The sequence below is a fragment of the Elephas maximus genome, chromosome 19 (genome assembly GCF_024166365.1).
Source record: "Elephas maximus indicus isolate mEleMax1 chromosome 19, mEleMax1 primary haplotype, whole genome shotgun sequence".
NCBI lineage: Eukaryota > Metazoa > Chordata > Mammalia > Proboscidea > Elephantidae > Elephas > Elephas maximus.
This window is the reverse complement of record NC_064837.1, coordinates 79,543,477-79,615,565: the sequence shown is the minus strand read 5'-3', so window position 1 is coordinate 79,615,565 and position 72,089 is coordinate 79,543,477. Positions and strand designations below refer to the sequence as shown.

Below are 72,089 nucleotides of genomic sequence, written 5' to 3'. Positions count from 1 at the left end.
CAGGAGAAACCTCTATCTTGACCCACAGACTTGGAGCATTCCAGCCTCAACAACAACATGAGCCATTTCTTTGATATAAATCTCTCTATGTATATACTTATATGCTTTACTGGTTTTGCTTCTCTAGAGAACCCAGTCTAAGACAGTATGTGACACACTGTCTTGTGTACTATAAGTACTTGGTGATTGCTAGACATCTGTGTATTCTCCATATGCTGAGGCAGGTGAGTCTCAAACAACCTTTTGCTGATATTTTCCTCTAGGAAACTCTGGTAGAACTTTAACCAGACCATCAGAAACTAAAGGGAATAAATTATTAAACTACCACCAGAGGGAGCTGACTGAGCAATTAGAACTGCTAAGACCACTATTAGGGAGAGAAGTGAAGAACAAGAACAAACTACACCATAGAATTTTAACTGGAACAATTATAAACTCTTGAAAATATATCGCTGGCCTGATGGAATAAGACTCAAGAATTATAAGAAGCCCAATATTCAAACTAAACGCTAGAGCATTATTACAGTCAGTAAAGCATTGATGAGTCAGCCCTTTTAGAGAGCATCAAATCTACACCTACTTGTATCAATGTAGAGTTCGTCAGGTCTGCACAGTTCAGGTATACACTCCATACTATGAATTTAACTATGCTGTTATATGAGTCAAGGAGCTCTGGCCGCACAATGGTTAAGTGCTCAACTGCTAACCAAGAGGTGGGCAATTTGAACCCACCAGCTGTTCCACAGGAGAAAAATGTGGCAGTCTGCTTCCATAAAGATTATAGCCTTTGGAATCATGTAAGGTAGTTCTACTGTGTCCTATAAAGTCACTGTGAGTCAGAATCAACCCCAAGGCAATGGGTTCTTGGTTTAGTACATGAGTCTGTGTGCTATAGCTCTGCCTTCTAATTAATGTGGTGGAGAGGAATCTGTTGGTTTTTCCTGAGATTTGATTAATAAAGTCAGTGACCACTTTCCTTTGATCAATTTCTCTTTTAGTAGACCCCTCAGAGGTACAATGCTCAGAAATCAGAACATGCTGTCAGCTTAGTGTCACCAAAAGCATTTCCTTTTGAAACAGTAATAACCAAGCAACTCTAAGTGGCTCCATTCCAAAAGGAAAAAAAAAAAAAAAAATCAGATAAATGTTGCAACTTATTTTGTTATGTGAAATGTCTTCCACAGAACATCTGTGCAAACGAAACAGCTTTAGGCATACACTTTTGCCCTGCCGAAACTGTATGTTGACACTTTTGGGCAAAAAGTGGGGCTGAGAGCACATTCATTGTCCATTACTCAGTCTTAATGATGCTCTTGGCACACAGGGTTCCAATATGAAAACACTTTGGGGGGGATTTTGACCAGTTTGTCATCATATTGTCTTTTTAAGCTCTAAAAGCAAACTGATACCAGAATGGTTTCTTTCATCTTTTTTAGAATCAAAGTTAATAAACGAAGAATGATTTATTAACATTAGAGAAAACCAAAAGTTGAGTATATGGGATGAATCCCTCAACAAAATCAAAAGTGGAAGCGGATTTATGTAGATTTCTAAAGGTCTTTTCCTTACAATTGAGAAGTTCTTTCATCCTGAGGTTATCTGTTGGAATCGCCTCATTGTGGTGAACATAGGACATCAATTATCAATATACTGGTTGCTGCATTTCTCAAGAAAAATTTTGACCTGAGCTTTCTTACTTATCATACTTTTGTTTTCTTTGGCTTTCATGAAAGGAATGAGTTAGGTCCTAACTAAAATTGTAACAACTACATAGCTACAATTTATATTTGAATCTGAATGTTGACTTGACACTGAAATGGAACATAATAAAGCAATTACAGGAATTTAGCTTTGACAATTCTTGATTATTAAACTTAAAATATTTCTCTTGGACTTTATTCCTTGCTTTATAATATCAGTGTACTAAAATTAGTGAAAATATGACAGCACAGATAATCTAGTCTGTCTTCTCACATATTTAAATATAAACTCATTGTATTTTGTAACAACTCATTATTGTGATCACATTTACAAATTTCTAGAAAACGTTTCCATTTGTGTTTTTGCTTTGCATTTTCTATGCAACAGAACTTCAGCAATTTGACAAAATTCCAAGACTTGGAATTTAGTTTTTCCTACCAGCATTATTATACAGTAGTCATCTAATGTGGTGACTTGCATATGCATCCTAAAATTATTAATTATCAAATGCAATATATATGGCAAAATCCACAACTGGACTCTTAGTGTTATACCCCTAGGTATATGAAGGAGCAGCAAGATAGAGTCAATCTTCATCAAACTTTCCCCAAGAAATGGCATGGTAGCTTGGATGGAGGAGGGAGACAAGCTTTCTAGTTTTTGATCTAATATTAACTAAATGCTACTCTGGAAAAGTCATTTAAACTTCTGTCTTGATTTATTTATATAATAATAAAAGAAAGATTTAATGAATGTTTACTATTTACAAGGCACATAGAGTCGCTATGAGTCAGAATCGACTCAACGGCACTGGGTTGGGTTTATTCTAAATATTTTGTATATATTATCATTAAATCTTGAAAATAGCCTGTGAGATGAAAAACCTGAAGCATGAAGAGGTTAAGTAATTTATGCAACGTTGCATAGCTAGTAAGTGGTGAAGAGAGATTCTAAAGTCCTCTATTAAGCACACAAAAAAGTCAAGTGATGGCAGGAGTGAAGAATATCCTGGACAGAGAGATAACTAGTGCAAAGACCTGAATATAGAAATAAGAAAGGACAGAAATAAGGGAACTATGGCTGGAGTAAAATAAATAAGAGGAGAAAATGGGTAAAGATGAGATTGGAGAGGAAATAGAGTCCAGATAAAATAAGCCTTGTAGGCAATGGAATAGCATTTCTATTTTATTCTAACTGCAATGCAAAGATTTTGAGGGTTTTACACTTTAAATACATTTACTTTGGTTGCTATTGGAAGACTGGACTACAGGTGGGCAATAGAGAAAGCAAGGAGGAACAATTAGGAAGCTGATGTAGTAATCCAGGTCAGAGATGGTGATATCTTGTATTAGGATGGTAAGAGATTGTAAGAAGTGCCTGAAATAAGAATATATTTTGTAGATAGTGCTGGCAGGATTTGGATTTTGAAAGTTAGAAAAAGAGAAGAATTAGAGCTGAGGCCTAAATTTTGGGCTTACATGACTAGATGAATGGCCATAGCATTAATTGAGATGGAGGAAGTCTAGAACAAGGAGAAAAGATTGGCTGGGACACAGGACCCATTTTAAGGTGTATATTACACATTCAAATAATGACATCAAGTATATAGTCAGGGAGCCCAATGTGACACTCTAGAAGAAGTCAGAGCTAGAGATATAAATTCGGGAGATTTTAGCATATAAACCAAACCCATTGCAATTGACTCATTTCATATTTAAAGCCTGAGGCTTGGATGAGATCACCCAGGGAGAGAGTATAGTAAGAAATAGAGGAAGAGAGGGAGGAAGGGTGGAGAGTAGAGGAACAAGAAACAGACCTTTAGAATTTCAAAATTTAGTGAACAAGCTGAGGTGTAGAAGCCAGGTAAGAAACCTGAAAAGGAGTGGCCAGTGAGTTAGGAGAGAAACCAACAGAATGTGAAGTCACAGCGAACCAGAAAAAGAAGCGAGTCAAGGAGCCAGTGGAGAACTCCCTGAAATTCTGCTGAGGGGTTAAGTGAGATAATTGGCAAAATAAGGGTTTCTGAGCAGGACAAATGGCTCCAACAAGAGACCAAAATACAATCAGATAACCTGGTAGGAGAAAAAGCATTGAATCTACCTGATAAGGAGTTCAAAAGACTAATATTTAGAGCTGTTAGCAAAGAGATCAAAGAACGAACAGACAAAACCAAGAGAAAAACAGACAACATGATGGAAAACACAGAGAAAACCAACGAAAAGAGACAAAATCCAGGAAACCACAGACAAACAATAGAAGAAGTCAGGAAAATAATACATGAATGAAACATCAAAATATGTAAACAATTAGAAATCATATAAAAACAGCAATTAGAAATCCAAAAGATAAGCAACAAAATTTCAGAAATGGAAAACTCAATAGAAGGTTTCAGGAGCAAATTCGAAACAACAGAAGACAGAATCAGCAATATTGAAGATGAATCCATGGATGCCACTTTCTTTTAAGGAAAAATCAGAGAAAAGAATGAAGAAAACCTAAGAATTAGGTAGGACACAATAAAAAGTAAAAGTTTTCACTTGATCAGTGTTCCAGAAGAGGAGAAAAAATGGAAAACACAGAGAAGATTTTTGAAGATTTGCTGGCAGAAAACTTCCCAAATATCATGAAAGATGAAAAGCTGACCATCCAAGAAGCTTGGGGAACCCCTTACAGGATAAACCCCAAAAGAAAGTAACCAAGACATTTAAAATCACAGTTGCGGAAACCAAAGATATAGAATCCTGATAGCAGCTCAAGAAAAATGAAAAGTCACAAAGGGGAAACAGTAAGACTAAGCTTTGATTGCTCAGCAGAAACTATGCAGTCAAGAAGGCAATGGGATGACATATAAAAAACCTTGAAAGAAAAAAAATTGCCAAACAAGAATAATGTATTTGCAAAACTCTCTCTAAAATAAGATGAAGAATTTAGGACAATTTCAAATAAACAGAAATTAAAGGAATTTGTAAAAACCAAATCAAACTTACAAGAAATATGAAAGAGAAACCTTTGGTTAAGAGAACCAACAACATCAGACAACAACTGGAGTCTAGGCCACAAGATAGCATTAGCCAGATACCAACTCAGGTAAAGAACTCTCAATAATAAAACAAATTTCTAAAAGACTTAAAACAGAGAAACAGACATCAATCTGTAAATGAATACAACATCAAAACAATAGAAGGCGGAATAAATAGGGTAGGTACAGAACTTTCAAATGGAGAGGAATTCAAGACTATATATAAAAAAAAAATCTATATCAAAGTAATAAAAAATAATTCAAACTTAGAAAGATAAGCATAAACTTCAATGTAACCACAAAAAAAGTTAACAAACCAACTCATCAAAATAAAAAAAAGAAGAAAAACATAAAGACTCAGTAAACCCAAAACCTATAATAATGAAAGAAATGAAAAGAAAATCTACTAACAAAAGGAACTCAGCATAGGAAAATAAAAGGAACAAAGAAAATGTCAGCACCACACACACACAAAAAAAAAATACAAAAAATAACAATAAGATAGCAATGAACTCATAATAAAAAAAAAATTTTTTTTTTTTAATGAACTCATACCTATCAATAATCGTACTGAATGTAAATGGCTTAAATGCACCCATAAAGAGACAGAAAGTGGCAGAATGGCTAAAAAAATGACCTGTCAATATGCTGTCTACAAAAGACACATCTTAGACACAAAGACATAAATATGTTAAAAATCAAAGGATGGAAAAAAATATTTCAAACAAACTAACCAAGACAGATCAGGAGTGGCAGTAGTAATTTCAGATAAAATAGACGTTAAAGCAAAATCCACCATAAAAGACAAGAATGGACATTACAAAATGATTAAAAGGACAATACACCAAGAAGATATAACTTTAATAAATATCTGTGCACTCAGTGACAAGGCTTCAAATTCCATGAAACAAACTCTAACAGCACTGAAAAGAGAAATTGACAGTTCCACAATAAACCATCAACACACCACTCTTCGTATGGGACAGAAGATCTAGAAAGAAAATCAACAAAGATACAGATCTAAAGACCATAATTAATCAACTTCACCTCATAGACATATATAGAACACTCTACCCAGCATAAGCAAAGTATACAGCAAAGTATACATTCTTTTCCAATGCACATTTTAGGACACAAAGCAGCCCTCAATAAAATCCAAAACATCACAATAACACAAAGCATTCTCTCTGATCAGAAAGCCATAAAAGTAGAAATTAAGAACAGGAAGAGTAAGGGAAAAAGTCAAATACATGTAAATGGAATAATACCTGGCTTAAAAACAACTGGGTAATAAAAGAAATCAAAGTGGAAAGAAAAAAATTCCTGGAATCAAATGAGAATGAAAATATATCATATCAGAACCTTTGGGACACAGCAAAGGCAGTGCTCAGAGGTCAATTTATAGCAATAAATGCAGACATCAAAAATAAGAGTGGGCCAAAATCAAAAAGTTAGCTTTACACCTAGAACAAATAGAAAGAGAATAGCAAAAGAAGTCCACAGCTACCCATAGACAGGAAATAATAAAGATTAGAGCAGAAATAAATGAAATAGAGAACAAGAAAACAATGGAAAGAATCAACAAAACCACAAGCTGGTTCTTTGAAAAGATCAACTAAACTGACAAACTACTGGCCAAACTGACAAAAGAAAAATAGGAGAGGAAACAAATAACCCAAATGAGAAATGAGACAGAGGACTTACAGAAGACCCAAATGAAATAAAAAGGATCATAACAGAATATGGTAAAAAACTGTACTCCAACAAATTTGAGAACCTAAGGAAATGGGCAAATTTCTAGCCACAAGCTACCTACCCAAACTAACACAAACTGAGATAGAAAATCTGAACAGACTCTTAATAAGAGAAGAGACTGAGGATCTAGTTAAAAAAAAAAAAAAAAAAACCTCCCAACAACAACAACAGCAAAGCCCTGGTCTGGATGGCTTCACTGGAGAATTCTACTGAACTTTCAGAGAAGGGCTCACACCAGTGCTACTCAAACTATTTCAAAGCATAGAAAAGGAATACTCCCGAATTCATTCTATAAAAGTAGCATAATCATGATATAAAAGCCAGGCAAAAACACCACAAAGAAAATTACAGATGAATATCTCTCAGGAATATAGAGGCAATAATTCTCAACAAAATTCTAGCCAATAGAATCCAGCATCATATCAAAAAAAATTATATACCACAACCAAGTGGGATTTATAGCATGTATGCAGTCATGATTCAGTATTAGAAAATCAATCGGTGCAATTAGAACAAAAGAATCACATGATAATCTCAATCAACATAGAAAAGGCATTTGATAAAGTCCCACACCCATTCCTGATTAAAAAAACTCTTAGCAAAACGGGAATAGAAAGGAAATTCTTCAGTGTAATAAAGGGCATCTATACGAAACCAACGGCCAAAATCATTCTCAAGGGAGGCAGCTTAAAAGCATTTCCCCTGAAAATGGGAACAAGACAAAATTGCCCTTTATCACCATTCTTATTTAACGTTGTGCTGGAAGTTCTAGCGGGAGCAGTAAGACAAGAAGAAGAAATAAAGGACATCCAAATTGGATAAGAAGATGTAAAACTATCCCTATTTGCACATGATATGATACCATACATAGTAAATTCCAAAGATTCCACAAGAAAACTACTGGCACAGATTCAGCAAAGCAGGAAGATACAAGATCAACATACAAAAATCAGTTGGATTCCTATACGCCAACAAAGAGAACTTCAAAAAGGAAATCATTTTCCTACCATTCATAATAGCCCCCAGAAAAATAAAATACTTGGGAATAAATCTAACTAGGCACATAAGAGATCTGTACAAAGAAAGCTACAAAACACTATTGCAAGAAACAAAAAGAGGCAAACATAAATGGAAAAACATACCATGCTCGTGGATAGGAGGACTCGACTTTGTGAAAATGTCAATTCTACCTGAAGTGACCCACTATACAGCCAAGGTAGTCAAAACCACCTGATACTGGGACAACAATAGACACATAGACCAAGAGAACAGAATTAAGAACCCAGATGTAAATCTATCTGGTTATGGTCAATTGATCTTTGACAAACAACCAGTCCATTAAATGGGAAAAAGACAGTCTTTTTAACAAATGGCGCAGGCAAAACTGAATGTCTATCTGTTAAAAAAAGAAACAGGACTCATACCTCAGGCAATACACAAAAATTAACTCAAAATGTGTCAAAAATCTAAAAATAAAACCTAAAATGATATAAAAGATCATGAAAAAAATATGACAATGCCAGGGGTCCTAATATATTGCAAAGATACAATACAAGCCATAACTAACAATGCACAAACACAAGAAGATAATAGGAGCTCCTAAAAGTTGAACACTTTTGCTCATTAAAAGACTTCACCAAAAGAGTAAAAAGAACCTACAGACTGGGAAAAATTTTGACTACAACATATCCAACAAGGGTCTAATCTTAAAATTTACAGAATACTTAAGCACCTGAACAACAAAGAGACAATTAAAAACTGAGCAAAGGATATGAACAGACACATCATCAAAGAAGTAGTTCAGGCAGCTAACAGACACATGAGAAATGTTTGAAATTATAAACCATTAAACAAGACAACAACAACAACAAAAATACAATAACAAACCCATTGCCACCGACTGGATTTCGATGCATAACAACCCTGTGGGACAGAGTAGAACTACCCTTAGGGGTTCCCAGGAGCAGCTGGTGGATTCGAACTGCCAAACCTTTTGGTTAGCAGCTGAGCTTAATCACTGTGTCACCAGGGCTTCTATTAGCCATTAGAGAAATGCAAATCAAAACTACATTAAAATATATACCATGTCACCTCAACATTACTGGTACTAATAATAAAAATAATAATAAAACAAACATTGGAGAGGTTGTGGGAAGATTGGAACAATTATGCACTGCTGGCTGGAATGTAAAATGCTACAACCACTATGGAAAACCATATGGCACTTCTTAAAAAGCTAGTAATAGAAATATCATATGGTCCTAGAGAAATAAGTGTTGTCACACAAATAGACATATGCATACCCATGTTCACTGGAGCATTATCACAAAAGCAAAAAAAAGGAAACAACCTACATGTCTACCAACAGATGAATGGATAAACAAATTATGGTATATACACACAATGGAATACCACACAATGATGAAGAACAATGATGAATCCACAAAACATCTCACAATATGAATCAATCTGGAGGGCATTATGCTTAGTGAAATAAGTCAATTTCAAAAGGACAGATATTGTATGAGAACCACTACTATAAAAATTCAAGAGAAGATTTACACACAGGAAAAAATCTTTGGTAGTTACAAAAGAGGGGAGGGACTGGAGGAAAAATCACTAACTAGATAGGAAACAAGTGTTAACTTTGCTGAGAGGAAAGGTAACACAATATTGGGGAAGTCAACACAACTTGACCAAGGCAAGGCCAAGAAACACCTTGAGGGACCAAGTTATTGAGGCTGAGGGCTGGGGACCATAGTCTCAGGGGACATGTTGGTCAATGTGCACAATGTAACCCATAAAGAAAATGTTCTGCATCCTACTTTGGTGAGTGGCATCTGGGGTTTTTAAAGATTGCTAAAGGCCATCTAAGATACATCTGCTGTTCCCACCATGTTAGGAGAGAGAGAGAATGAAGAAAGCCAAAGACAAAGGAAAATACCAATGCAAAGGACTGATGGACCATATGAAACACAGTCCTCACCAGTCTGAGCCCAGAAGAGCTGGATGGTGCCTGGCTGCCACCACCAACCACTCTGATAGGGATCACACTGGAAGGTTCAGAATAGAGTTGGAGAAGAATGTAGAACAGAATTAAAATTCACCAAAAAAAGGCCATACTTACTGGTCTGACAGGAATTGAGGAAACCCCAGAGACTACAGCCCCAGGACACCCTGCTAACTCAGAACTGAAGCCACTCCTGAAGTCCACCTTTCAGCCAAAGACTAGATAGTCGTATAAAACAAACAATAACACACATGAAGAACATGCTTCTTAGTTCAATCAAGTATAGGAGACCAAATGGGCAACACATGTGCAAGAGCAAAGATGAGAAGGCAGAAAGGGACAGGAAACCTGGAGGAATGGAAACGGGGAGCCCAGGGTGTTAATGGGAAGGGGGAGAGTGCTGACACATTGTGGCGATCATAACAAATGTCACAAAACAGTTTGTGTATGAATTTTTGAATGGGAAATTAATTTGTGCTGTGAGCTTTCACCTAAAACAGAGTCAAATTAAGAAAAAGAAGAAGGAGAAGAAGAAAAAAAAAGCCTATTTTGAATAGGTACAAAAAAACAGCCAAGAAGGTTTGCTGCTTGAAAGGTATACCGGAGCAAAATCCTGCTAGGCCTTGTAGACCATGTTAGTAAGGTTTTTATTTTGTTTTGTTTTTATTTAAAGGGCAATGTGGATCCATTGAAGCTTTCTAAGCAGCTCACTCTGCTTGCTGGGTGAAGAAAAGATAGAGGGTCTTGGGCAGATATCAGTAGACAAGACAGGGCTCCTGTAGCAGTTTCAATGGAATGATACAAGCTTACGCTGGGCTGGTGATCATAGAGGTGGAAACAAGTGGATGGTCTAGAGAAAAATATTTCAGAGATAAAATCCACAGGTTATGACGGTACATTAGATTTGAGCAGTGATGAAGAGAGAAGAATCAAAGAAAAATCTTTAACAAAAACAGTTACTATGGATAATTTCAAACATGCACAAAAGTGGACTGAATAGTATAATGAAGCCTCATATACCCATTATTCAGTTCCAAAAATCATCAACTCAGTGGGCAATCCTTCCTTATCCACTCCTACGTCCAGTACAATATTTTGAAGCAAATCCAAAGCATCTACCATTTTATCCATTGATATTTCATTTTGTATTTCAAATAATAAGACCTCTTTTCTTCTTTTTTTTTTTTAAAAAAAGCACCATTATCTCTAAAAATTAAACAACAGAGAGCGAGGCTGAGATGGCGGAATAGTCAGACACTTCCTGTCATCCCTCTTACAACAAAGGCCTCAAAAACAAGTGAATCGATTATATATGACAATTTAGGAGCCCTGATCATCAAAGACAAAGACAAAGATGAAGAGTAGAAATGAGGGGTGGGGGAAGGAGAGACAATTCAAAAGCAGCAAAGAAGTCCCAGTCATGAGGTTGCTGGCACCCTGCTGGCTTGGTCAGCCTGTGCACACAGACTCAGGTGAATGGTAGCATTTGGGCTGAGGTGAGCAGTAGCACCTCACCACATCAGGTGGCAACAGGCAGTGGCAAGTCTGCACACGCCTGAGGAGCTGGGTGCAAGTGGCACTGGACCTGCGAAACTTAAGTGCAAATGTCTAACCTACCACAAGGGGGGCAAAATAACCCCTTCTCCACAGAGTTTGACAGCAGAGAAGCACTTTTTTCCCCTCACCCACCTTCCACCCCACTCTGCTTTGACACCAGTCTGGCAGTATTCAACAACTGCCATGACTCCTACGCTGTAACTCAGGAGTATCTGCTCCCACACTGGTCACCCAGCTTAAAAAAACACCATGATCTCTAAGCCAGGCACTCAGGGCAGGTCTGGAGGCCCTGTCCTTTCATCCAGCCACTGGCATAAGGGGCCCACAGACATGCAGCGCATTTCACCTGTCTAGACCTGTGCTGGCCAATTCAACACCACACGCCCTCATTAGAATAAAACAACAGGGCATGCACGTGAAGTCCATTTTCAACTGCAGCAGCCAAGAGGGAGGTGCGGATCTGTGATATTTGACAACACCCTGTCCATTAAGCAAGGACATCACCCACATGCATCAGAGGCTTGAGGGCTGACAGGACCACCCACGACAGGGATCTGAGAATAAGTGGTGCCTCCCAGTCTCTCCAGCCAATAGCACTGGCTGCCCAAGGACTAGCTGCAATACCCCCCCCACTACGGACTCTAGGGGACAGGGACACACTGTCCACCCAGGCCCTCAGGGGTAGTAGTCAGTCCCCTGCCTTGCTCTGCACATATTCCCCTACTGCAACCTGTACCTGCTCCAAACACCGCTACATAGCCTATCTAGGACTGTAGGTGAGAGCCTGTACCATACACTTAGTGACCAACTGCCTAGACACTTGTGCAACACCTGCACAAGAGAAGTGAACAGACTCCTGAGCTCACACACTAGTAGCTACTCTAACCACCTGAAGATAGGACTCGAAAGCTTCAAAGACACAAATAACCAAAGTAGCTCATACACCCAGCCTACTTGGGCATATCAAAACAAAACATAGCAAAAAGCTCGAACATGGTAAACAAACATACAATAAGTAAATATAATAATTTATTGATGGTTCAGAGATAAAAGTCAATATCAAATCACATAAAGAAGCAGGTCAAGACGGCTTCAAGAAGCGACCAAAATAAAGAACCAGGAAACTTTCTGGAGGGAGATAAGGTAATGGAATTACATGAGATAGAATTCAAAAAACTAATACACAGAGCTCACCAAGAGATTAAGGAGCACAGACAAAACTCAGACCAAGCCAAAGAACACACAGACAAAGCAATAGAGGAAAACAATACAAGAACAAAATGACAAATTTAACAGGCTTTTAGAAACCATAGAGACACAGCAACTAGAAATCCAAAAGATTAACAATAAAATTTCAGAATTTGACGACTCAGTAGAAAGTCACAGGAGAATTGAGGCAATGAAAGTCAGAATTAGTGAGATTGAAGATAAATCCCTTGACGCCAATTTATTTAAGAAAAAATCAGAAAAAAAGAATTAGAAAAATGAAGAAAGCCTAAGAATTGTGTGGGAAGCTATCAAAAGGAAAAACCTACGAGTGATCAGACTACCAGAACAGGGGTGGTGGGGAGAACAGAAAATACAGAGAGAATTGTTGAAGACATGCTGGCAGAAAACTTCCCTGATATCATGAAAGATGAGAAGATATCTGTCCAAGAAGCTCAACAAACCCCACACAAGTTAGAACCCAAAAGAAAAGTCACCAACACACATTATAATAAAACTTGCCAAAACCAAAGACAGAGTCTTCAGAGCAGCTAAGGTTAAATGAAAAGTCACCTACAAAGGAGAACCAATAAGACTAAGCTCTGACTACTCAGCAGAAATCATGCAGCCAAGAAGACAATGGGATGACATATATAAAGCCTTGAAGGAAAAACAATTGCCTGCAAAGAATTATATATCCAGCAAAACTGTCTCTCAAATATTGTGGTGTAATTAGGTCATTTCCAGATAAACAGAAGTTAAGGGAATTGGTTAAAAAAAAAAAAAACCAAAATTACAAGAAATATTAAAGGAGTCATCTGGTTAGAGAACCAACAACATCAGACAACAATCCAACACTAGAACACAGGAGAGATCAACCAGTTATCAACCCATTTAGGGAAGTCACAAAGACAAGTCAAAGCTCAAAGGCTGAAAATAGGAAACCAGAGACGTCACTATGAAAACAATGACAATGTCAAAAAAAAAAGGGAATAAACACTGTACTCAAAGAATTACCATATCGAGAGGAAGTTAAAGCAGTATCAAGAAATAAAAGATCACTTTAAACTTAGAAAAATAAAGGTAAATTATAACATAACCATAACCACAAGGAAGCTAACAAACTACCCATCAAAATAAAAAAGAAGAAAAATGTAAAGACTCAGCAAACACAAAATCGACTATAATGAAAATACATAAAGAAAAATGACCCAGCACAGAAAATTAAATGGAACAAAGAAACTGTCAACACCACAAAAAATAAAATAACGATAGGAGTAAACTCATAAAAAAAAAAAACTCATAGCTATCAGTAATTACACTGAATGTAAATGGACTAAATGCACCTATAAAGAGGCAGAGAGTGACAGAATGGATTAAAAAAAAACTCAATCCATCTATATTCTGCTACAAGAGACACACCTTAGACTCAAAGACACAAGCAAACTAAAACTCAAAGGATGGAAATATATAGATATCAAGCAAACAAGTAAAAAAGAGCAGGAGTGGCAATATTAATCTCTGACAAAATAGACTTTAAAGAAAAATCCACCACAAAGGATAAGGAAGGATACCATATAATGATTAAAGGGTCAATAAACCAGGAGGACATAACCATAATAAATATATACACACCAAATGACAAGGCTCCAAAATACATAAACAAACTCTAACAGCATTGAAAAGAGAAATAGACGGTTCCACAATAATAGGAGACTTCAACATACCACTTTTGGCGAAGGACAGAACATCTAGAAAGAAGCTCAATAAAGATACGGAAGATCTAAGTACCACAATCAATCAACTTGACCTCATAGATATACAGAGAACACTCTACCCGACAGCACCGAAGTATACATTCTTTTCCAACAAACATGGAACAATCTCCAGAATAGACCACATTTTAGGTCACAAAGCAATCCTTAACAAAATCCAAAATATTACAAAGCATCTTTTCTGACCATAATGCCATAAAAGCAGAAATCAGTAACAGAAACAGCAAGGAAAAAAAAAATCAAATACATGGAAACTGACATCACCTTGCTCAAAAACTACTGGGCTATAGAAGAAATCAAGGGCTGAATCAAGAAATTCATAGAATTAAGTGAGAATGAAAACACACCTTACTGGAACATTTGGGACACAGCCAAAGCAGTGCTCAGAGGTCAATTTATAGCAATAAATGCACCCATCCAAAAAGAAGAAAGGGCCAAAATCAAAATGTCAACCCTACAACTCAAACTCATAAAAAGACAGCAAAAGAAGCCATCAGGCACCAGAAGAAAGGAAATAATAAAGATCAGAGCAGAAATAAATGAAATAGAAATAGATAAACAATTGAAAGAGTCAACAAGACCAGGAGTCGGTTCTTTCCAAAGATTTTTAAAAATCGACAAACCATTGGCCAAACTAACAAAAGAAAAACAGGAGAGGAAGCAAATAACCTGGATACGAAATGAGATGGGCGATATCACAACAGACCCAACTGAAATAAAAAGGATCATAACAGAATACTATGAAAAATTGTACTCCAACAAATTTGAAAACCTAGAGGAAATGGATAAATTTCTAGAAACACAGTATCTACCTAAACTAATACAAATAAAAAAAAAAAATAGAGGTGAAAAAACTAAGACACTTAACAAAAGTATAGATTGAAGAGGTAATAAAAAAAAAAAAAGCCCTGGTGCAGGCAGCTTCACTGGAGAATTCTACGAAACTTTCGGAGAAGAGTTAACGCCACTACTACTAAAGGTATTTCAGAGCATAGAAAAGGATGGAATACTCCCAAACTCATTCTATGGAGCCAGCATAACCCTGATACCAAATCCAGGTAAAGACACCACAAAAAAAGAAAATTACAGACCAATATCCATCATGAACATAGGTGTAAAAATTCTCAACAAAATTCTAGCCAATAGAATTCAACAGCATATCAAAAAAATAGCTCATCATGATTAAGTGGGGTTCATAGCAGGTATGCAGGGATGGTTTAACATCAGAAAATCAATGTAATCCCTCACATAAAAAAAAGATAAGAACCACATGATCTTATCAACTGATGCAGAAAAGGGATTTGACAAAGTCCAAAACCCATTCCTGATAAAAATTCTCAGCAAAATAAGAATAGAAGGGAAATTCATTGACATAATGAAGGGCATTTATACCAAACCAAGAGTCAGTATCATTCTGAACAGACAGAGACTGAATGCATTCCCCTTGAGAACAGAAACCAGAAAAGGACGCCCTTTACCACCACTCTTATTCAACATTGTGCTGGCGGTCCTAGCCAGAGCAATAAGGCAAGAAAAAGAAATAAAGCACATCCAAATTGGTAAGGAAGAAGTAAAAGTATCCCTATTCACATATGATATGATCTTATACACAGAACACCCCCAAAGAATCCACAAGAAAACTACTGGAACTAATAGAAGATTTTCAGCAAAGTATCAGGGTACAAGATAAACATACAAAAATCAGCTGGATTCGTCTACGCCAACAAAAAGAACGTAGAAAAGGAAATCACAAATCAATACCACCCAAGGAGATAAAGTACTTAGGAATAAACCTAACCAGAGATGTAAAAGACCTACATGAAGAAAACTACAAGACACTACTGCAAGAAACCAAAAAAGACCTATAAAAGTACATAAACATACCATGCTCAACATTTTGAAAATGTCAATTCTACCCAAAGGGATCTACAGATACAATGCAATCCTAATCCAAAATCCAAAGGTATTTTTTAACGAGATGGAGAAAAAATTCACCAACTTCATATGGAAAGGGAAGAGGCCCAGCATCATGGACTGAATTATGTCCTCCAAAAAATATGTGTATCAAGTGGGCTGGGCCATGATTCCCAGTATTGCGTGATTTTCCTCTATGTTGTAAATCCCGCCTCTAGGATGTTAATGAGGGAGAGTGGGAGGCAGTTGTGTTAGTGAGGCAGGACTCAATCTACAGGATTGGATTGTGTCTTAAGACAATCTCTTGAGATACAAAAGAAAGAAGCAAGCAGAGAGACAGGGGGACCTCATACCACCAGGAATGCAATGCCAGGAGCAGGGTGCATCCTTTGGACCCAGGGTCCCTGCACGAAGAAGCTCCTAGTCTGGGGTTAGATTGATGAGAAGGCCAATAGAAAGAGCTTCCCCTGGAGCTAACAGCCTGAATTTGGACTTTTAGCCTACTTTACTGCGAGGAAATAGACTTCTCTTTGTTAAAACTATCCACTTGTGGTATTTCTGTTATAGCAGCATTAGATAACTAAGACACCCAGGATAAGTAAGGCATTACTGAAGAACAACAACAAAGTGGGAGGCCTCACATTACCTGATTTCAGAAACTATTATACCACCACAGTGGTCAAAACAGCCTGGTACTGGTACAATAACAGATACATAGACCAATGGGACAGAATTGAGAATCCAGGTATAAATCCATCCACCTATGAGTAGCAAAGTACAGGGTCAGCGGAAAAGAAGAAGACCCTCAACTGGGTGGACTGACACAGTGGCTGCAACAATGAGCTCAAGGATAGCAACAATTGTAAGGATGGTGTAGGACCGGGCAGTGTTTCGTTCTGTTGTGCATAGAGTCGCCATGAATTGGAACCAACTAGATGGCACCTAACAACAACAACATGAGTAGCTGATATTTAACAAAGCCCAATTCTGTTAAATGTGGAAAAGACAGTCTTTTTAAGAAATGGTGCTGGCATACCTGGATATCCACCTGCAAAAAAATGAATCAGGACCCATACCTCACACCATACACAAAACTAACTCAAAATGGATCAAAGACCTAAATATAAAATCTAAGGTGATAAATATCATGGAATAAAAAACAGAGACAATGCCAGGAACCCTAAAACATGTCATAAATAGTATCCAAACCATAACTAACAATGGACAAATGCCAGAAGGGAAACTAGACAACTGGGGACTCCTAAAAACCAAACATTTATGCTCATCGAAAGACTTTACCAGAAGAGTAAAAAAGACAACCATAGCTGATAAAGTCTAATCTCTAAAATCGACAAGGTACTGAAACACCTCAACAACAAAAAGTCAAAAAGCCCAATTGAAAAATGGTCAAAGGATATGAACAGACACTTCACCAAAGAAGACATTCAGGCAGCTAACAGACACATGAGGAAATGCTCACGATCATTAGCCATTAAAAAAGCCAGTACCGTCGATTCCGACTCATAGCAACCTTATAGGATAGAGTAGAACTGCCCCCTAGAGTTTCCATGGAAAGAAAGGCAAATCAAAACTACAATGAGATACCATCTCACCCCAACAAGGCTGGCACTAATCCAAAAAACACAAAATAAAAATGTCGAGAGAGGTTGTGGAGAGATTGGAACACTTATGCACTACTGGTGGGAATGTAAAATGGTACAACCACTTTGGAAAATGATTTGGGGCTTCTTTAAAAAGCTAGGACTAGAAATATCATATGATCCAGCAATTCCACTCCTAGGAATATATCCTAGAAAAGTAAGAGCCATCACAAGAATAGACATATGCATACCATGTTCATTGCGGCATTGTTCACAATAGCAAAAAAATGGAAACAACCTAGTTGCCCATCAACAGAGGAATGGATAAACATATATTGGTACTTACACCCAATGGAATACTATGCAACAATAAAGAACAAAGCACACACACAAAAAAATCTGACTCTATACTCTTCAAGAGGACTTGAAGCACTTACTGATGAACTTCAAAAACTACAGCCTTCAGTATGGATTACACCTCAACACTGTTGTTGTTAGGTTCTGGCAAGTTGCTTTTGACTAATAACAATCTTATGTACAACAGAACAAAACACTGCCCAGTCTTGCGCCATCCTCACAATCATTGCTATAGTTGAGCCCATTGTTGCACTTCAACATAAAAAAAACAAAAATCCTCACAACTGGACCAATAAGCAACATCGTGATAAACAGAGAAAAGATTGAAATTGTCAAAGGTTTCATTTTACTTCAATCCACAAACAATGCCCATGGAAGCACCAGCCAAGAAATCAAATGACATATTGCATTGGGCAAACCTGCTGCAAAAGACCTCTTCAACACGGTCTTTAAAGCAAAGACGTCACTTTGAGAATTAAGGTGTGCCTAACCCAAGACATATTTTCAATCGCCTCATACGCATGCAAAACTTGAAAAATGTATAAGGAAGAGCGAAGAATTGATGCCTTGGAATTATGATGTTGGTGAAGAATATTGAATATATCATGGACTGCCAGAAGAATGAACAAATCTGTTTTGGAAGAAGTACAGCCAGAATGCTCCTTGGAAGCAAGGACGGTTAGACTTTGTCTCATGTACTGCAGTGTGATGGATCAAAAACATATGGCCTTTCTCATCATGTTCTTGCAACTCACACAAACGATTGAGTGGGACTATACAAATAAGGTAATTGTGGCCCACCAATGGGATTGGGTAGCTTGCTAATAATGTAAATAAAGTTCATGGCACCTGTATACGGGTGTGACCATACAAATAAGGAACACAACCTTAATGAAAGGGTTGGTCAGTTTTGCCATCCCACTAGGGTTAAAATGAGCCATCCCCGATGAAGGAGGAGAGAATCTCACCATCACTAAAAAAGAAGAGCCTGGAGTGGAGCGTGCCTTGGGCCTAGGATTCCTGCCCTGAGAACCAGGATATCAAGAGAGAGCTGTAACACCGAAGATCGCGAGAAGCAGTGGCAGAGAAATGGCAGCAATAGAACTAGGAGACCAGCAGAAGATAGCCCAGCCCACGGAGTGAGAAAGCTGTGTGCCTTTAGGCAGAAGGCTTACCGGCAGAGTAGGATGCGTCTGGGTACTTGTTGGAGCTAGGTATGCTGACCCACGGAGCTAGAGCTGAGCACCTTTGGGCTGAATCTTACCGGCAGAATGTGGTGCCTTGGGGCACTTATTTTTCTAACATTTGACAGAGCAGGGCAGAGGTTGAGGGGACAGAAAGACACATGCCTGAGAGCATGGCTGGGTAGAAGCTGTCCTTCTCCAAGAACTGTATCCCCAGTGTTCCTGAACCTGAATTGTAACCTGTTACTTCACTAATAAACCCCATAACTGTGAATATGGTCTATGAGTTCTGTGTGGTCATTGCAACAAATTACTAAACTCAGCAGAGAAGTAGAGAGTGCTATGGGAGAGACAGATGGTGTCAGAACTGGTAAAAAGGGCTGGTGAAGAGAGGTATGTCTGACCTCCACCTCACAGCAATCAGCCTGGGGCTGTTGGTCTTGAGTCTCCTTTCCCCTTGTGAAGTTAGAGGAGGTCAGGCGCCTCCACCACACCATTTTTAACACGTACTTTGAACATGTCAGCAGGAGGGACCAGTCCCTGGAGAAGGACATCATGGTTGGTAAAGTTGCTGGTCAGTGAAAAAGAGGAAGACCCTCAACAAGGTGGGTTGACACTGAGGCAGCAGCCATGGGCTCAAACACAGCAATGACTGTGAGGATGGTGCAGGACCCAGCAGCGTTTTGTTCCATTGTACGTAGGATCGCTACGAGTCAGAATCTCTTCCAGTCAGTGGGCCATGTAGCTGTCTTCCAAATTTCTTGGCATAGACCAGTAAGCGCTTCCAGCATTGCATCCATTTGTTGAAACATCTCAATTGGTATTCCGTCAATTCCTAGAGCCTTGTTTTTCACCAATGCCTTCAGCACAGCTTGGACTTACTGCAACCTTCGATACCATTAGATCTTCATCAAATGCTACTTGCTGAAATGGCTGAATGTTGACCAAATTTTTTTTTGGTACTGTGACTCTGTGTATTCCCTCCATCTTCTTTTGATGCTTTCTGCATCATTCAATATTTTGCCCATACAGTCCTTCAATATTACCACTTGAGGCTGGAGATTTTTCTTCAGTTCTTTCAGCTTGAGAAATGCTAACTGGGTTCTTTCTTTTTGGTTTTCCAACTCCAGGTCTTTGCACATTTCATTATAATACTTTACTTAGTCTTCTTGAATCGCCCTTTGAAATCTCTGCTAAGCTCTTATATCATCATTTCTTCCACTGGCTTTAGCTGCTCTATGTTCAAGATCAAGTTTCAGAGTCTCTTCTGACATCCATTTTGGTCTTTTCTTTCTTCTCTGTCTTTTTAATGACCTTTTGCATTCTTCATGTATGATGTCCTTGATGTTATCCCACAACTCACCTGGTCTTTGGTCATTAATATTTAATGCATCTCTCTATTCTTGAGACGGTTTCTAAATTCAGGTGGAATATATTCAAGGTCATTCTTTGGCTCTTGTGGGCTTGTTCTAATTTTCATCAGCTTCAGCTTGAACTTGCATATGCGCAATTGATGGCCTGTTCCATAGTCAGCCCCTGGCCTTGTTCTGACTGATGGGCTTGAGCTTCTCCACTGTTTCTTTCCACAGATGTAGTCAATTTGATTCTTGTATATTCCATCTGCTGAAGTCCACGTGTATACTTGCCATTTATGTTGAAAAAGGTGTTTGCAATGAATACGTCATTGGTCTTGCAAAATTCTATCATGTGATCTCCAGTGTCATTCCTATCACCAAGGTCATATTTTCCAACTACTAATCCTTCTTCTTTGTTTCCAACTTTCACGGTCCAATCACCAGTAATTATCAATGCATATTGATTGTATGTTTTATCAATTTTGGACTGTAGAAGTCAGTAAAAATCTTCAAATTCTTCATCTTTGGCATTTGCAGTTGGTGCATAAATTTGAATAACAGTCATTATTATTTCGCTGTAAAAAAATTAGCATAATGCACTTATAAAAATACTTCTAGAGGGGAGGGCCGGTTGGCAAACAAACATAGAAAGAACGTTATTTGCATAAAAATATGGTACGTGGATATATATTTGTTTTCTTTCATATAACATTATATGGTGTTCTGCCATGTAGTTTTTAGTTTGTGGAGACAGTCTAAGGCTCTCCTGTCATTGCCTTCACACAAAGCATGAACCTCAGGGCTGTCACATTTGGGTAGCTCCTAATAAAAGAGAAATGAGTGGTACAGGAAAACGCTTGCACTTCTACCCCTACAGTCAGCTCCACTGGTTACTTCCAGTCTCTGTCTCATTATCTCAGGCCTTTCCTCTAAAATGCACTGTAAAAGACCACAAATGTACTTTATTGGGGCTTTTGGATGCCCTTGTGGAAGGGAAATTTTTTAGAGAGAAGCAGGAAAGAATCAGGTGTTTTCATTTCCTGGCTTTCCCAAAGGGAAGGTGGAAAAAGAAAATAGGAAATGGAGAGAAGAAATACTTAGTTTATTTCATTCAGTCCTCAAAGCAACTGGCGAGATGTCTAAGGCGATTTCCTCTTTACAGAGGAAACACGGAGAGCCCTGTGAGGCAGCAGACTGTGATCCAGGCGTGCACTGTGCTCTGCCTCACCTGAGGACTGCACTGTGCTCTGCCTCACCTGAGGACTGCACTGTGCTCTGCCTCACCTGAGGACTGCACTGTGCTCTGCCTCACCTGAGGACTGCACTGTGCTCTGCCTCACCTGAGGACTGCACTGTGCTCTGCCTCACCTGAGGACACCAAGCTGCTTCAGCAGGGCAGTGACTCCTGACCAGGAGCATCAGGAGCGTGTGACTGAGAATCCGGAGCGTTTGCTGAACGGCTTGCAACATTTTATGAAACATTAAATCACAATAACCTATAAGGCTTTCAGAAGCAGCTTGTCTTTTATTAATCAAGTCGTTACTTACACATCTCTTTAGAAAGCATGAAATTATCTCCAATTTTAGACCACTATTTGATAGGAACAATCTTGTAATCCAGTGAAGGCAAGACTATTCGAAAACCAGTGATGCGCATTTTAAAGTTGCATTCACCTTTTCCTTCTGTATAGGACAAGGTACGCCTGTAACTCACATTTAAAATACATTAGCCCTTTGACGGCATGGTGTTTAAAATGAAATGGGAGCCTCAGTGGCATCATTCTCCCTTTTAAACAGACCAGTAACATCCTAACTTTGTGTCTTAAATTCAGTGCGTAAAACGAGAGCTTTTTGTTGTTTCACATGGAATGAGGTTACACTACTGAAAGAAAAAAAAAAAAAAACTTTTGAGTAAAACTGTTCCCTGTTAGTTCGCCACTGTTTTACTTGTTGGGGGCGGGAGCCCAGGCTGTCTGGTCAGCGAGAGCGGCTGCGGCTGCGCCATTCTGCGCTCAGGGCTCGCAGGCGGGATCTGCAGAGGAGCGAGCTGCCGTCTCTGAGCCGGCACCAGGAGCGGGAGGCCAGACCCTGCGGTTCCTCTCCCGCCTGACAGCTCCAGGAAGGCAGATCCTTTCCCGGCCAGCCAGGTAAGGGCAAGATTGCTGCTGAAATTGGTGTTACCGCGGACTCATGGAACCTAGGGGCACCGAAGCTTGCCGCTGCGTAATTATTTGGGGTGACCCGGGTTCTCTAGGGTGTCCTGAAGCTGGGGAGATAGGTTTGTGTTTTGACTAAAAGATTAAGGATTCTTCTCACTAGGACTTCTTTTGATAGAGTCGACTGGTTGGAATGAAGTTTCAGCAAGTAGATTTCAGCTGCTACTCACAGGTAGCAGAGAGCAATCACGTGGGGAGGCTTGAGGCGCCGCCGGTCGCCCTCCGGACCCCATCCGCATCCTAAAGCCGCACCTTGACTTTCCATTCCGCTTTCCAGCCCCAGAAGCGGCGCTCCAGCGGGTGGCCAGGAATACGTCTTCCAGGCACAGACCAGAAAAGGGCTGGGATCTCGGCCGCTGGCGCCCCGGCACAGGTACAGACGCGGGACCCTTGCCCCCGCCGAGATGCAGATGGCTTTGTCCTCCTGTCTCGGGCTGGCCAATGCGTCTTGCCTGGGTCCCACGCCGCTCTGCCCCAACGCGTCAAGCCCGCCGCCGCTGCCGCCGCCCCTGGCCGTGGCCGTGCCGGTTGTGTACGCGCTGATCTGCGCCGTGGGGCTGGCGGGCAACTCTGCCGTGCTGTTCGTGCTGTTGAGGGCGCCGCGTCGGAAGACCGTCACCAACCTGTTCATCCTCAACCTGGCCATCGCCGACGAGCTCTTCACGCTTGTGCTGCCGGTCAACATCGCCGACTTACTGCTGCGCCAGTGGCCCTTTGGGGAGCTCATGTGTAAGCTCATCGTGACCATCGACCAGTACAACACCTTCTCCAGCCTCTACTTCCTCACCGTCATGAGCGCCGACCGTTACCTCGTGGTGCTGGCCACCGCCGAATCCCGCCGCGTGGCCCGCCGCTCCTACGGCGCCGCGCGCGCCGTGAGCCTGGCGGTGTGGGGCCTCGTCACGATCGTCGTGCTGCCCTTCGCCGTGTTCGCGAGACTCGACGACGAGCAGGGACGGCGTCAGTGCGTGCTGGTCTTCCCGCAGCCCGAGGCCTGGTGGTGGCGAGCGAGCCGCCTCTACACCCTGGTGCTGGGCTTCGCCCTCCCGGTGACGGCCATCTGCGCGCTCTACACCTCCCTGCTGTGCCGGCTGCACGCCATGCGGCTGGACAGTCGTGGCAAGGCCCTGGACCGCGCCAAGAAGCGGGTGACCGTGCTGGTGGTGGCCATCCTGGTTGTGTGCCTACTCTGCTGGACGCCCTACCACCTGAGCACCGTGGTGGCGCTCACCGTCGACCTCCCGCAGACGCCGCTCGTCGTTGCTGCGTCCTACTTCATCACCAGCCTGAGCTATGCCAACAGTTGCCTCAACCCTTTCCTCTATGCCTTTCTCGACGACAACTTCCGCAGGAGCCTCAACCAGCTGCTGGCGTGCCGCGCCACTGCCTGATGCTCCGCCTGCCTGGTCCCCGGCCTCCGTCCTGGGCCACCAGAGAGTGTTCCTGGGTGACACCCTCGGCACCTTCTTAAAAACCTGCTAGAGATGCAGATTCTTGGGCCCCACTCCAGACTTACTGCACCCGAAACGCTGAGGCAGGCCCGACAATTTAAGTTTGCAGAGTCCTGCACGGAATGCAGATACACGCTGAAGTTTGAGGACCACAGAGGCTGCCAAAGCCCGACTGACAGGTTTATGAAGTTGAGCGGCACCGAGTGGGCTCCGGAGCTCGGCACTGCCGGGATTGAGGAGAGGACGAGGTCAGAGGTCGGTTTTGCTGGGACATCCTTGCCTCTTCCCCCTCTCCTCCCCACCCCCGCCCCCGCTGCCCTCAGCCACGCCTCTAGGGGGAGCCCTGGGCCTGCTGAGCGCGGCTCGGGCTCTGCGCGGGCCTCTGCACTTCGCGGCTCCGGTGCGCAGCAGCGACTGCCCTGTGCTTTTGCTGCAGCTGGCAGGCCGTCCGACCCGGCTCCATTCCCTTCTTTGGCCTGGGTAACCGCTGGAGAAGGGTGAAGGCGGCGTTGGTTCTGCGACCCTCCCTGGGAGGAACGCGGAACCAGTGGAGGGCGGGAGGAGGGCCGCCCAGGCCGCCGGGGGCAGCACAACAACCTGGCGGGGTGTGCGTGTGCGGTGTGTGTGTGCGTGTGCGTGTAGGGCAGGCGTGGGGTGGAGTGAAGGGGCCTTTTTCTTCTTTTGCTTTTTTTTCCGTCTCTACCCCTGCCGTCGCCTGAGAATCTTCCGAGACCCTTAAACTCTGAGGGAACCCCGCTGGTCAGGCCCTAGGAGGTCCAGGTCGGAGGTCGTGCCCAGATGCGCGGTTCCTGCGCCCCCTGGAGGAGCCAGATTCCCAGCGCTGAGCATCCTAAGGAAATCAAGCACTGCTGGCAGCGGAGCACACCTGTGAACCTGCCGTGGACGCCTCTGGGTTACAGTTATCGCTTTTCTTTGTCCCAGTCGACCTCACATCCGACTCAGACCAGTTGTAAGCTTTGGTATGAGTATTGCTTTTCTTGATTGTAAACTTTATAAAAAATATACTTATATGTCCTACTCTCAGTTCTGAAAGGAATGGGTGACATAAAAATAAATGCATATCAACTTGCTCTGTCATTTCCTTTCTCCGGTATTCTGTCCCTTTCCCCTCACGTTCCTCTGACGCCCTCATATTCCCTCTGCTGAAGCCCTTTCCACATACCTGAGTCCCAGAGGGTATCTGGTAGTCTGGGTAAACCTGGTATGTGTCTGGCTCTGAGCTCACAGGGGAGGCCAGGCAGCACTCAGCCTTTATTTTATCTCTACTTACGGGAGATGCGTGAAGTAAGAGAATGTAATTAAGAGTATTGTGATAATCCATAGCTATCCTTTAGAAAATATAAATGTAAAGACCTTCTTCTTTGGGTGGTAAATAATAGTAGTTGCTCAAAATCAAGCTTTGCATCTTCAGTGCGTTTTGAACAGTGGACATCATTGCATTTGAACAGTCATCTGCTAGGGAGCTTCAGAGGTCTCTTGGAGTTCACTTTAGAGTCTTTCAAATTTCTAGGAAACATTTCACTGGTTTTCTTTATGGCTCACAAAATTCTTTTATGTAATTTTTGAAAACAAAAGCGTTAAGTTTAGAGTAATTGCCAGATGACCCAAGGTGACAGCACAGTGGACATTTGGCTGCACACACAGTCAGGTGTGATCATCTGAAGCCCAGCCTCACCTGTCTTCATGAACTCCGTAGCTGCACACAGACAACTCTGGACGCTGAAAGAGACCCAAGTAATCCGTTTGTCCACTGCGCCGTCCACTGGCGCAGATCAGATCCGGAGCTGTCTCAGCACCCACAGAGATGACTGCAGGGAATCCGTCGCCCTGGCACTGCTGTGCTGTCCACAGCAAGGCAGGGACTGGCATCTTAGTGCGTGTGTGTGCTCAGCTTCACCCTGGCTTTTGAAATCACTTGATAAACTCTTGTATCATTTCCAGGTTGTTACACTTTGTATTAACATGTAGAAGCCCAGCTGTATGTCTCAGGCTTCCTTTTTATGCCTCAGGTTGAATAAATATGTAAATAGCTTTGAAGAAAGTAGAATTGATTTAGATCATTGTGTTGCAAAGGTTGCAACTGTGTTGAATGCTTGTAGTCTTCTCGTAGATTCTATTGATTTTACCATTTCTGAGATTTAAAAATGTCTATTTGGTTTCACTTAGTGCCGTTATGTAATGTATTTGCTTATGCTGTCTCTTCAGAAATGCAGAAATGCTGCTATGCCACTGCAGAGAAGCTCAGTCTAAAATAAAAGCTGAAACATTCCATATGATCAGTGAATATTCTGTTTCCTGAGAACATGGGGTCCCATAGTTCAGGCACCTTAGTATTTATGCATTATTAATTTCTTAATACTGCCTTCATCAAAAACTTATCTAATGGATAAGCAGTGAATAAAGAGAAATCTTTGACAGGACAGGATTGAGAATAAGAGCCCCCCTCCCTTTATTTTGGTGATTGTGAAAATGCTAGTTCACACAAAGACTCTAAGACATATGCTGGGAAGAGACTGATTAGCTTTTATCATGCAATCACAAACTTGTTTCTTGAATATTCGAGCAGCTTGTGTGAAGGGTGAGAAGGAAAAAGAAATTGCTGGAATTACTAGCACCCATATTGCTATTTCAGTTAGCAGTATGCACAGATATGGCAGAAACATGTGCAAAGTAGGGGATCTCACTTGGAAAAACCCTCCTCTCCTCGGCAACATGCTGGGAAAACAGCAACAACAAACAGGATTCTGTAGTGGGTGGTGGTCACTGTCCTCACCCATACAAAGGAAAAGATCGTGGAGCACTTCACGTGATGCTCCTTGAGTAGGACAGGTATGGGCCTGGCACTTTGGTCCTCATTTTACACACAAAGAAACTGAGATACAAGGAAGTGGATCAATTCAGTCAATGCCCACTGAGACCAATCAGGACTAACCAAAGCAATCATTAATAATGAAAATTCAGTCCTTACTCGGAGTCTTGGAAAATGTGCAGGGTTGTTACAGCGGTAGAATTCTCGCCTTCCGTATGGGAGAGCCAGGTTGGGTTCCCGGCTACTTAACCTCAAGCCCAGCCCTTACTTATCAGTGGAGTCTTGCATGTTGCTATGATGCTGAACAGGCTTCAGCAGAGCTTCCAGATGGAGACTGGGCATTTCGTTCCATTGTGCACGGGGTCGCCACGAGCCGGGGTGACTCAGCGGCAGCTGACAACAACAGATTATAGAAGAATAAAAGCTCCTTGAACAGAGCTGTTCAAGTGTCCAGGACCATGAGCCTTGTAATGTCTGTGCTGTGCCTATGAAGATTACAGGTGCACCATTTAGACAAAGCAGAATGTCAATGGCTCCTCTGTTAATATAGAATATAGTTTTGAAATGGATGACATTGTCCTTGAATTTAGGGCAAGATTCATTTGTTTAGTTGTATCATATCTCTTAAGGTTACATACAGACATCAGATTACATTAATTAAAAGAAAAAAAAAGATAGGGAAAGGGAAGAAAAGTTAAAATGACATTGTATCAGGCAAGGTTCTACCAGAGAAACAGAACCAGTAGGATATGTATATACTAAGAAATTTATTTTAAGGAATTGGTTTATGAGGTTATGGAAGCTGGCAGGGCCAACCAGAAGACTGAACGTTCTTCAGTTTGAGCTGAATTTTCTTCTTCCTCAAAGTTACCTTCTTTGGCTCTTTAAGGTCTTCAACTAATGGGCGAGGCCCACCTAGATGATCAAGGGTAACTTCTTTACTTGAAAAGTCAACTTATTATAGATATTAACCGCAGCTACAGAATACCTTCACAACAACATCCAGATTAGTGTATTGGTTGAATAACTGGGTACTCTGGTCTTACCAGTTTGACCCATAAAGCTAACTGTCACAGATATCTTTTAGAAACTCTGTAAGAATGCTGTGTGCTTCCCACAGTTCCCCCAGAGCAATACTTCTCTTTTGATGAATGTCAAAGTAAGAAGGGTTGGAGATAGGGAGTGGGAAAGTGGGGAGGGGGTGGGAATGGGGAATGGGAGGGTGGGAGGGTGGGCTGTGTTCTCCACAAACACCCAAGGACACTGATGCCCACAGACCAGATGCCTTAAGGGACAAAGAGGAGGGAGAGAGTGACAGCCTTCTGTGAAATCTGGATACTTCAAAAAGACCGTGTGAAAGGAAAGTCATCCCACTCAATTCCGAGGTGTCCTGAGAAGCACCCCCAAGTCCCAGGAACTCTGGGCTCTGGCAGACATGGAAGCAATGACCACACTAATCAGCACCATCCCTCCCTCCCCCACACATACTCTGAGGAGAGTGGGTGGACCTTCGATATTCTGTAATGGGTCCTCTAGGAGGTAGGAGAGATTGCCAGTGTCCCCAAGGGCGAGGGACTTACCATTTATGAAAGTGAAACAGTAACCACAAATGGATGGTGAAAATGGTTCATCTATTTGACAAATCAGCTTACTTTAGACAGCAGTGGATTATCTGGTAGATGACAAACGGCTGCTTAGTATAGGTGGTATTAAGGAAGTATTTACACAGGTAAGAGTATCAGTGTGTTATCCATATCCTCCTAGAGGGCACTTGCCTCCTATAGCCCCTCCCTCAGGAAACCAGCTACTCCTTATTACTTTCTACGTGTTCTCTTTACAAAGGGATTCCAGGGGGTCTAGTTAAAAGGGAGTTTCTCACATATTTCCTACAGAAATTACATCTTAGTTTTATTATAAAAAACCTATCAAAAAATTATGTAAAATAAAAGTTCCTTGAAACAGAGCTGGCTACACCGCTCAGGCTGAAAATTACAGTATACATTTAAACACATTTATTTAAAATGCAGGTACGTTTTAAATGTACAAATTATGTTAAGTAATAAGATTTCTCAGGATTTTGCTTCCAATTGAAAGGGGGCTTTACACAATGCATTTACATAACTTTCTATTGAACGTTTCAGAAATGATATTTTTAAAAACTCATTCAGTTTTTTAACTTGCATTAAACATTCTGAGCACAATGCATATTTAATCCTGAAATAACTATTTTAATCAAAGAATGCATATTTTAAACTTTAAAACTCTAATTGTACTTTTAAACAAATAGCAGTTCCCTGCCCAGTGTTTCCATCCCTTCTCAGAACAATTTTAGCTGTTTATTCTGGGCTTTATCTCCTTATTGAATAAATAATGGGTTTATACCTCAATGTTTTAATTCATTACTTTTAGAAATTATTTCAAAGGGTTTATTTGGGCTGTTGCCATACTTGAAAGCTAGGGGTGTTGGCTCTGTGTCTCCACCTCATTTTCATTTTTTATGTCATCTCCCTGTTCACATTCCAGTTCTTTGCTGTCTTCCTTAGTGCCTGGTCCCCAGTATTGGCACATACTGTTTGGGTCCAATTTCTCCAGAGAATAAGCCTCCAGTCTCCCGTAGGGGTGGGAGGAGCAGTCCTCTGGCCTTGTGGGTTGGACCAGAGACCCTAACCTCTCTTCACACAAGCTCTCATTGTACCTTCTATCTATTTGTAGCCCTGAAACCCCACCCAGCTCCTACCAGCCTGGTGGCCTTTCCCGACCCCTGTGGAGGCAGATCAGATGGGACTTCACTGGGGTCCCCTCTGTAGAAGGCCCTTCATTGCCGTCACTATCTCTCCTGCTTTCCACGCTCAGGCAATCTATCGATATGGAGCACCTTTTTGGTCTCTTCTCCTTTTTAAACATTTCCCTCCTGTTATCGTAGTAGGGTTTTGAGAGAAAATAATAAATAAAAAATAAATATTGTATAAATTCTATAATTTTAACTGGAATATCTTTAAGTTTTGATGAAATTTACTGAACCTTCTTATTAGCCTAAAAGAACTCAGTAAGAAATCCAGTTACTTGGAAGTTTAGTGTATAAAGGTAGACACGTCATCCAAATGTCAGAGAATGTCAGAGAATGAAATGCTACATTCAAGCAATCTAAAATACTCAGTTTCTCGGGCAACAACTATTCTGATATTTGGTGGTAGCTTCGTGTAGGCTGTCAGGAAAACATAATCCACTTGAGTTACAGCAGCCCTCTGTGTGATTTGGCCCTGCCCCGTGCTGGGGCTGAGCGGACATGACAGCAGATGCCCAGGCGATAGACCCACTAAACCAGGGTTACCAGTGGGGTACCGGGATCCCAGGATGAGCAGACAGAGCAGAGGTGCCCCAGCTGACACACGTGTGTGTGAAGGGACAGCAAGTGCTGTCGTTGTGTGCCAGGGACATATGTGGCATCACTGTGGTAAAAGCTGAGACACCTGACAAGATTTTATTTTCTCCCCCGTCACTCCTTATGTAAATAACTGATTTAGCCGATCTCGCTCAGGTCCTCACTCTTTTTCTTGCCTGATCATTGTTTAACATATTTTATAATAGTAACCTAATATCATCTGGGATCCCTGGTGGTACAGTGGTTAAGCGGTTGGCTGCTAACCAAAAGGTCAGCAGTACAAATCCAGCAGCCACTCCTTGGAAACCCTGCGGGATAGTTCTACTCTGTCCTATAGGGTCACCATGAGTCAGAATTGACTCCACCGCAAAGGGTTTTCATATCACGAGTAATAAATAACAGTGTCTAAAATATCAAAATATCAACTGTTTAGGCTTCTCAGGGAAGAGGCTACTCTTGATTTTAGGGTTTTGTTTTGTTTTGTTTTTTTAATCATACGAGAATTATTTCTTTGGCCAGCTGTCATGCTTCAAAGCTCTTTTTTTTTTCCTGCTATTAGTATACTGAAATATAAATAACCCTCAAATAAACAGTTTTTTTCTGAATGGTAGTTTATGTTTAGTGAGTGAAAAAGAGAGCAGATTCAATTAATTCTATTTGTTGTTCTCAACAAGGGGAGCCAAACTGATAAACCTAGGGAAGCTACTATTACTTGTCTAAGGAGTTGGTAAAAAAGTGGACTTGCGTGCCAACTCCAGGGCAACTTCAGCAGAAAAATCAGCCTTCACAGCTGCAGCAGTGTTAGCCTTTTTTATTTTTTATGTTTTTAATGTACTCATCAGAAAACATCAAGAAAAAAAATCTTAATTTTTTTTTTCATTTACTGGGCTCCAATATTTCTACAGTTTTCCTAATTATTTTTTAGTGGCCAGCTGTTCCATAGAGAGTGAACATGCAATACTTTTCCTTTGCCATTCCTCTATTGCTCACCCTTAACTATTATTGTTTTAAATCAGTTTTTCTTATTACTTTAATGGGCATCTTCATACATCTATTTTGTCATTGTTTTAATTTGGCATCATTTCCTGGGGATATGTGTAGAGATGGAATTACTCGTCCACTTTCCACATCTAAGCCTCCAAGTGCCTACCTCTCCTCCGTCTCCATCTCTTTCCCATATACTTGTCTCCCTCCCCAAGGCTGGTTTCTTTGGGCTATCCCTGCTATAAACTGTCCACATCCAACTCCCACTGCATGATCTCTGTTGGCATTTAAACATTCTCTAATTCTTTAACAACTAAAAAAAAACTTCCTTAAACTCCTCTTTGCAGGTGAATGCTAACTAATACAGGTAGAAGAAATGACAGAATTAGAAAAATAACCATTTTGCCATTAGAACATCAACCATTTTGTAATAATTGATTCCACAAGTCTTACCAATGGATGCTAAAACTATTGAGTGGACAGTTTCTTGGGAACAAGGATATTTGACATGGTACCAAAATATCACCCCAAAGATTACTTGATAATTGCAAGCATTAATATACAGCATTAAAGGAGAAATCTGGTTAGGCTGCTAAGTAACCAAATTTAGAATGCCTAATGACAATTTTTTTTTTTTTTTATATAATGACAAGACAGTCCCCAGGGGGTGCAAACAGTTAATGAGCTTGGCTGCTAACTAAAAGGTTAGATGCTTGAGTTCACCCATAGGCACATCAGAAGAAATGCCTGGCAATCCACTTCTGAAAAACCTGCCATTGAAAACTCCATGGAGCACAGTTCCCACTCTGAAACACGCGCAGTCACCAAAAGTCAGAGGGGCCTGATGGCAGTTGGTCTTTGTTTGAACGACAGACTGACATTATGTGCCATCTGATACCATGCACTCTAATGTGTATGACACTGCCTATGGTAGGGTCGCTATGAGTCAGAATCGACTTGACGGCACTGGGCTGGGTATGATGTATTCTTGCCGAAGACATTTAATCAGAATGTAATCAATGGTTTGACTAATTTATGGTTAACAGAAGGAAGAAAAAAAAAAAGAGGCATAGAGAAATAGGAAACAGAACACTATGAGAAAACAATCACACAAATCTACAATGTGGGGCAACTTTCCTGCTGAGCCCTCCATAAAAAGGTAATGTCACACGCCCACAAAAGAGATGGGGGAAATGTTCTAAGTAAAAAGAGGCTAAAGAAAAATAATAATCCAAAACAATGCGTATGTCTTGGCTGGATGCTGATGTGAAATACCAACTCTCGAAGAGCTTTTAAGGTAATTGGGGAAATTTGAATGTGAATTGGATTTTAAAAAATAATTTTTTTTTGTAATTTCCTTACTTGTGATAATGATATTGTGGTTTTATAGGAATTTCTCTATTCTCAGGATAGAAACCAAAAAAAACAAAGAAAAAAACCCAAACCTACTGCCATTGAGTTGATTCCAATTCATAGAGACCCTATAGGACAGAGTAGAACTGCCCCATAGAGTTTCCAAGGAGCAGCTGGTGGATTCAAACTGCCAACCTTTCGGTTAGCACTTAACCACTGCGCCACCAGGGTTTCCTAGGGTATGAAGGTGCAAGTATTTAGAGGTGAACCATCATGATAATCTATAATATACTTTCAAATTGTTTGGCAAAATACCTATGTGTGTGTGTTTGTACTGCATAAATGGAGCCCATACATCAAAATATTTACAGCTAGAAAGAATAGACAGGTGCTCATTGTACTTTTCTTTCAGCTTGAGCATTTTTAAAGTAGAATTTGGAAACAAAATGCAAATTTAAAATTAAAAAGTCCTTAACTTTTTTTCCTTAGGGAAAAACTCCGTTTCCGGAGTTGCACCCCTTTCTGTCTGCACTTCTCCTCTTGCCCCCTCTGTAGCACGCTCTCCTCTCCACCTTCCTATATCGCCACCCCACTGAAAAGACCTATGGATTTCTATTCAGATGGAAACTGTCCTCAATTTACTCACCTTCTCAGCAGGACTTCTGGAAACACAGACTTCTCCAGTGTCTCTCCCTCACTCTCCTTTTTTGTCTATGACACTGTCCCTCCCCCTTTGTTTGACACCAAGCTGTCAGGACCACCCAGTTGTGGCCCCTCTCTCTTTACACACCCTCTGTCTGTAATCTGAACCATTCCTGGCTGTCAAATAACTTGAGTGCTCTGAGGACACCCAGACTTACCCCTCAGCAGACATTTCCTCCCGTCTTTGGACCTGCATATCAGACTTCTACTTGGCATCTTCACCTGGATGCTTCAGAAACATCCAAAGTGTAAGAAGCCCCTGAACAGAATAATCTGCCCCTCCCAGACAGCTTCACCCCATACCTGTGCCCTTCCACTCCTCCTTCTCTCTATGGCGCCCCATTCAGAAGTCTGGTTTGGTTTCTCCCCTCTTTCTGTCCACATATTCAGTTTATTACCAGGTGCATTTGAGTTTACCTCCAAAGTAGACCTGGAATCAGAGCTCTTCTCTCACCCTTCACTGCCATCTCCCAGTGCGAGCCAGGACCATTTCTTGCCAGCACTACTGAAGCAGCTGGGTCACTGGTACCTGGACTTCCACTCTCCCAGAGCAGCAAGAGGGGTCTCATTAAAACATAAAATGCTCCATCCTATTCTCTGCATGAGTCTCTTGAGATTTGTTTACCCTTTGTTCTATAGGAACTGCCCAACCCTGCTCTGCTTCCCCCTCATCCCTGCTTGTTGCTGCAGTCCCTTTCCTCCAAGCCTGTGAAGTCAGCGAAGATGTTGTGAGGCCAGACCTTCCTCCTATGGGACGCCTTGGCCTCTGCCCTTTCCTCTGCTCACAAAGCCTCAGGCTTTCAAGGCCATGCCTTCTCGCCTAGAGATCGAGTTGTGTGTTATTTCCTTAGAGGGAAGACCCCACCCTGCTGCTCACTGCTACTCTCTATTTCAGCTCCTTGTTTGGTTCTGTTATGATTTCTAAGTATTTTGTTTCTTTGCTACCCTGACTTTGTTTGTCCTTCTCCCAGTATAGAAGTGCCCTGTGAGCAGGCACCCAGCTGCCCAGGTCACTGCTGAATACTTGCAACCTCAAACAGAACCTGACATGTAGGGCATGCTCCACAGATATTTCTAAACCCAGGCATTTAGGTTTCCCACTGCTCGTCTGTTAGTTTGTGGTACTGTGGTGGCTTGTGCTGGAAGCTATACCTCCAGTATTTCAAGTGCCATCAGGATTACCCACGGCGGACAGGTTTAGCTTCCAGACTAAGACTCACTAGGAGGAAAAACCTGGCAATCTACTTCTGAAAATCAGCCAGTAAAAACCCTACGGGTCACAACACAACACTGATATAGCGCCGGAAGATGAACCTCCTAGGTTGGAAGGCAGCACACAACAGCTGCAACAATGGATTCGACCATGGCGATGATCATGAGGATGGCGTGGGATCAGGCAACATTTCACTCTGTTTTACATAAGCGTGCCATGAGTCAGAGACAAACTGATGGCAACGAACAACAACACTTAGGTTTCAGGTAGCTTATTGTGTATTTTGTTTATTTAGACAAACTGTTTAGAGTTTTGGTAAATCTTATAAAATGGTTTTTTAAATTCAGAGCATATGAAATGTGTTTTTGAGATAAGCCACCAGAAAGGGCCCTGACACAATTTGTATAAAAACAAAACAAACAGACACACAAAAAACAAACAAAACCAAAAAAGCAACCCAAAGTTACTAATTATCCAGATCAGTTAGGTTTTTCATTTAGGTAATTTTACCAGGTTTCACTAAGAACTTAAGTTTTTCTAATGACTATGTAAATATGTCTGATATATTAAAACAAAAATTATAAAGTTAAACTCATAAAATCAGAAAAAAATTGAGTCATAGATTTACTCTTAAACCAGCATCGTCACAAAGAAGATAACTTTAGCCTGAAACAATCCAGATAATTATTTTGACTGTTTATAAGTTAGGGTTTTGAATATATAGTTGGACATAATTATTAGGAATTTTTAATTCTATATTTACATATACAAGATTGAAACATGGGAATTTTTATTTAAAAACAGTTTCATTTGGACATTATTTTTATATTATCTCAAAATTTGAATTTCTGTAAATACAATAAATTTAAATATAACCTGTTGCCGTCGATATAACCTCATTTTAATTCTGTTATTTATATATTTATACATCTGGATTATTCATAGACCGACTACAAAATAGATCAGCCTTTAGCAATTGATGCATGCTAACTCACCAAACTAGTGACATTATTCTCCGTACGACTTCTTTTAAGGATGGGAATTTGGTAACTAAAGAGTTCTAGCTTTCTGCATGCAGCTCTCCTATTGGTAAAGGTGGCACATATACGAGTAAACAAAACAAGCATGTCTTGCTTCACAATTTCCTAGAGTTGGTTCTTAACTCATTTAAACAATATTTTCAAAAGCCTATGTATCCGGGCGACAGTGACTTAGCCAACTACGTTTTCTTAAAAGTCTGAAGGTAGGCAGTTCAGAGTTGGTGCAATGGCTCCATGATGCCATGAATATCCAAGGATCCTTTAAACTATTCACTTTACCACTCCTTTTGCGTGCTGTTTGTCTTGTCCTTGCCGTCTCCTAGTCACAAAATAGCTGCTCCATCTCCAGCCTTTAGTCTATATTCCTGTCAGAAAAAAAGGAAGGAGAAGAAAGACAGGTCAAACTTGTATGAGGAAAGCAACAACTTTCTGGAGATGCCCAGCACATCTCAAAGCTGGTTTCTGTGGGTGCCCTTAGCTGCATGGAGCCTGGTAAGGTGAGTATCTTAGCTGTGCACGCTGTAGCTGGAATAGTCAGTGTTCTGTTAGTGAGGCTGTGTGGAGGCAACTAGCAGTGCCTGCCACACTGCTAACAGGAGCCACACATGGTGCTAGATAACAGGGGCGCAGAGATGCTGGAGACAGCTCCTTGTCTGGTGTGCTGGAGTGGACAGACTCATAGAAAAACAGTAGGATGTGTCCTGTGTAGCCAGGCATTAGCATGTATTACATGCTGGGTGAAGAATTTTACACGCAATATTTCATTTTTTCCCTACAACTCATCCGTGAGGAGAGTTTTACTAGCCCCATTTCAGAAGGAATTAAACTGAGGCTTAAAAAGTTAGACTAGCTCGGCCGAGTTTACTTCGGTAGCAAGGCCCTAGAAATATTTACCTTTAGATTGGCACCGCTAAACATTCTCAGTTCCTCCCAGGGGAGCCTTCAGTCTTGCCTGGAAATCCATTTATATGGCCACAGTCATGCCCTCTCCAATTGGCCTCAGGATTTTGCACACTTTGACTTTTATTTTAGTCCACAAATGTTTATTTGGGCCCTACTTTGTCAGCACTGTGTCCTGTGCCAGGCTGCAGCCAAAACAGGCTGACATCAGCCCTGCCATCTGAGGGCTCAGGGTCTAGCACCTACATCAGCTTTGTGAAAGAACAATTACAACGTAAGAAGGGAAAGAAGTCTAGCTCTGTTCTCAGCAAAATCCCTAACCCAACACCTCACCTCTCCTGCTTGCAAATGATGATCTTTTCTCTAGTTTTTGTTCAATTATGGCAACAAGGAGCCCCTCGGTTCCTTACTCCTGTAACCAAATTCAGCTCAACAGTGCTCTGCTCTTCTTTGTTTCCTTCGGCTTTGGTGCAATCATGTACGCCGTTTCTCTTACCTGAGACAGAAACCTGTAAGTCTCTTCTCCCTCATGAAGGGCTCTCTTTCCATCATCCCCTCCACCAAATGCTTCTCTCTACCTTACTGCTGACTCTGTCTTCAGAACATAGGCATGCTCACATAAAAAAAAAAAAAAAATGATTAACTAATTCATTCAGCAAATATCACTGCGTAATGCTATGTGCCAGGCTGTGTTCCAGGCACTGGGAATATGCTGATGGACCAGACATAAGCGGACCCAACTCATATGGAACTTATTCTAGGTGACAGAATTCTAGAGGAAAGAGAGAAAATAAGTAAACAAGAAATCAGAGGCAATATGATTTCAAATATTGGTAAGTATCATGAAGAAAATACAACTAGATGGGCTAGTGGCTGTGATTTTTATGCATAAAATGTGTGTTTATATATATATATGTACGTATTGCTGTATTATATATATATTACTATGTTCAAAAAAAAACAAAGTTGCCATAGAGTCAATTCTGACTCATAGCGACACTGTAGGACAGAGTAGAACTGCCCCACAGTGTTTCCAAGGCTGTAATCTTTACGAAAGCAGGCTGCCTGCCTTTCTCCCCTGGGGCAGCTGGTGGGTTCAAACTGCTGACATTTTGGTTAGCAGCTGAGCACTTAACTATCGCACCACCAGGGTTCCTCTTACTATATATATACATATATACACATTTTATGCATATATATATATTTATATGTAAACTTAATATATTTAATTTAGACCTGATGGTTGTGTGAGTGCTGTGTTTGTACTTTGCTTCTGAATGGACGCCAAACTCTATTTTCCTCATGAGGCCTGAGCGCCTGGGACACATTCTGTAACAGGGAAAGAGAGTCTGAAAGTTAGAAGTGGGTTTCTTCGGCCAGGCCTGTGAGCAGGTAAGAGCAGAGCAGGACCTAGATTTCTGACAACTGTGGGAGGCGCTGCTCTATCAGAAAGGAATCCACCAGAGTCAGACTATTCTGCGTGACTGTTTGTGTTTATTTCCCTTCTTTCTTCTCTTCCTGACCTGGCGCTTTCATGGGTCTGGCCTTGGGCTGTGTTTGGTCAAAAGGAGAGTTGTTTGGTTGGCCCAGAGCTGGCTGAAGCAGAGAGGACAATGGCTCCATTTTGCCCCCATTTCCTCAGTAAGTGCTGTGCTTCCTTAGTGTGTGTGTCATCAGTGCTCACACTGTCTTGCTTTGAATTGTAAACGGTCATCAAGTGTGACCAGGTTGTCTCCACAGATGTTTGTGTCTGTCAAGCTGTACTTCTGTATCTTGACTTGATTTCCCTGTAAATGCCTTCCTCCTTTTCCTTTTTAATCATGGTTTTAGCTCCTGCCTGAATACCTGTGGTCCCCTTTTGTGGAGAGTATCAGTATTCCCAGAGTTTTCCTGAAAGAAAAAAGAAACCTTTTTTTTTTTTTAATCCTCTTGCCAATCCCCCGTGTCATTCCTTGATTGTCTCCTTTTGAGACAATGAAGGCAGAAGAATTGGTGTTCAGCCCCATCCAGTTTTTGTCTGTGCAGGTGTCTGGACACGATGCTCTAGAGGGCAGTACGTGTACACACACTTCAGGGTTTTTCTCCATACCCTGTATTGCTGCTCACACCATGGGCACAGTCAGGACAAGCCTTCTGCCTGGAGACCCAGGTCAGGAAGTCACGTGTCCTTTCAACACATTGCCAACCAATGCCGTCTTATGTCAAAGTTGGGGATGCCTCATGGAAGCCATCCCATCTGGCCAAGAACATCCCTTCCTTGCCTGGTACCGGTCCATGCCTTCCTGCCTCTGTGCTTCCGGAGAGCACAGCCCTTTGCTATCCCCCTCACTACCAAATGTCAGGGATTAGGTTTCTTCTATAACAACTGTTTATTCCTCTCAACAACAGATTCCTATAAATATCTTCCTTTTAGAAAGTCAGCTGAGGTCCCTGAATAGGAGACTTCAAACGTGACCTTATAAAATCGGCCCCCTACGGTCCAGCCGTGCACAGCACCCAGAGGAGGGAGCTTGGCATCAAGTGGACACTGCTGTTCAGCCTGCAGCTCCTGCCATCTGCATGCTGACACTGTGCTCACAGGCCTCTGCTCAGAAGGCTGAGTAAGTCCCAGTTGGCCTGGTGACAGGAAAAGCTATTGAATGTTGTTTCTAGTAGAGATGTCAACTGGTATGGATACCCTAAGAATGGTTGTACAACAGTGACTCCTAGACTTTTAGATTTATAGAGTGGTAAAACTTTCCTTCAAATTTTTGGTACTGGCTTTTATTTTGCCAAATGAGGATTTTAAAAAAGCTTGACACATGTAATCAAAAAAAGAATTAATGGCATTTTAACATAAAAAGGTAGGATATAATCTCAAAATAATGGAAAACATCTAAATAAATACTTTAGCCTTGTGAAACCCTCACTAAATTGTCTTTTTCCCCTCATCTTACTGAAGACTATTAAAAACTTAGTCCTGGATCAACACTGGACCATACACCAGCTGTTGGGATATAATTGTTATCGAGACAGAACTGTTCCCCATTTTTTATTTGAATAAATGCTAGCTGGCATGTGTATAACGGACTCCTTGGATGCTGCGAACGGTTAATGTGTCGGCTGCTAACTGGAAGTCAGAACGGACTTGACAGCAACGGGTTTCTATGTTTAACTAACTGCTGGGGAAGTCCTGCCATAGGTGTAGACAAGACAGGAGCAAGGCAATAGGAGAGCTAGAACTACTCAGGTATTTCCTGCTTCTTTTCCTTCTTCATTAGTAGAAACTGCAATCCGTGGTGTTGTCATGGATTGAATTTTGTCCCCCAAAATGAGTGTCAATTTGGCTAGTCCGTGATTCCAGTGTTGTGTGATTGTCCACTATTTTGTCAGCTGGTATGATTTTCCTGTGTGTTGTAAATTCTACTTTATGATGTTAATGAGGTGGGATTAGTGGCAGTTATGTTAATGGAAAAAAAATTTTTTTTTATGTTAATGGTGCAAGACTCAATCTACAAGGTTAGGTTTTGTCTAAAGCCAATCTCTTTTGAGACATAAAAGTGAGAAGCAAGCAGAGAGACATGGGTACATCACACCACCAAGAAACAAGAGCCAAGAGAATAGCTTGTCCTTTGAACCCAAGGTTCCTGCACTGAGAAACTCCTTGACTGAGGAAGATTGATGAAAAGGACCTTCCCCTAGAGCTGACAGAGAGAGAAAGCCTTCCCCTGGAGCTGATGCCCTGAATTTGAACTTCTAGCCTGCTAGATTGTGAGAGAATAACCTTTTGCTTGTTGAAGCCATCCACTTGTGTGGTATTTCTGCTCTAGCGGCACTAGATAACTAAGACAGGCATTTAATGGCATTTCCCCTAATGATGGCCTTGAGGAGGATCGTCAGATACCATTGATTACTTTCCGAGTCTCAAGATCTACAGTGCACTTGGCAGGCTATTAATTTCTCTGAAGGACAGTTGAATTATCTCTGAAAGGGGATAATACTGCCTACTTGATAATACTGCCGTGATAATTAGAAGGAATGATAAAGTGAACGCATATTGCCGGCCTTATAGTGGTGTTTACGGAGGCCAGTTCACCATGACAAACATTGACGAGGTCAAGGAGACTTAGCAGCACCTCACACTGCATGGCTGCAAGGAGGTTGCTATCAGTATTTTTTAAAGTCAAATATATTGATTTACTCACCCTTTTTAACTTCACAATTTGATGAGCTTTGACTAATATTTAGTTATATAGCTACCATCTCTACCAAGGTGTAAAACATTTCCATCACTATTATGGAATGTTCCTTCACGCCTCTGTCCAAACACTTCTTTCCTTGTGCCTCTAGCCCCTGTAAATCACTGACCTATCCGTGTAGCTTTGCCATTATAGGAATGTCATATAAATGGAATCATACAAATGGAATTTTGCTTGGCTTCTTTTACTTAACATAATGCCTTTGAGATTCATTCAAGTTATTGTGTGTATCAATATTTTTTTCCTTTGTATTGCTAAACAGTATTCTATTGTGTGGATGCACCATATTTCATTCGTTCATTCACTAGGTGATGGACATTTGAGTTGCTTCTTTTTTGTGGGAGTAGTATGAATAAAGTTGCTATAAACACGTGTGAACAGATCTTTGGGTGGACACCTGTTTTCACTTCTCATGAGTAAATACTTAGCAGTGGGAATACTGGATTGGAGGGTACGTGTATGTTTCACTTTAAAAGAAACTATCAAACTATTTTCTAAGAAGGTCAACCCATTTTCCTTCTTTTGTGTGTGTGTGTGTTTTAGGTAAAAGTTTATAGCTCAAGTTAATTTCTCATACAAAAATTGATACACATATTGTTATATGACATTAGTTTTAATCCCTATAATGTGACAGCACACTCTCCCTTTCCACCCCAAGTTTCCCGTGTCCGTTCAACCAGTTCCTGTCCTTTTCTGCCTTCTCATCCTGCCTCTGGACAGAAGCCGCCCGTTTGGTCTTGTGTATCTGACTGAACTAAGAAGCACATTTTTCATGAGTATTATTTTATGTTTTATAGTCCAGTCTAATCTTTGTCTGAAGAGTGAGCTTTGAGAATGGTTTTAGTTCTGGGTTAACAGAGCATCTAGGGGCCATGGCTTCATTGGTTCCTCCAGTCTTAGTGAAACCATTAAGTCTGGTCTTTGCACGTGAATTTGAGTTCTGCTCCAAGCTTTTCTCCCACTCTGTCAGGGACTCTGCTGTGTTCCCTGTCAAGGCAGTCATTGATGGTAGCTGGGCACCATACAGTTCTTCTGGTCTCAGTCTGATGGAGTCTCTGGTTTATATGGCCCTTTGGTCTCTTGGGCTAATATTTTCCTTGTGTCTTTGGTGTTCTGCATTCTCCTTTGCTCCAAGTGGGATGGAACCAATTGGTGCATCTTAGACGGCCACTCACAAGCTTTTAAGACCCCAGATGCCACCTACCAAAGTGGGATGCAGAACATTTTGATTATCCCCAATTTTCTGTGAACTCCAGAGTAATCTCTTATTCCCCCCCACCCACCCCCCGCACCACTTGGTTTCTTTGTTAGGTTCTTCCCATTGAATGGAATTTTTTGTTGTTGTTTTTCCCTTAGTTTGTCAGAGTTCTATCATGTTGTGAGAACTCTGTCAAACTTAAGAAAGAAAAAAACACTTATAAGTTTACTTCTCAGCTATTATTATATTTTCTAATCTCATACAATATTTGTTCTTTTGCAACTGACTAATTTTCACTAACCATAATGCCCTCCAAATTCGTCTGTGTTATGACATGTTTCGCAGATTCATCATTGTTCTTTATCATTGCATAGTATTCCATTGTGTGTATGTACCATAATTTGTTTATCCATTCATCTATTGATGGGCACTTAGGTTGTCTCCATGTTTTTGCTATTGTGAACAGTGCTTCAGTGAACATGGGTGTGCATATGTGAAGGCTTTTATTTCTCTAGGATATATTCCAAGGAGTGGGATTGCTGGATCCTATGGAACTTCTATTTCTAGCATTTTAAAGAAGCACCAAATCAATTTCCAAAGTGGCTTTACCATTTACATTCACACCAGTAGTGCTTAAGTGTTCCAATCTCTCCACAACTTCCTCAACATTTATTGTTTTGTGTTTTTTGGATTAGTGCCAGCCTTGTTGAGATACAGTGATGGAATCTCATTGTAGTTTTGATTTGCATTTCTCTAATGGCTAATGATCGTGAGAATTTCCTCATTTATATGTTAGCTGCCTGAATGTCTTCTTTGGTGAAGTGTCTGTTCATATCCTTTACTCATTTTTTAATTGGGTTGTCTTTTTGTTGTTGCAGTGTTGCCCTTTCTTGTAGATTTTAGAGATTAGACCTTTATCAGATATGTCATAGCCAAATTTTTTTTCCCAGTCTGTAGGTTATCTTTTTTATTCTTTTGATGAGGTCTTTTGATGAGCATAAGTGTTTGATTTTTAGGAGCCCCCAGTTATCTAGTTTCTCTTCCGGTGTTTGTGCATTGTTAGTTATGGTTTGTATTATGTTTATGCCATGTATTAGAGCTCCTAGCATTGTCTCTATTTTTTCTTCCATGATCTTTATCATTTCAGATTTTATATTTAAGTCTTTGATCCATTTTGAGTTTGTTTTTGTGCATGGTGTGAGGTATGGGTCTCATTTCATTTTTTTGCAGATGAATATCCAGTTATGCCAGCACCATTTGTTAAAGAGGCTGTCCTTTTGCCATTTAACAGGCCTTGGGACTTTGTCAAATATCAGCTGCTCATACGTGGATGAATTTACACCTGGATTCTCAATTCTGTTCTGTTGGTCTATGTATCTTTTGTTGTCCCAGTACCAGGCTGTTTTGACTACCGTGGTGGTATAAGAGTTTCTAAAATCAGGTAGTGTGAGGCCTCTCACTTTGTTCTTCTTCTTTAGTAATGCTTTAATTATCTGGGGCTTTTTCCCTTCCCAAATGAAGTTGGTGGTTTGTTCCTCCATCTCATTAAAAAGTGTGGTTGGAATTTGGATCAGAATTGCATTGTTTCTGTAGATCATTTTGGGTAGAACTGACATTTTCACAATGTTGAGTCTTCCTATCCATGAACGTGGTATGTTTTTCCACTTATGTAAATCTCTTTTGGTTTCTTGCAGTAGTGTCTTGTAGTTTTCTTTGCATAGGTCTTTTACACCTCTGGTTAGGTTTATTCCTAAGTACTTTATCTTCTTGGACGGTATAGATTTGGTGATTTCCTTTTTGCAGTTCTCTTTGTTGGTGTAGAGGAATCCAACTGACTTTTGTATGTTTATCTCATATCCTGACACTTTGCTGAAATCTTCTATTAGTTCCAGTAGTTTTCTTGTAGATTCTTTGGGATTTTCTGTGTATAAGAACATATTATATGCAATTAAGGACACTTTTACTTCTTCCTTGCCAATTTGGATGCCGTTTATTTCTTTATCTTGCGTTATTGCTCTGGCTAGGACCTCCAGCTCAATGTTGAATAAGAGTGGTGGTAAAGGGCATCCTTGTCTGTTTCCCATTCTCAAGAGGAATGCTTTCAGACTCTCTCCATTCAGGATGGTGTTGGCTTTGTATAAATGCCCTTTATTATGTCGAGGAATTTCCCTTCTATTCCTGTCTTGCTGAGAGTTTTTATCATGAATGGGTGCTGAAGCCAAATTATTTTGAAATATACCAATAATGGATGTGATTTCCAGTTGCTCCGTATCCTCCCCAGTACTTAAAATATCTAGTCTTTTTAAATTTTAGCCGTGCTATTTGGTGTGTAGTTGTGGCTTTGTGAGGTATGAAACCCCCTTCAGTAAACAATTTGGGCCTTGGTCCTGGCTCCTGAGAGCAAGGCAACACCAGAGGCTAGTGAGTGGAGGCTGATCAGACCAAGAGAGACCACTAGGAGCCTCCTGATCTACAAGAACCTGGAGGGAGTGTGCCCTTTGGACGAGGGTTTCTGCGCTGGGCAAAGGAACCCTGAGCTAAGGAGGTGTAACATACTCGCCAGAGGCCACAAGTGGGTCCTGACCGCAGCAGAATGTGAAAGGCCGAACTCCCAGCCAAGAGCTGTAATGCTCAAATTGTTGTAACATTAGGGCTGCAATGGTACCAAAAGCAAAGGAGATCAGGAGCCCGATCAAAGGCAGCAGAAACTCTAGCAGAGCTGAGAGCTGTAATACTCTGCATTGAGAGGCCTAGAGGCAGTGGCAAGGGCCCTAGGCAGAGGCAGTGGCAGCAGGAAGCGCAGAGGCAGCAGTGAAAGGCCCAGTGCAGGTGTTTTCCCAGAGCTGTCTGAGGCTGCTGGTTAAGCCCTGGACCAGTCAGCAACAATGGCAGAGCAGGCCAGGAGGGAGGGGACAGGGAGAAAGAGAGAGGAGCAACCACAAGCACCTGCAGATACCTATAGTGGTGACATGACCCGGCACCTAAACTGCAGCAAATCTGCTGACGCCTGGGTTGTGGCATGCTTGCCAAGTGACATGACAGTGAACATCAGTTTTTGGGAAGAGTAAGTGGGTCCCCTTTGAGATGTAAGCTGGTCCTTCTCCTAAGTTGCACAGTGGGGCATGCATAGAGGCATCTCCATCCCTGCTGGACAGCATTGCGAGCCCAAAGAGTACCAGCTCACCATGAATCTGACGGCTTTCACTTTTCAAACACTGTGTAAATGTCTCGTGTGTGTGTGTGTGTGTGTGTGTGTGTGAGACTCACTCACACCTAATGAATATAGCACCCATGGAGGGGTTGTGGCTACTGGTTGGCATTCTTATCCTAGTAGTCTGTGGCTTCTTAGTATTTTAGAACTATTTCTAAGATAACCTACATGTGCAGCACAGGCTTAAATTTGCATTCCCCAATGCTTAATGATATTGACTTTTTTTTTAATGCACTTATTTGCCATCTGCAAATCTTCTTTGCCGAAGTGTCTATTCAAATCTGCCTATGTCTTATTGGATTTTTTGTTTACTTTTGAGGGGATTATATGAGTTATTTTTGTATTCTGGATAAAAATTATTTATCAACTATGTATTTTGCATTTTTTTTCTCCCAGTCTATGACTTGTCTTTATATTTTTTCTTTTCAGTGTTTTTCAGAGTAGGAGTTTTTAATTTTGATGAGGTCAGATTCTTTAGGTATCATTTTATTTTATGGTTCATGTTTTCTGTGTCTTATACAAAAAGTATTTGCCTTTTTTTAATGATTCTTTTTTCCCTTGTAATCTCTTCTAAAATTTTTGTAGTTTTAGCTTCTACATTTAGGTCTATGATCCATTTCTATTTAAATTTTGTCTAGGTACAAGGTAAAGGTTCAGTTTCTCCTCCACTTTTTCTGGTTTCTTAAGGTGAACATTGTATCATTGATTTAATGACTTTCTTCTTTTCTCATATAAGCATTTTGCGCTGTAAATATTTTTCCAAGAACCACTTTAGCTATTTACCAAAAAATTTGGTATGTTGTATTTTTATTTTCATTGAACCAAATTTTCTAAATTACCCTGAAATTTCTTCTTTGATCCATAGACTATTAAGAAGTGTATTTCTTCCCCCAATATTTTGGAATTTTCCCAGAAAATGTTCTGTTATTTCAATCCTTTTATATTTGTTGAGATTTTATGTATGGCCCAGAATATGGTCTATCTTGTAAATGTTCCATTTGCACTTGAAAAACATGTCTATTCAGCTATTGTTTGTCCGAGTGTTGTATATGTATCGATGAGTCTGCTATATTCTTACTGATTATTTTGAGTACTTAATCAATTATTAATATTAAATTTTGCCTCCACAATTGCCATATTAGGTTTACAGCTTTTATTATTATTATTATTTTGTTTATTTGTCTTAGTGGTGACTCTATGTTTTAAAATAAACATCTTTAAATTGTCTCAGTTTACTTTTAATAATACTATACCATTTTGCACATCGTTTAAGTATGTAATAAAGTACTTCTTATCCTCCCTCCTATTCTTTGTGCTATTCTTGTCACTATATATATGTTATAAACCTCACAGTGTGTTGTTTCTATTTTTTTTAATAATATTTTATTGTTTTAGGTGAAAGTTTACACAGTAAATTAGGTTTCCCTTTGACAATTTTTATACAAATTGTTCTGTGTCATTGGTTACAATTTTTACAATGCATCAGCTTTCTCATTGTTTCCATTCTGTTTGTTCTGTTTCCATTGATCTAGCTTCCCTTCCCCCCTTCTCATCTTTACCTTTGGGTAAATGTTGACCGTTTGGACTCATGTAGTTAATTGTTTAAGGGAGCACATTACTCAGAGGTGATGTTGTTTGTTTTATAAGCCAATCTATTGTTTGGCTGAAAGGTGACCTACAGAAATAGCTTCAAATCAGAGTTCAAAAGTCATCTCAGGGCAATAGTCTTGGGGGTTCCTCTAGTCTCTATCAATCTATTAAGTCTGGCCTTTTTTAGGAACTTGAATTTTGTTCTATTTTTTTCTCCCATTCAATCTGGGACCTTCTATTGTGCCCCGGTCAGTGCTGTTGGTAGTAGCTAGGCACCTTCTGGTCCTTCTGCTTTCAGGTTAGAGAAGGCTGTGGTTCATGTGGGCTATTAGTCCCATGCACTAGTTTCTTCTTTGAATCTTCAGTAGTTTTAAATAACCCTCTACTTCTCTGATAATTGCAGGGTTGTTATACTTGTAAACTTAGAAAGCTTATAAAACATTCCTTAAGTGTAAGTGAGTGGAAGAGAATGTGGAATTTGGAAGCTTGTTATAGAATACAGTCTTTTGTGATTTTGGGTAGATAGAAAACCTTTTTTTTGTAAAAAAAAAAAAAAAAAATTTTTTTTTTAGATGAAGCTTTACAGAATAAAACTAGCTTCTCGCTAAACAATTAGTATACATACTGTTTCGTGATATTGGTTACCAACCCCATGACATTTCAACACTTTCCCTTCTCAACCTTGGGTTCCCTGTTATCAGCTTTCCTGCCTTCTAGTTCTTTCCCCTGGGCTGGTGTGCCCCTTTAGTCTTGTTTTGTTTTATGGGCCTAATCTTTGAATGAAGGGTGAACCTCTGACTTCATTACTGAGCTAAAAAGGTGCTCGGGGGCCATACTCTTGGGGTTTCTCCAGTCTCTGTCAGTAAGTTTGGCCGTTTTTTGTGTTAGAATTTTTTCTACATTTTTCTCCAGCTCTGTCCAGGACCGTCTATTGTGACCCCTGTCAGAGCAGTCAGTGACGGCAGCCAGGCACCATCTAGATGTGCTGGACTCAGTAGGGTGGAGGCTGTGGTAGTTGTGGTCCATTAGTCCTTTGAACTACCCTTTTCTCTGTGTGTTTGGTTTTATTCATTCTCCATTGCTCCCAATGGGGTGAGACCAGCGGAGTATCTTAGACGGCCACTCACAAGCTTTTAAGACCCCAGATGCTACTCACCAAAGTAGAATATAGAACATTCTCTTTATAGACTATGTTACGCCAACTGAGCTAGTGTTCCCTGAGACCATGGTCCCCACAACCCTCAGCCTAGTAATTTGGTCCTGCAGGGAGTTTGAATGTGTCTATGCACCTTCCATGACCTTGCCTTGGAAAAGTTGTGCTGGCTTCCCCAGTACTGTGTACGTCTTACCCTTCACTAAAGTCAGCATTGTTTGTATTTTTGCTTTAGCCAGTTATCTTTTAGAGAGACTAAAAATAAGAAACAATTTTTGTTACATTTACTAACACTTTTACCATTTCCGACAATCTTATTTCTTTGGGTAGATTCACATTTATATCTGATAGCATACTTCTACTGCATGAAGAACTTCCTTTAGCATTTCATGGAGGGCAGGCCTGCTGTTAATTAATTTTTCCAATTTTTGTCTGAAAATTCATAATTTTCCTTTATATTTTGCCCCCAGATGTTTTTGTTGCATTCTGGGTTGACAGCTTTTTTTTTTTTCAGTACTCTAAAGATGTTTCTTCCTTGTATTCTTGCTTGATTAGTCTTTGACTAGAAGTCTGTTGTCATTTCTACATTTGTTCCTCTGTACATAAGTTTCTTTTTTCTATGGCTTTCTTCAAGATTTTCCTTTTAACTTTGGTTTTCAGTAGTTTGGCCATGATTTCCTACACATTTTTCTTTAATTAATCCTACCTCACGTTGTCTAAGTTTCTTAGATTTGTGTTCTCTTGTCTTTCTTTAATTTTGGAAAATTGTTGCTGATTATTACTTTAAATATTTCTTCTTTTGTTTTCTGTTTTCTTTCTGTGACTTCAATTATACCTATGCTAGATATTGTCTGTAGAGTTTGAATGCACAATTGTTGTTTTTAAAACCTTTCCTCTCTTTGTGTTTTAGTTTGGATAATTTCTATTGGTCTAATTTCAAGTTCACAGATTCTTTTCTCTGCTGTGTTCACTCTACAAATAAGTCCTTCAAGAGGATTTTTCATCTCTGATGTCTTTTCCCTAGTATTTCCGTTTGACTTTCTTTAGAGTTTTTGTATCTTGCTGAAATTCCCGTTTTGTTCATGCACATTGTCTTCTCAGTAGATCCTTTAACTTATTAATCAAAATTATTTAGAAGTTCTTGTCTGATAGTCTAACATTTGGACTGTGTCTGTGCCTGGTTCTTTTGATTGCTTTATCTCTTCCCAATGAGTATCTTTTACTTCTTGCTTTTTTGAGTGTAATTTCTTAACAAATATCAAATACTGTGTATTTTTTAGAAATAGAAACATGTTAAGTAAATATTATTTGCACCTAGAAATAGTCACACCTCTTCTTCTGTCAGTTGTTAGTGCAGGAGTGTGAAACAACCTAATCTGCAGTTGAACTGCTTTTGGGTTTTGTTGTTGCTACAGTCGCTTGAATGTACATGATTCATGTTTTCCCTGCAGCGGACTGTTTCAGTGATGTGCTTGGCGGGGAGCCTGTGTGCTGGAGGGTTTTTCTCAGTGTTCCTGCAGAATCCCAAGCATTAATCAGCCAGCCCATCTGTGCCAGAGGGGTTATTGCTACACATGTTCCTCTCTCCCATCCATAGACTGTTGAAGCTTGCATTTAATGCAGCTGTTTTGATTACTGTAGCTGTGTAATATGCTTTAGAAGTGAATTCTTTTTAAAAAGGCGTTTCTACCCCAGGTCTAGGAGAGTCATGATTTAGGCAGGTATTTTAGTTATCTAGTACTGCTATAACCACTACACCACCAGGGTTTCTATAAGTCGGAATCAACTCGACAGCATGGGGTTTTTTTTTAGTACTACTATAACAGAAATACCATAAATGGATGGCTTTAACAAACAGAAATTTATTCATTCACAGTTTAAGAACTTAGAAGTCTGAATTCAGGGCCCCAGCTCTAGGGGAAGTCTTTCTCTCTCTGTCGACTCCGAGGGAAGGTGCTTGTTTCCTATCAGAATCTGTGGGCCTGGAGGTCCTTAGAGATCTTTATGTGTTTGGCATCACTTTTCCCCTAGATCTAAGAGGTTCTAAGTGCAGGCTTCCTGAGTCCAAAGGACTTGCTGTCCTCCCAGCTCTTCTTTCTTCTTGCTAGGAGGTCCCTTTCTCTGCTCACATCTTTCTCTTATATCTCTTGTAATATAAAAGGCCCCCCACGTGTCTGTCAGTTTGTCGTACTGTGGGGGCTTGCATGTTGCTGTGATGCTGGAAGCTATGCCACTGATATTCAGATACCAGCAGGGTCACTCATGGAGGACAGGTTTCAGTGGAGCTTGCAGACTAAGGCAGACTAGGAAGAAGGACCCAGCAGTCTACTTCAGAAGAGGACTAGCCAGCGAAAACCTTATTTTATGCATAGCAGTAGAACATTGTCTGATTTAGTGCTGAAAGATGAGCCCCCAGGTTGGAAGGTACTCAAAAGATGACTGGGGAAGAGCTGCCTCCTCAAAGTAGAGTTGACCTGAATGACATGGATGGAGTAAAGCTTTCGGGACCTTCATTTGCTGATGTGGCACGACTCAAAATGAGAAGAAACAGCTGCAAACATCCACTAATAATGGGAACCTGAAATGTACAAAGTATGAATCTAGGAAAATTGGATATCGTCAAAAATGAAATGGAATACCTAAACATCGATATCCTAGGCATTAGTGAGCTGAAATGGACTGGTATTGGCCATTTGAATTGGACAATCGTATAGTCTACTATGCTGGGAATGACAACTCCAAGAGGACTGGTGTTGCATTCATCGTCAAAAAGAGCGTTTCAAGATCTATCCTGAAGTACAGCGGTGTCAGTGATAGGATAATATCCACATGCCTATGAGGAAGACCAGTTAATACCAGTATTATTCAAATTTACACACCAACCACTAGGACCAAAGATGAAGAAATAGAAGATTTTTATCAGCTGCTGCAGTCTGAAATGGATCGAACGTGCAATCAAGATGCATTGATAATTACTGGCAATTGGAATGCGAAAGCTGGCAACAAAGAAGAAGGATCAGTAGTTGGAAAACATGGCCTTGGTAATAGAAACAATGCCGGAGATCGAATGATAGAATTTTGTAAGACCAACGACTTTTTCATTGCAAATACCTTCTTTCACCAACATAAACGGCGACTGTAAGTGTGGACCTCGTCAGATAGAACACACAGAAATCAAATCGACTACATCTGTGGAAAGAGACGATGGAAAAGCTCAATATCAGAGCTGTATTCAAATTCTGGAGTCTGAGATCCTAGGTCAGTGCTCTTTCCAGGAGACACACCTACTCTGCCTAAAACACAACCTCTTAATTAATTAATTAATTAATCAAATGTGTCCAAAAAGGCCATTGGTGACAAGCTGAGTCCATACCCAGTGTCCGCTCCCCACCCCCAACCAAATTACAGAGAAACGTACTTACTTTCTTTTTATCTCAGTTGCCTGTTCTGTGATGTTGAAATGTTAACAGGGCCTATTTACTGTTGTTACATTATGATGTTAAAATGAATAAATACAGTAAAGCCTTTAGAAAAATGACTGGCGGTTCAAAAGCCCTACATAAGTGTTCAATTTGTAAACGTCTGGAAAAATCAGGAAAAAAAAAAAAAACCATGTGTACCTGGACAGCTACGAGGCAAGGTAGGATGGAAGATTCTTTTTCAGCCTTTACACCAGTATGATGCTTTACAGCTCATGGAGAGTACCTATTATTATCTCCATTGTTTTCTGACAGGTAACGCTAGGCCCCTGAAATTTCTCTAGTTAATGAGATACTTTTGTTATGTAAACAACACCCTAGGATTTGAGTGGATATTGACCAGGTCTCAAAGAGCACTTGGTAGCCTGATAACAGCTGACTTCAGGGAGAATGAGAGGGGAGCAACCAATCATGCCTACGCAATGAGACTCCAATGATGCCTGTGCAATGAGCCCCAATCGCGCCTATGTAATGAAGCCAATAAAAGCTCTGAGCAGGGAAGCTCCGGGCGGTGAAAGACATCCATGCACGTGGCGGGGTAGCATGGCCTTTGGGACATGGAAGCTCCATGCTGGGAGCCCTTCTAAACCTCATTCTATGCATCTCTTTGTATCCTTTTTGCTCTAATAAAGCTGTCATCGTAAGTATAGCACTTTCCGTGAGTTCTGTGAGTCACTCCAGAGAATTACTGAACCAGAGGGAGTAGTGGGAGCCAGCAGTTCAGAAGCCAGAGACCCCAAGGGGGAAATCCTGAGCTTGCAGCTGGCAGAGGGGCAGAGGGAAACCCCAAATACATAACCAGCAGATCAGAAGTGAGGGTGTCGTGTGGACTCCGAAACTTACAGCTGTCATCTGCCTATTTGACAATCTGAAGGACGGTGTCCTTTTAAGATGAGATTTGACCTAACTCAGAATGAGTAAGGTCAGAGAAAGAAGTGCTGCATGGTCAGCCGGTGTCAGAACTGAACACAGCACTGAGGGTTTGTTATTTCCTCATCACTGAGGACCAAGTAGTGAGATTCTGAGATTTCCGTTCTATGCACTAGCTGGCAGGGTTTGGTTATTTCTAGGGCTCACGGTGATAATGCTATCCAATATCACTTACCTGTTTTGGACCAGGTGTTGAGAAGTGTCCCCAGCTCAGACACAGGTTGATCAGGTTGTCCTATTGGTGCCTCCCAACCTTTAGTATCAGTGAGCTGAACAGAAGTCTGTGGGCTTCCTCTGTGTGTTTCCCACTAATGATGATGCCAGGTCTGAGGTAATATTGACCAAAAATACCCCTGGGATGTGTGACTTCTGAGGCCACTTTTTAATGATGTACAGTGTCTGGGATCTCTGTAGGCTCAGGTACTTCCAGGTTTATGCAGAAGCTGGAAGATCCTTGCACGGTAACTAATGATCCCATGGCTGAGCGACAAGTGAAGGCCAGTAGTTCTCAGCATCAACATTGGACCTCATGGCTGGTTTCACATTTTGGCTCTTCCACTTAGGAGTTCATCTCTGCACCTTAGTTTCTCCACCTGAGGAGTGGAGATAGTGAGCAAGCAATGACTTAAGTCTGGTGAGGGTTCAATGAGTTACAGTATGTAATGTGTGCAGTGTAAATGCTCAGGACAGCTAAAGAGAGGTGAAATATCTTGCCTGAGATTTCACAGCTTAAGGCTCGGAGCTGCATTCAAAGCCAGGAATCTGAGAACCCAGGCCATTGCTCTTTTCATGATGCACGGCTGCTCTGCCTAAAACAGCCACTGTCTCTTAATCCAAAACAGTATTGATTTAATCAGACAAAGCTGTCAACGAAAGCTGTTGGTAACTATGTGAGTCCACACTCAGTGGCCACTCTGCAAAAGCATGCAGGATTATTCTCCAGGGTGAATGGGTTGTCTGGCCCTCGGCCAACAGATACCTCGTCAAGCAAGATAACACCAGTTTAATGTGGGGGGGGGGCGAGACCCACTATAAAAAGTTATGTTTTCTAAATCCAGTGAAACAATCTCGCCTTGCATTATTTGTTCCTTATTTATATAAGTGCCTCAAAACTGAGAGAGTTGTCAACTCATGGTAACAACTATAGCATAAAATTGGAAATAATCAGGAGACCTGATTGGTCTGTTACATCAAAGCAGCATTTTAGAGACTCGTTCTTTTTCAAAGTTATGCTGTTATAAATTTACGAAATTTTCTTTCTGTCCTCATCTATGTGCATTTCCCGTTTTTCTGTGTATGTAACTAACTCTCTTGTACTTGGTTATCTATCAGCTTCTATCCATTTATTAGCGTATTTATGTGTCTATCATTTTGTGTTGAGAGATTGGTTACTCGCTGGACAGATGAGCTAAAAACATCACTATATTTTCACCATGCTTACCTCTAGGGGGTTGAATGGTAGCATATAATTGATATCTTTGTAAAAGAGACTTTGGGGTAACACCCAAAATATAAAAATAAATGCGTTTCCGTTCATAAACTTAGACACACATATTCCTATGATCTGTTTTGGAAAACTACTTACATGAATTGAAGCAGCATACCTCAGATATACTGGAAAAAAAAAAAAAACGCACATCTCAGGACTAAGAGTAGAGGAAGACATATTAAAAACAGAGGCATTGTGTGAAATGCCCCCTAGCCATCTCTACCATCTAGCTTCACCCCACATTTCTGAAATTCATCATTTTGATAGGTTTACGATGAAGTGAAAAACTACATTGAAGGAGAAATCACCATGTTTTCCCCAGAGAAGACCTAAAGGCGTAGGGAGTTTTGAGAGGCGCAGGATGTAATAGGAAATACTACGTTTTTCTAAATGGAGAAAAAATTTAAAGGCAGCCAGCTTGACAGGAGAATCAAAAATATCGACTAAGGAATAAGACAAAACTATACAACGCTTTTATAAGTCTGCAAGTCAAATTGGAGAGAAGGAAGTGAAACAAGATGAGAAAATATTTTGAGAAGAGTTCACTAGCCCATTTGGAGGGACAGCATTCAAAAGGTCAAGATTAACATACCTCTCATAAGCAGCTTAAGGTTCCCAATTTGGGGAGACTGTAGGTATGAAGCTCAGAAATTCTCTACCTACTTCAAACTCTCAAACTCTGACAGTGTCAGTGCTGAGAGTGCCAGTTAGAACTAAGGGCAGGATGTAACCACCCACGTAACCATGGCGATGTTTCCTCACGGAGAGGTCCCAGTGAGTGCATTCTCCACACTGCGAGGTCAAACTGCTGCCGTTGAGACAAGAGTGTTTTTACATGTGCAAGTGCGTCATCTAGGAGTAAATATTTTGTCTCAAATACTGAATTCCAAACCCACACAGTGTTATTCTCTGGTTCTGAAGATGAGTTATTTGAGGGAAATTGAGCTGCCCTTTAAATATGGTTGTGTTAGTTACCTAGTTTTTTTTTTTTTTTTAATTGTACTTCAGACAAAGGTTTACAAAACAAACTAGCTTCTCATTACACAGTACAATATTGTTCTATGGCGTTGGTTAACAACTCCACGGCATGTCAACACTCTCCCTTCTCGACCTTGGGTTCTCTATTACCAGGTTTCCTGTCCCCTCCTGCCTTTTTGACTTTAGAAAACCAGACAGAAAATAATGGTGGAGTTCAAGGATCCGAAAGCAATTGTAGAGGACATGTGAAGAAAAGCCACATGATTTCCTTAAAGATGTGCCTCTCTCCAGCTCATTTGTTACAAAATTCTTAATCCAAGAAGGAAGATCTAGCCAAGAAAAGGCTCCCTAACCTAGTTTATAACCTGGTGCTGTCATTTTTTAATATCCTCGTGAATCAGATATCAGTTGGCACGATTGTCCTCTTGCACTCCCGAGGAAAAAAAGTATCATCTATAATGTAGTTTGGCATATTTTCCTGTCTGAAATTAAATAAGCGAACAGACAAAGCAACATTTCTATCTCAGATACTGATTGAGTTCAGGACTGTGGATCTTCCAGTTCAGTGGAAACTAACCAACAGAATTATTACATGGGAAATAATTTTTTTGTGTGTGTGAAAGACTATAGAAAGGCAGCTCACATAGTGACCACGAATATGGGTGCTAGTGACTGATGGCCTGGCCTCAAATGTCACCTAGAAGCCAGAAGTCCCTGGAAAGTAATTTATTTAACCTTCTGTGCCGCAGATTCCTGTTCTATGACATCAAAGTTTTAGTAGGGCCTATTCATTCCTATTATGTTACAAAGATAATGATGAGTGAATACATGTAAACCTTTACAGATAATGATTGGTATATCATAAGTGCTCTGTAAGTGTCCAGTTATTCATTTTCAGAAGAAAAACAAGAGACTTGGTAGTGGTTGCCAACAGAGAGGGTACTTGTGTGGCTATGGGACAGAGGAGGATGGAAGCTTACTTCTCAGACCTTTCAGGGTTTTGATTCTTTCAAGCTCGTGGAGATTATCTGTTATCATCTCTGGTGATCCCCACATCAGCCTGGTGGGGTGGGCAAAAAGGGGGCCTGTCACCCATGTTGCACAGTTTGGGTACTGAAAGTTAGAGAGGTTAAGTGGCTTTCCCAGAACCACAACCCGATGTTGGATCTAAGATAGGGAATATAGTTGGTTGCCTGGAGACAGAGATCTGTGAACACTGTGGGATCTCTAGATCATGCCCTGGATCCCTGAGACAACAGCACCCCTCTCTCCCTTTCCAAATTCAGAGAGTTGATGCCCCGGAAGAGGTGCTTGAGCCAAGAGATAGGCCCAAATCCTGACCCAGCTTTGTTCTCTCTGTTTCAATACTCAACCCAGTCTCATGCATCTAAGTTTCGATCCCTAACCCAAAATGTAATGCAGTTTCTCTTAAATGAAGCCCTTTTGAAGGGCCAGGGAAGGCCAACCTGTGCCCATCTTCCTCCAACACTTTTGCACTGTCAGTTACCTTGCAGGAAGCCTTCCCGGTGATCAGCAGATTAACCAAGTGACAGTGATCTGCTGCCTCTGAACCCAAGGCGTTCCAAACCAACTGCCCCATGGTGACTCTGCACATAATTAGCTTCCTCTTCATCTGACCAACCCTGACTGAGAAGTTAATCCTAAAGAACTGGGAAAGTGGTGTTTTGGTGGTTTAATGAATGAAGTCTACAAGCCCCCAATGGTCTCACTGTAACTGAAAGCCTCTTGGGTTCTTGTCCTGTCCTATTAGCCAATCAAAATAAGATGGACACCAGTTGCAAGGGAAACAGAAAGCTGCAAATTTATTATCTGTGCAGATAAGGAGCAACACAGGGTCTAGTGACCAGAAGATGGTGAGCTCCCCAAACTGGGGGTTTGGGGATCTTTTATAGGTAGACTAGTTCCAGGTCTTATACCTCAGTCCCCCTTAGCATGTCCATTCTTGGAATTCTTTTCCTCTGTCCAAGTTTGGGAGTCCAGTTGCCAAGTCATCTTGGGCCAGATGTACTGGTGGATGGACCTCTGGCTCCAGAATGGGCTTCAGGTACAAAAGTGGGCTGATCAATGTGCTCTCCTCCCGAGGGAAGGAAGTTCCAAGGTCAGGTTCTGCTCAAGCTTGGGTGGCTGGTTGGAGCTGGTTCTCAAGGTGCAGCCTTCTGGCCTGAAAAATGTTACTAAGAAATTTTACCTAGAGCATATCAGCAGTTAGTCAGGAAGAAAAGGGAGTTAGCGGGACCTTGCACAACAACTCTATCTTATCTTGGGATGCCTCTCAGGGGCCTTAAGCTAGAATTTCTGAACAACTGTCAGCAGCCTGGACTGATGGCTTAGCTGGAATGGGCAGCAGCTGCAATGGCACTGAGTGGGCACCTTTCCTGCTCAAGGCCTTCTTTAGTAGGATTCAGTCTCTACTGTACACAGATGGACCACCATTTGTCATCACAAGGCTTTGCTCTCTCTGTTAGCAGATATGATTAGCAACAGTGACATAGTCAATAAGAGTAATGCTCACTAGAAGAGAAGACACACAGGAAATGTATCTAAAATTTGACCTAAAAGATCACCAGTTGACCCATCCCATCCCTTGTTGCAGCTCACTTCATCTACCTCCTGGGTATTTCACATGACATACGACAGGCACGCTGTATAGGAGATACAAACCATGTCTTTTTTTGTCCTCCCTTTATTTGTTTTATAAATCTTATACATATGTTCAGAGAAGGAGGCTTTTCAAATGGATATTTTAACTGCATTTGTAGAGTGTTAACCTGGGCTGAAAGGTAACCATCATTAAAGGTAGGCAAACTACCCATTATCTGGTCATCATCATAATTCATCCCTTGTATTCAGGCATGACAGGGCTCAGTTGGGCTTGAAAATACTAGGACCTTTCTCCTTGTAATAGCTAGGACGCTATGGAAGAAAGTTGCAGCCAGCCTTTAGTCTCACACCCCACATTCTATTCACCAGCAAGCCTTGTGGGCCTTAAATCCATCCAATTCTTTCCACTCTCACTCCTATACCAAGCCCAAACCATGATCACCTCCCTTCCTGGATGACTACAGCAGCGTTCTAAAGTGGGTCTCTACTCCTGTTCCCCTGTCCTGAAACCCATTCCGTCAGTTCTTGTGCATGTCAAGCCCTTTCCTCTCTCCAGTGTTCAGACAATCCAACTCTGTCTAGCTCTCCCCTTCCCAATTTGCTTTTTTCATATCCACGATCACAACTTTGCTCTATTTTGTTCATCACTACTTTTATGAAGTCCACTTCTCTCACTAGAAATCAGAACAAAACATCTATCAGTTCAACCCAGCTGCTATTTCCATCTTTTAAGTTCTATTCTTGTCTTAGCCTCAAGGCACCCATGGTTTTGTGGTACTTAACTCATGTTGGTACAGGCCATTACAGTTTATAAAGTGCTTTCAAAGTCATTATCTGATCCCCACAATATGAGCAAAGCATTACAGTCAGGGTGTTTCCCATTCTATACATGACGAAGTTGAGGTCAATGAGACTGAGTTACTCGCCCAAGGACCCACTGCTAAGAAGGCATATATCTAGGACAGGCAGAAGGAACAATAAGTGCAAGGGCTCAGAGGCAAAAAACAGTACGGTATATTTGGGGCATTGCATGCTATTCAGTATAGAGTTAAGTATTGGGGTTTAGAGTGCTGGAGTAGGCAAGGGAAAGCTGTGAGCCACTAAAGGAGGCAGCATCACCTATTGATTAAGACCACAGTTTCTGGTCAGACATACACAATCTTGAGTCTCAGCTCTGCTACTTATTAGCTGTGTGACCTTGACAAAGAGACTCTTAACCTGTCTGAGCTTCTGTTTCCTCATCTGTGAAATGGGGACAATAGTATGAATCTAAGCTTGTTGTGAGAAGAAAATGCTTGCCAGTGACTGTACTATGCCTGAAACACAGTAAATGGTTCAGAAATAATACTTCCCAATCTCTAGGATTCAGAATATGATTGGTTTGGAGCCCAAAGAGTCAAATGTATACTAAGTAGGGTCCCAACCCTGGTTTTATCAGCTACGGCCAGAGGGGTAAAGATATTTGATGTGAACAATAGTATTGAGGGGATTAGATAAGTTCTGACTTAGAGGTTCGAGTGTTGAGAGATGAAATCATGGGAGAAAAGGAGAGTTGACTCAAAGCTGTGGAGCTGTGAACCTGCATTCTGTGTTCAGAGAATTGCAAGTGTTCTGGCACAGCTGGAGCATAGGGTGTGTTTTGAGAGTGTGAGGGGCTATAGAGATATTAGCAATGGCTGGATTGTCAGATGCCTTGAATGGCAAGTAAAAGGGCTTGAACTTTATTCTATAGGTAATGGTGAACCATTGGAGGATTTTGAACTGGGGAGGGATACATTCATGTTTATGCTTCAAAAGATCACAATGGACAGGGTAGGAAGGGGTGGGATGGGGAGACAGGACCATTAGGAGTCTAGATCGTGGGCAACCCTGTCATGGCCACCCCTGGGGACTTTCAGACACTTGTCAGCCTCTCCTAATGAGTGTTATGGTGTCACAGTCCTTGATCTGAAGGTCTCTGAGGCTGTAACAATTCTGCATTTTCCAATCCAGGAGCTGTAGAATCTGATCCTCCACACGAGGCCCTCCAGCTACGTCAATCTTCTCTTTCAAGCCCCAAATGGAGTCATCAGGGTCGATGGCATAAGGCTTATTCTGCCCCCTAGATTCCTTCACAACGACCTGGATGTCAGGGAGGAAGGTTTCCAGCACCAGGATGCCCACCTTAGAGAAGATACCATAATCAGCAAAGGTCTGCTCCCTGCTGAGCAGTTCCGCTCCCCACCCAACTCATGGAAAGAGAGACGCTGATGCCCATTGAGGCCACACATGTTCTAGTCCTCCAAATGGGGCTTTAGGGGTTCACTGAGTGTCCAGGCCTGCTCCCTGGTTTTTCTCACCATCACCTGGACATCTCTTGCTCGATGTAAGGGAAGCAGTGGCAGGTAAGAATCTCTGGGTGGGCGTGACTGTCTGCTGTCTTCAAACCTCCCCATTCTGGTGACTGGCCATGTAATTTACTGCCCTACAGAGACACCTTTAAAAATAAAAGGAGGTGCTATCAATAATTATGTGAGACAACAGGGATAAACTGGTAATGTCCCAGACAAAGCAGGACATTTGGTCATCTGAGGCTTATAGGACCGTTGGTTCACCCTCTATTCCCCAGCTCCCCCTCATCACTATAACAGTTGGCATCAGTTCTCCAAATAACTACCCCCTTATTAGGAGATATTCGGAGTTCTCCCTGTCCCATGGGGATAAATGTACTTACTGCATCATCGAGCTATTGTGAAGATAAAAGATTTCACATATGTGAGGCACTGGTCACAGTGTGCAAAGACATATATTCAAGGATATCCATTGTAATGGCAAACATTTGAAAGCATCCTAAAAAATCTGTCAATGGGGCACTGGTTATCTAAATTAAGATACTTTAGTGCATTGGTCTATGACGTAGCTGTTAAAAAGATGGATTATATTGAGGATAACTGTATGTTCCTAATCATCTAGGGAAGTCCTGATTTATGTTTATTGTCCTGGCTTTTAACATCACCCTTTCATTCCCAAATGTTCCCTGGTTTGAACTTTATATTGTAAGATTACCCCTATTATAAGCCTTATGTGTGGATATGGAATTTTCTCTAAGATAATTTAGCTTACTGAATACCTTAACGATTTAAGCAAAAAAAAAAAAAAAATTGAAAATGTGCAAAAAAGCAGAATGCAAAATCAGACACAGGCAAGAGGTTGTGAATGGGTGGGGTATTCATGGAAGGAGATGGAAGAAATTGATTTGTGGATGTCTGGGAGGGTTTAGAACTGAGAGTCTGGGGGTTGAGATAAAAAGAAGATTTACTGTTAATTATGTACCTTTCAACAGTTGATCTTTTTTTTAATACTGTGAACCTTGTTATCTTTTCACAAAATGCAAAATAATAGTAATAATAATAACAACAATAAAGCTTACAAGAGGGACCTCAGCAGGAGTTGGAAGTACTGGCCTGTTATGTGAATCTGACCATCCAGGAGCCCCTTAGTCAGCTGGACATTCGCAACCAATGGGACCCACAAGCTAGGTGGTGGGCCCCTCTGCTGCTTTGGGCATCTGAATTGCTTCAGGTGCTGCAGGGTTACCTTTGCAGCCAGGCTGAGGATTTCCCTGCAGGATTTGAAATGTGGGCCCTGGTGACAAGCTCACTGTGGGAACAGAAGGTTGGGGATACTAGGTCGTTCAGTGAACTCATAAGCAGAGTCCTGGTCTATGAACCTAGAGTCCTATGTAACGTTCAGACCTAGCATGGCCGAGATCCAATTATAAGGAGGCAGCACAGCTAGAGTTGTTGTCTGCAGTAGAACCCTGTGCTGTTCTTGTATTATTTTTGGATATATCCACTAAATCTCCTGTTTTAATTGCAATAAGTTGAGGTTTTGACCATCCACAATAGGAGAACATTCTCTCACAGGATGTACGTACGTTAGTGAATTCTTTGGCTATCCTGGCTCTCAATTAGCTACTGGGCAGGGCAGGAATTTTCTGCCCATTTTCCCAGGGAAAGAACTGAGGCCCAGACATTTTCAGGATAAGGGAAGGAAACGCACACCTGGTTGACAAGGACAACTCTAGAGAAGGTGTTGCCTGTAGTGGGGACTTGCGGATGCTGTGGCAGGAGTTGTGGAAGTTTCATGTGGTGTTGAAGTGAAGAGAACATTGAGTCATGACTGTGGGGTGGGGTCATGCCTGTATGTGCCAGCCCTGGCTGGGGTCTTCAGTCCAGGAGCACACCTGCCATAGAGAGTAAACAGCTTATTTGGTCAACAAGCCCCATCTCTTCCTCTTTCTCAGGTTATTGGTGAGGTCAGCTGGGTTCGGGATGATGGGTATGGAAGAGATAAGGGGTGGGTCTGAGCCACATCCATGGTTCTGGCCTTTGGAGGTCAGAGGTGTTGGGTGCCTGCATCTGTGTAGGGTAAGCTCCCTGCATGCTGAACCTCTTGATTTAAGATTGGAGATCTAACCAAAGCAGGCTCAAACAAGGTTTATCACAGAACTTTTGCTTGAATTGCTGGGGTAAAGGTATATTGGAAGGTACACATCCGAAGCCTGGACCTCATGAAGCCATGAAGGAATTAGCCTGAAGTCAAAGCTGAAATCCTGGGAATGGCTGAGCTGAGTGATTCCCAGTCAGGACACTGATGACAGAGTGACCACCCGGATCACACTATACCTGAAGCTTCTTTTGTGTTTGAAATATTCAGTTGCAAGGCCAATAAATTTCCTGTATTTTTAAAACTGTTTGAGTTAGGTTTTCTATCTCTTGTAGTTGAAAGTAATACAACTAATACACTCACCTACGTTCCTTATATGTGTGATAGTTTCTGACACATTCATTTTGAAAATCATAGTTCTTGGTCTAGTACATGCAGATAGCTTCATGATCTCTGAGGATTTCCATCAGAGCCACAAACCCTTCATTTATGCTGAAGTTCACACTTTTGTCCATACCCATTTCCCAGGCAGAGGTAGTCAGTAGTTCTAGTGCATATTGTGAAGGCAAGGGTAGTTTTCAATATTTACATATCAAGTACTGTTGAGAGAGAGAGAGAGATTGCTACTTGGAAATTTCCAGTTCACTTTTTCCAGGTCTCAGTAATATTTCATCAAATTTATTTTTTATCTTTATTTTCCATCATGTACAATCATGAAATTTTATTCCGGCACAGCCTCTCAGAAGATAATAGGGTATAAAAACATCAATGGCAATAATATAGGTTGAAATGTGTTCCCCTAAAATATGTGTTAATCCTAACCTTTATACCTGTAAATATGACCCTGTTTGTAAATAGGGGTTTTCTTTTGCTATGTTAATGAGGTCACAACAGAGTAGGATGGGTCCTTAATCTCATCACTTCTGAGTTAGAATAGACACAGAGACACATACACAGGGGAAGATAGATGACATGTGAGGACCTGTCTACAACCAAAGGAACACCAAAGATTGACGGCAGTCACCAAACACCAGGAGAGAGGCTCATAGAAGGAATTGAGGTGACCAAGACCCTGATTTGCACTTTTGGCCTCCAGAACTGTAGAAAGTAAATTTCTGTCCTTTAAAGCCAACCACTTGTGTTATTTCTGTTACAGCAGCAGTAGCAAACTAAGACAAATAATAAGGCTATCCCTCGCTTTGCCCAGGGCTCTGCATATCGATAGCTTCTAGTTGTACTATCTCTACACTATTTAACCTGCCCCCTATGGTTGAACAGTGGGTTGTTTCCAGTTTTTTCTATGTAAAAATATGCTGTGATGTGCCCGCCCTCCCCCCTCGTCACAGCACCTCCCAGCCTGGAAGCCCTCCCTCAATTGCAGATTCCAGAGCTTCACCAGGCGTAGGAGGCACTTCAGCTTTCCTGGCCAGCTTTTCACAAAGTGCCTCTGCAGCTCTGTGAAGCATAACGATAACTCCCCAGGACGGCCAGCGGTGGCTATTAAGTCTTCATAGACTTCAGGTGATTGTTTAGTTCCAGAAAAAGGGTCCTGGGAGGAGAAAAGTAAGTTGCAGAAGCAGGTCAAGAACAGGATCTGGTCCACATCAGAGCTATAGTTCAATGTGGTCCCCTTCCCTGAGGAGTCGCCCTGCGAGGATGACGATATTGAACTTCACCTCCATGACGCCTGGTTCCGGAGGCTGGAGGTGAGTCAGAAACATCAAAATTGGACTGTTTACACAGGTTCAAAACAAGGCACTTGGTTTCCACCATATTCATTGGCTTTTGCTGTGGGTATTACTATATCTTTTCACCGAGTAAAGAAAATGAATACTCTAATCATAGATTTCTGGTGATCATTTAGTTAGGAGCAAAAGTTTCCTGGGAAGAGAAAAGTAGCTGGGTAGGAAAATCTACCCTTTGAGATGAAAGGATTAGGAAAAGGTCTACTGTGCATGGAGTGTGCATAAATCATCTCATGCAATCCTCACTACAGCAATATTATCCTACCCTTTATACAACTAAATAAGTGGTGGCCTACATGGTTCGACAGACAAAAATAACCCAAACCCACTGGTGTCAAGTCAATTCTGACTCATGGCAACCCCATGTGTTGTTACAGAGTAGAAGTGCTTCATAAGGTTTCCTTGGCCATAATCTTTATCAAAGCAGATCTCCAGATTTTTTTTCCATGGTGCTGCTGGGTGTGTTCAAAACCAACCTTTAGGTTAGTCGCCAAGCACAAACACCTTGCACCACCCAGGAACCTAGATGATCACACAGACTGTATTATTTTTTTGTAATTTTTTTTATGGTTCAATCTAATACTGCTTTTTTGTTAAATTGTACATTAGATGAAGGTTTACAGAACAAATCAGTTTCTCATTAAACAATTAGTACACATAGTGCTTTGTGACATTGGTTACCAACCCCATGACACATCAGTACTCTCCCTTCTTGACCTCGGATTCCCTATTACCAGCTTTCCTGTCCCCTCCTGCCTTCTAGTCCTTGCCCCCGGGCTGGCGTGCCCCTTCAGTCTCATTTTGTTTTATGGGCCTGTCTAATCTTTGGCTGAAGAGTGAACCTCAGGAGTGACTTCATTAGTGAGCTGAAAGGGTGTCCGGGGGCCAAACTCTTGAGGTTTCTCCAGCATCTGTCAGGCCAGTAAGTCTGGTTTTTTTTGTGAGTTAGAATTTTGTTCTACATTTTTCTCCAGCTCTGTCTGGGACTCTGTACTGTGATCCCTGTCAGAGCAGTCGGTGGTGGCAGTTGGGCACCATCTAGTTGTGCTGGACTCAGTCTGGTGGAAGCTGCAGTAGTGGTGGTTCATTGGTCCTTTGGTCTAATATTTCCCTTATGAATTGGTTTTCTTCATTCTCTCTTGCTCTCACCAGGGTGAGACCAGTGGAGTATTTTAGAAGGCTGCTCACAAGCTTTTAAGACCCTAGATGCTACTCACCAAAGTAGAATGCAGAGCATTTTCTTTATAAACTTTATTATCCAATTCAGCTAGATGTTCCCTGAGACCATGGTCCCCACACCCCTCTGCCCGGTAGTTTTGTCCCTCAGGAAGTTTGAGTGTGTTTATGGAGCTTCTAGGACCTTGCCTTGGACAAATTATTCTGGTTTCCCCAGTATTGTGTACTGTCTTACCCTTAACCAAAATTACAATTTTTCTATTGTCTAATTTAGTGATTTTCCCTCTTTTTAGTGATTTTCCTTCCCATCCCTCACAACCATCAAAGATTCTTTCTTTTTGTGTGTAAAACTTTGTGTGAGTTTTTATAGTAGTGGTCTCAAATAGTATTTGTCCTTTTGTGATTGATTTCACTCACCATAATGCCCTCCAGATTCATCCATATTGTGAGATGCTTTGCAGATTCGTCATTATTCTTTATCATTGCATAGTACTCCATTGCGTGTATGTATCATAGTTTGTTTATCCACTCATCTGTTGATGAGCATCTAGGTTGTTTCCACTTTTTGCTATGTGAACAATGCTGCAATGAACATGGGTGTGCATATGTCTATCTGTGTGACAGATTTTATTTCTCTAGGCTATATTCCTAAGAGTGAGATTGCTGGATCATATGGTGTTTCTATTTCTAGCTTTCTAAGCAAGTGCCATACGCTTTTCTGAAATGGTTGTACCGTTTTGCATTCCCACCAGCTGTGCATAAGAGTTTCAATCTTCCCACAGCCTTTCCAACATTTGTTATTTTCTGTTTTTTTGATTCATGCCAGTAATGCCAGGGTGAGATGTTATCTCATTGTGGTTTTGATTTGCATTTCTCTAATGGCTAGTGATCAAGAGCATTTCATCATGTGTCTGTTAGCCTCTTGAATGTCTTCTTTGGTGAAGTGTCGGTTAATTCCCTTGCCCTTTTTTAATTGGATAATTTGTCTTTTTGTTGTAAAGGTGTTGGATTTTCCTGCAGATTTTAGAGATTAGACCTTTGTCGGATTTGCCATACCCAAAAAGTTTTTCCCCAGTTTGTAGGTTCTCTTTTTACTCTTTTGGTGAAGTCTTTTGAGGAGCATAAGTGTTTAATTTTCAGAAAATCCCAGTTATCTAACTTATCTTCTAGAGTTTGTATGTTGTTAGTTATGGTTTGTATCCTGTTAATGTGGGCCTCTAGCATTGATCCTACTTTTTCTTCTATGATCTTTGAGGTTTTTGTTTTATATTTAGGACTATGATCCATTTTTGAATTAAGTTTTGTGTATAGTGTGAGATATAGGTCCTGTTTCTTTCCTTTTTTTTTGCCAGCACTGTTTGTTAAAAAGACTGTCTTTTCCCCATTTGATGGAGTTTGGACCCTTGTCAAAGGTCAGGCAACCATAAACAGACAACCATAGGTGGATGGATTTAGATCTGGGTTCTCAATTCTGTTCCATTGGCCAATGTGTCTGTCATTGTACCAGTACCAGGCTGTTTTGACTACCATAGCTCTATAGTAGGTTCTGAGATCAGGTAGTGGGAGTCTTTATTCTTCTTCTTCAATAGTGCTTTACTTATCTGGGGTCTTCTCCCTTTCCATATAAAATTAAGGATTAGTTTTTCCATTTCTTTGAAGAATGCTGTCGGTATTTGGATCGAAAGTGCATTATATTTGTAGATTGATTTGGATAGAATTGACATTTTCACATTGAGTCTACCTATCCACAAGCGTGGTACATTTTTCCATTTATGTAGATCTTTTTTGGTTTCCTGCAGTAGTGTTTCGTAGGTTTCTTTGTATAGGCCTTTTACATCCCTGGTTTGATTTATTCCTAAACTTTTTTTTTTTTTAGGGGCTATTTCCTAATTTCCTTTTCATCGTTCTCTTTATTGGTGTATAGGAATCCAACTGATTTTTGTGTGTTTATCTTGTATCCTGCTTCTTTGCTGAACCTTTCTATTAGTTCCAGTGATTTTCTTATGGACTCTTCTGTGTTTTCTATGTGTAGTATCATATCATCCACAAATAGGGACAATTTTACTTCTTCATTACCGATTTAGATACCCTTTATTTATTTTTCTTGCCTTATTGCTCTAGCTAGGACTTCCAGCACAATGTTAAATAAGAGTGGTCATAAAGGGCATACTTGTCTTATTCCTGTTCTCAAGGGGAGGGTTTTTATCCTTTCTCTCTATTAAGAATGATGTTGGCTGTTGGTTTTGTATAGATGCCCTTTATTATGTTGAGGAATTTCCCTTCTATACCTATTTATGGAGGGTTTTTATCAGGAATGGGTGTTGAATTTTGTTGAATACCTTTCCCGCATCAATTGAGATGATCACGTGATTCTTTTATGTATGTGGTGGATTACATTGATTATCTAATGTTGAACTTATCCTTTCATACTTGCTATGAATTCCACTTGGTCGTGGTGTATTTTTTTTTATATGTATATATGATGCTGAATTCTATTGGCTAGAATTTTGTTGAGAATTTTTCATCTATATTCATGAGAGATATTGGTCTGTAATTTTCTTTTTTTGTGGTGTCTTTGGCTGATTTTGGTATCAGGGTTATGCAGGCTTCATAGAATGAATTTGGAAGTGTCCCTTCCTTTTCCATGTTCTGAAATTGTTTGAGTAGTACTGGTGTAAGCTCTTCTCTGAATGTGTGGTACAGTTGTCCAGTGAAGTCATCTGGGCCAAGGCTGTTTTTTGTTGGGATTTTTTTATTATTACTATTTCAATCTCTTCTCTTGTTTAGGGTCTGTTCAGATTTTCAACTTCATTTTGTGTTAGTTTGGGTAGGTAGTGTGTTTCTAGAAATTTGTGCATTTCCTCTAGGTTTTCAAATTTGTTGGAGTATGGTTTTTCATAGTACTGTGTTATGATTCTTTTTATTTATTTGAGTCTGTTGTAATGTCCCCCATTTGATTTCTTGTTTGAGTTATTTGCGTCCTTTCCTGGTTTTCTTTTGTCAGGTTGGCCAGTGTTTTGTCAACTTTGTTGATGTTTTCAAAGAACCAACTTTTGGTTTTGTTGATTTTTTTCTGTTGTTTTTCTATTCTCTATTTCATTTATTTCTGCTCTCATCTTTATTATTTCCTTTCTTCTAGTGACTGTGGGCTCCTTTTACTGTTCTCTCTCTATTTGTTCAAGTTGTATAGGTAATGTTTTGATTTTGTCCCTTTCTTCTTTTTTGATGTGCATCTATTGCAATAAATTGACCTCTGAGCACTGCCTTTGCTGTGTACCAAAGGTTTTGGTGTGGTGTGTTTTCATTTTTGTTTGATTCTAGGAATTTTTTAATTCCATCTCTGATTTCTTCTATTACCCAGTGGTTTTTAAGCAGGGTGTTATTCAGTGTCCATATAATTGATTTTTTTTCCTTGCTCTTCCTGTTGTTAATTTCTATTTTGATGGCATTTTGATCAGTTTTAGATTTTGTTGAGTTTTGCTTTGTGGCCTAAGATGTGGTCTATTCTGGAGAATGTTCCATGTGCATTGGAAAAGAACGTATACTTTGTAGCTGTTGGTGGCGTGTCCTATATATGTCTATGAGGTCAAGTTGGCTGATTGTGACTTTTAGGTCTTCAGTATCTTGCTGAGTTTCTTTCTAGATGTTCTGTCCTCTACCAAGAGTGGTGTGTTCAAGTCTCCTGTTATTGCAGACCTGTCAATTTCTCCTTTCAGTGTTGTTAGAGTTTATGTATTTTGGAACCCTGTCATTGGGTGCATAGATATTTATTATGGTTATGTCTTCATGGGGAATTGTCCCTTTCATCCTTAGGTAATGTCTTTCTTTGTCATTTATGGTGGATTTTGTTTTAAAGTCTATTTTATCTGAGATTAGTATTGCCACTTCTGCTCTTTTTTGGTTGCTGTTTGCTTGATAGATTTTTTTCCACCCTTTGATTTTTGCTATATCTATGTCTTTGTTTCTAAGGTATGTCTATTGCAGACAGCATATTGGTGGATACTGTTTTTTAATCCATTCTGTCACTCTCTGTCTCTTATTTAGACCATTTATGTTCAGTGTAATTGTTGATGGGTGTGAGTTTATTGCTGTCTTTTTATAGTGCTTTTTTTCATGGTGTTGATGCTTTCTTTGTTCCTCTTACACGCCTGTGCTGAACTCCTTTTCTTTGTGGATTTTTTTTTTCACTTCTTTGTGTAGATTTTGTGTTTACTGAGGCTTTATGTTTTTCTTCTTTATTTTGATGAGTAGGTTTGTTAACTTTCTTTGTGATTACCTTGAAATTTACCCTATCTTCCTAAGTTTCAACCAGACTTTTATTACTTGGTACTGCCTTACATTTCTCTCCATTTGAAAGTTCTATACTTACATCATTTATTCCTTCTTTTATTGTTCTGACATACTTGTCATTTACAGATTAACTACTCTGGTTCCCTGTTGTAAATCTTTTAGTTTTGATTAATCCTTGAGAGTTTATTACCTAGGCTGGTATCTGGCTGATGCAGTCTTGCATCCTAGATTCAGGCTGTTGTCTGATGTTGTTTGTTCTCAAACCAAAGGATGCCCTGTAATAATTCTTGTAAGTTTGGTTTGACTTTTACATATTCCCTTAATTTCTGTTTATCTGGAAATGCCCTAATTTCACCATATTTGGGTGACACTTTTGCAGGACATATTATTTTTGATTGGCAATTTTTTTTTTTCTTTCAAGATTTAATATATGTCATCTCATTGCCTTTTTTCTCCATGGTTTCTGCCGAGTAATTAGAACTTGGTCTCATTGTTTCCACTCTGTATGTGATTTTTCATTTTCTCAAGCTGCTCTCAGGATCCTTTCTTTGTCTTTGGTTTTAGTGAGTGTGCTTATGATATGCCTTGGTGTTTTTATTTTGGGGTCTATCCTATACGGGGTTCATTGAGTTTCTTGGTCATCTTTTCATCTTTCATGATATTAAGGAACTTTTCTGTCAGCGATTCTTCACAGATCCTCTCTGTGTTTTCTTCTGTTTTCTCCCCCTGTTCTGGAACTCTGATCACTTGCAAACTTTTTGCTTTTGATTGTATCCCACATCGTTCTCAGGGTTTCCTCAATTTTCTTCATTTTTTCTGTGATTTTTCCCCAAACAAAGTGGTATCCAAGTATTTGTCTTCAATTTCACTGATCCTGTCTTCCATTGTTTCAAACCTGCTCCTCAGACTTTCTGTGTCATTGTCCATTTCTGAAATCTTGTTGTTTATCTTTTGGATTTCAAATTGTTGTTTTTGTATGATTTCTAGTTGTGAATTTATTTTGACATTTTATTCCTGTATTATTTTCCTTTTTTTTTGTATGCCTTTTCCATGATTTTGTCTATTTTTTCCTCATTTTCATCTGCCTTTTCCTTCAACTCTTGGATAGCTCTGAATATTAGAGATTTGAATTCCCTATTGGATTGTTCCCGTACCTTTTAATCTACTGGAAGGTCATCTGATGTTTTATTTTTGGATACCTACTGGGATCATCCTGTTCTGTGTTTTTATATGTTTTGGTATTGTCTGCTATCTTCAGGAAATTCAGTAGTTACTTTCTTCATTTATTGATTGTAGATTTATATGTTTCATTTTGGTTTTTGTTGTTGTTGTTGTTATGTATGAGTAGGGAGGCTGTGCATTCTTTCTTGTTTGCTTATCTGTGGGCATGATACTTCTCACCAACTTGTCCAATGGGCAGGGCAAATTGCCAAGCTGTGGTGCAGCTGGGCAGGTCCAGCAGAGGAGAGGCTGGGATGGGTTGTTTGTGGCACATACCGGGACTTACAGGGTCAGGCCAGAGATCAGTGCAGGGCAGGTTCTGGTAGACTGTGCCTGTGCTGCTTGGGGGAACAATTTCCAGGGCACAGTGCAGATAGGCAGGGGGAGGGGAGAGGATGTGATGTGTGTAGATAATCGAGTGTGGGAAAGAAGAGAAAGATGAGAAGCAAGAGCAAAAAAAGTGCCAAGAGATCCTACTGTTGGAATGGCACAGACTTGGGGAAGTCATGTGCTGGTGGCTTTCTAGCCAGGTTGTGCGGCACGGTCCATCAAGAAGGGAGAGATATGGTACCCACAGCTAGATGGACAGGAGAAAGGAAAGGAAGGAAGGGCAAGAGAGGTAAGAAACTAGAATTAAAAAAAAAGAAGTAAAAGGAGAGAGAAAGACACATGCAGCTACATGACTGAGAGAAAGGAATGGAAGGGATGTAGAGAGAGACAAGAAACCTAGAAAAAGAAAAAAAGATGCCAGTGGTTAGGATGAAGGTAAGTAAGGGAGGTAGAGAGAGACAAGAAATTGAGAAAGAAAAGTAGAAAAAAGAAAGGAAAAAAATTCCCAAGGGAGCCCACCAGAAGTGAGTCCCCAGCCAAGCAACCCTGCACATCCCATCTAAAATTACTGAAGATGCCACACTGTGCCAGGTGTTCAGGAGAAGGGTAAGGATGGGAGGTAGAAAGAGAGAAGAAACTGAGAAAAAATAAAAAAGAAGACAGAAAAGAAAAATGTCCCAAGGGAGCCCACCAGAAGCAGATGCCCAGATGAGCAGTGCTGCAAGCCCATAAAGAAGGTGCAGAGATGGTACACAACACCAGGTGTTCAGGAGAAGGCTAAGGAAGGAAGGTAGAGAGAGACAAGAAAATGAGAAAAAAAAAAAAGAGGAAAGAAAGAGAAAAAATGTCCCAAGGGAACCCACTGGAAGAGGGTCCCCAGCCAAGGGGCACTACATAGTCTGTCAAGAAGGAGCAGAGATGGCAAATGGTGCCAGGTATTCAGGAGAAGAACAAAGAAGGTAGAAGCAGACAAAAATTGAGAAAAGAAAAGGAGAAAGAAAAAGAAAAAAAAGATGTTGGCACAGACCAGGAAAGTGATTTCCCAGCCACACAGCACTGCACAGCCTACCTAGAAGAAGCAGAGATGGCATACGGGGCCAGGTGTTCACGAGAAAAGAAGGGAAGGGTTGTAGAGAGAGAGACAAGAAATAATAATAATAAAAAAAAAATCCCTAAGAGAGCCCACTGGCTTGGCGGCTCACACCTGGAAGTGGCTCCCAAGCTGCTAAGTGTGGCACAGCATCTCCAGAAGCGGCAGAGATGGCACACTGTGCCAGTTATTTGGGAGACAGGAAAAGAAGGAAAGTAGAGAGAGATGAGAAACTGAGAAATGAAGAAAAACAAAAAGAAAATAATAATAATAATAAAAAGAAATGCCCCAGAGATTCCACCAGCATGGTGGCACAGGCTGGAGAAGAGGCTCCTGAGCTGCTAGGCACTGCTCAGCCCATCTAGAAGTGGCAGAGATGGCACACAGAGCCAGATATTCAGGAAACAAGGAAAGTA

The 72,089-nt window shown here is 40.9% G+C and overlaps 1 protein-coding gene, 1 long non-coding RNA gene and 1 pseudogene across 3 annotated transcripts; 1 reads left to right on the top strand and 2 right to left on the bottom strand.

The window, feature by feature from the left end:
- Window positions 1–22,473: 22,473 nt before the first annotated feature.
- NPBWR1 (neuropeptides B and W receptor 1) lies at window positions 22,474–24,432 on the top strand. 2 transcript variants are annotated; one of them, XR_007514113.1, is made up of 2 exons: window positions 22,474–22,581; window positions 22,769–22,845. XR_007514113.1 is itself a non-coding variant. In XM_049860448.1 (2 exons), the coding sequence occupies exon 2, from the start codon at window positions 23,055–23,057 to the stop codon at window positions 24,039–24,041; it is 987 nt and encodes a 328-aa protein (XP_049716405.1). In that variant the 5' UTR covers window positions 22,474–22,581; window positions 22,928–23,054; the 3' UTR covers window positions 24,042–24,432. The 2 variants fall into 2 exon arrangements, 1 of the variants encoding a protein (XP_049716405.1); XM_049860448.1 differs by lacking the exon at window positions 22,769–22,845 and adding an exon at window positions 22,928–24,432.
- Window positions 24,433–35,453: 11,021 nt separating this feature from the next.
- Window positions 35,454–54,475, bottom strand: LOC126062690 (uncharacterized). Its single transcript, XR_007514114.1, has 4 exons — window positions 54,386–54,475; window positions 53,890–53,918; window positions 52,480–52,897; window positions 35,454–35,970 (listed from the first exon to the last, which is right to left on the bottom strand). It is a non-coding gene; the product is annotated as an uncharacterized LOC126062690 (long non-coding RNA).
- Window positions 54,476–59,298: 4,823 nt separating this feature from the next.
- The window catches only part of LOC126063210 (2'-5'-oligoadenylate synthase-like protein 2), a 20,582-nt pseudogene continuing 7,791 nt past the window's right edge, over window positions 59,299–72,089 (bottom strand).

What these genes read in the sequence shown, in the direction of transcription:
- NPBWR1 (XM_049860448.1), top strand. Translation starts at nt 23,055, where the DNA reads ATGCAGATGGCTTTGTCCTCCTGTCTCGGGCTGGCCAATGCGTCTTGC.